We start from the raw sequence: 72089 nt of genomic DNA, 5'->3' as shown, positions 1-72089 counted from the left end.
CTTTTTAATTCAGTCAGATTGGAGTGCATATAATTATCATCTTCATATGCATTTTTCATTCATCCCTACTCTTTGTTCTTTGGTTCTCCTTCCCAGCTTCTTTTTGAATTTATAGAGATTTTTAATCTTTATTGATTTCTCAGCTATATCTTTTGTATTACATTTTGTACCTGCATTCTTATCACAGCCTACCATGAGTTAGTATAATGTTGCTACAGTAAATCCATAAGACACCTTTTAAAAAGTGTAATTTCATTTACTGTTTCCCCATATTTGTAGTCTTGTTGTAATACTTTACTTATAAATTTCATCACTGATTGCTATTTTTAAACAGTCAATAGTTTTTAAAGGAATTCAAAAAGTCTTTTACATTTTTATCTTAATTTTAAGAATATTTTCAATGGAAAGAGAATTTTAAGAAAGCTCCTTTTTTCTCCCTCTCACCTCTTTAAAAATGCCATGCCATTTGTCTTCTGGTTCTGATTGTCATCATTTTTCTGATGAGCCATCACTTGTATTCTTATGGAATTTTTCCCACATAAATATAAAATTTTTTCTCTTTGAATTTCAGCCATATAACTTTGATGAACCTAAAAGGTGGCAGGAGGTGGAGGAGAACCCATTGTCTTAAAATACAATAAAATGGAGACCAGGTGTGAAAATCCCCTGAACAGACAAACCCAGTTAGCCACATAAGCAAAACTTAATCTAGCTTATTTCATGAATGTAAGTGAAATTTAACTTATGCAATTTCTTGTCAATGCCTCTAATAGTTATAAATAAAATTTATCTTCCTAAGATGATAAGAATTCCTCATTTTTAACTAATCCTTTACCACCTGGAAACTTTCGTTGTTAATAACTAATCATTGGAAAAGTTAAACATCTTTCTCATTCCCACTTCATAAACCATCCCGAAATGAGAAGCCTCTGAGCTGCTAATCACTTTCAGTTTGAAGTCTCCCTGTTTGCAGTTTGTATCTCTCTCAATAAAATATTCATATTAAGTAAAGCTCTCTGAATTTTCTTCTGGCAATTGTATTTATAACACATTCCGAATAAAAATATATTCATTCTAACCCAACATTTCCAAAAGCCTCAACCCATCACAGCATCAACTCAAGTTCAAAATCTCATCTTGATATTATTACCTCAAAAGCCCCAAATCTCATCATAAACTACCTAAGTCAAGATCTAGAAGAGACTCTAGGTGTGAACTATGTTCAGACAAAACTCTTCTCCATCTGTGGACCTGCAAAACTGGAAAACAAGTTGTCTGCTCCCAAAGTACAATGGTGGGACTGGCATAGGGTAACAGTTACAGACATTCCCTTCCAAAAGAGAGGGAAATGGAAGCAAGAAAGGAATTATTGGTCTCAACAAATTTTGAAATCAAGCAGGGCACACTTCATTAGTTTTCAAGGCCTGAGAATAATTCTCTTTCCCTTGTTCTATTCTCTGGGCCCAGAGTTTCCCTTCTGTGGTCCAAGGCATCACTTGCTCAGCTCATGGTCCTACCCCCAGCATCACCCTTCCTCTTTCATGAAGGGTAGCACATGTTTGCAGTTCCTGAGAAGTTTTCTCAGCCTGTTTCCTGCTTCTAGAATGTTAAGAGTCTAGGAATCTTTTCTTTTTAGTGTGTCTAATATAATTTTACTTGGCTTTTTTGTTTGTTTGCATAATTGTTTATTATCATGCCTCTGTGATTTCCAAAATTGCTGGAATGGTTGAAACAGTAGGTGAAGCTTTCAGGAATAATTTCTAGCTGCAACATTTCACTGTTTTTGCCAAAATCAGGAAGCCACTTACTATAAAAACCTTAACCCCTGAGCTGTGATCCTTGCCAGCAAAATAGGTGCCTTGTATCTTTTCTTGCTCCCCTCTTTAATTTTTTTGATTGAGGTACAATTAATATACAACATTATTCAGTTTCAGGTATACACATAATGATTTTATACTTGTATATATTGCAAAATTATCATGACAATAAGTCTAGTTAACATCTGTCCCCATACACAGTTACTGATTTTTTTTTAAAGATTTACTCTCTTTGCAACCTTACATAGGCAATACAGTATTATTAACTATAGTTGCCATGGTGTACATTATATCCTCACATGACTTATTTATTTTATAACTGAAAATTTGTACCTTTTGACTTCCTTTTTTCTACTTTTCATTTTAACTGTGGTAAGAGTGCTTAACATGAGATCTATCCTCTTAAAGTGCAAACTACAGTATTGTTAACTGTAGGCACAGTGTTATACAACAGATCTCTAGAGCTTACACATTTTTCATAACAAACTTTATACCCATTGAAAAGCAACTTCCTATTTCTTCCTGCCCCCACCACTGACAATGAACATTTGAATGAACACTGAAAGAGAACATTTCATTCTCTCTTTCTGTGAGTCTATTTTAGAAACCTCACATAAGTGGAATCATCCAGTATTTGTCCTTCTGCAATTGGCTTATTTCACTTAGCATAATATTTTCCAGGTCCATTCATATTGTTACATATGAGATTTTCATCATTTTTAAGGCTGAATAATATTCTGTAATATGTATATAGCACATTTTCTTTTTTTATAATTTTTTAAATTTTACTTTAATTGTTGTTCAGGTACAGTTTTCTATCTTTTATTCCCATGCACATTTTCTTTACCTATTCATCTATCAATAGACATTTAGGTTGTTCCCATACTTTGGCTATTGTAAATATACTGCAATAAACATAGAAGTTTAGATATCACTCTGGGCTGCTATAACAGAACTCCATGGACTGGGTGGCTTAAACAATAAAAATTTATTTCTCACAGTTCTGGAGACTGGGAAGCCTAAGATCAAGTTTCCAGCAGCTCTATTGTCTGTTGAGGACACGCTTCCTGGTTTGTAGATAGCCATCTCCTCATTGTATCCTCATATGGTGGAGAAATGGAGAATTCAAGTCTTTTTGTCTTCCTATAGGGACACTACTCCCATTAATGAGAGCTCCACTTTCATGAGCAAAGACCTGCTTCTAAATACTGTCACATTAGGGATGAAGATTCAAAATTTGAATTTCGGTATGGGGCACAAGTATTCAGTCCATGGAAACATGCAATTTAAAAAACCTATCTACAATTTTTAAATATATTTTTAAACTATGTGAAAGTCTTGTAGACATAAAGCAGTGAAAAGTCACAGTTGTTAGTGGAGACTGAATCTATGAAAACTACTGGCAAACTGGGATTTCCATGCCAGTGACCTAAAGTGATCCATGTATCTGGTAACTGTTGCTGAAAACAAACTACTACAAAATGTAGTGGTTTGAAACAACTATTTATTCATTTTCATGATTATATGTTTTGGCTTAGCTCAACTGGATGGTTCTTCTCTTCTGTATTTTCTAGGGTCGTATAAAGTTGTATTCAGCTGGGGCTGAAATATCCGAGGTGGCTTCATTCACATCATCGATGCCTTGGGTGCTGACTGTACCTTTCTCTCTCCACATGGTATTTTATCAGTACAGCACAAGCCTCTTTATATAACACACAAACTGGAGATGAGAGTGGAAACTACAAAATTCTTATGGCACACACTAGCAAGTCCTAGACATTCACTTCTGCTTTATTTCATTGGTCAAAGCAAGTCACAATGCCCTCTCAGATTCAAAATGTGTGTTTTGGGGGAGGGGGGCTAAAAATGAATGGCAGTAATGAGGAGAAAGTATGTGATTTTAAGTATGTGAGATCTACAAGGAGTTGGAAAGATAGAAACAAATTTAAATACATGGTTAGTCTAAGAATTGGGATTATAACTATATATATATAATATATAGGGGTGGGCAAAAGTAGGCTTACAGTTGTGAGTACATGAAACACAGAGTTTATTCTTGTATTCTATAGTTTTCCATACAAACAATTGTAAACTTACTTTTGCATATATATGCAAATTATCAGCAGAGGGAAAACTTAATTAAGAGACAGAAATAAGTAGGATAAGAAAACATGAAACCAAAGATCAGAAGGAATGATTATGGAACATTCTTCATAAGTTTTCTGCTTCTCAACAAAATAACAGTTCAAAGAATTCTAGAGCTAGAAGGATCCATGGAGTCCAGGTAATCTCACACCTCATGTCACAGATGAGGAGGCCCACATAAGAGCTTTACTACTTGCTAAGTCAATAATTACCACATGGCAGAGACATAACTAGACTCCAGAACTCCAGATGCCTAGGCTGGTGTCATTTCATGAGCTCAAGCTAAAATGAGTGTTTTCCTTCAAAGTGCTCACTGAGAGATTGTCTGGAACACACTAGCAAGTTCTTTCTACATATAGGAAAGAAATGAGAATACCACTTGGAATTCACAGAAAATCATTGTTGATAGTGACCACACAGAAGAGTTGCCCATTAATCCTGATTAGTTGATCATCTAGGGAAATTTTTCTCAATTATCCCACTAGGGATAGTTATTTCTCCTGTGTGGAAACCATTAATTTTAAAGAGATTTCATAAAAGACACTAAATAATCTGACTATATCTGGCAAGACTAGACTCTGAGTGGAGGTATCAGAACCTATTTTCTCTTGTAAAGGAGGAGACAGGTCTCATTCAGGACTTGATTTAGGATTATTCCATAGTATCATCCTTCTGAATGATGTCCCTCTCACCCTGCTCCACCCTGATCACGAATTTCAAGAGCTGTCTCTTCTGAATATTTGCTTCCCATGGACACTTCTCTATTTTCATCTGGATATTAAAGGGGTATCATATACCATTTACTTCTCTTCTCCAAGGACTACTGCACTACTGTAGTAGTCCTCCAAGGACTACTGCACAAAGTTTATGGATCCTCATTCCATTTTATCAGGTAAGAAGAGGATGGAAGGGTCAGTGAGGTTTCTGGGAGAGTTCCTTCTAACATCATTGGCAGGAACTCTTAACATCTCAGCAAAATGTTAACCTGCTCTTTGATGAATTTTCTTAGGTAGATGATGGAATGAAGTATACTTTCAAAACGGTAAGGAAATATCTTGAGAGACTTAATTTCTTTGATTAATTGCATTTTAGGTTTATTTCTAATAATAATAATAAAACACATTTCCACAGTGCTTTACAATGCAGGCAATGTTAATATATAGCAATATTATATTGTAGAAAGCAAATGAGTTATCAGAGTAGGTGTTACTATTCACTTTTACAGATATAGAAAAGGGGACTTTGATAAATGGCTGAATTACCCAGGATCATATATGTAATAAGCGTAAAGCTAGGATGAAACTTGCATCTTGTGCTTTTTCATTGAGTAGTCCCTCTATAGACCTAACTTAAAGAGCATGGCATGGCTCTCACTTTTTCAAGTAGCATTATTAAATCATAAGTATTTAATGGTGCTGTGGTGTGGAGAGTATTCTATGGTGAAATAGACTTTGAAAATTTGAGGGGTAAAATTAATCTGTTTGTTTAACAACAGGACCTCACAGAACTTCATGATGCTAATATACATTATGTATCTTGAAAAAAGTTTGAATGTTTTGAAATTTGATCATGAAAACTTTCATTTCTGAGGGTTCATGAAGAATTCTGTTCTAAGGAACAAACTCAAAGGAGTTAGTTCCTCACAGGATGTTTAAATTATTTTCCTATGTATCATGTTCCCTCATAAGGCTAAAATCTTATAATTATCTTGTATCCCTTCACATAGCTGAGCCCAAAACTTGAGTTCATAACAGATACTCAATAAATGTTTATCTTCTTGATTTATTTATTGATAAGGCACAGTGGCCTATCGGTTGCGATGAGGAGGTTTTCTGGAAGTTCATAGAAGGAGCCCCTATCCCTAGAGTTGGAGAAAGATAAGGATCAGGGAAAGCTTTCCGGGGGAGATGACACCTCAATTGATCTCTGAAGGAGGAGTAAGATGCAGCTGAGGAATGGGAGGAAATGAGTTTCAGAGAAGATGGAATAGATGATGCAGAGTGCCCATAGCAAGAGAGTCCGTGGAAAGGAACTGTAAGTGGTTCGGTAGAGCTGGGGCAGCAAGTACAATTAGGAGGGTGATGAAATCTGGCATTTGATTTCATCAGAGAAGAGCATTACTGTGGGGCCAAACTCTTCTGGGTCCAAAAGAATGAAACAGACAAAGCTAAAACCTCTCTTAAGCTTTGTCTACACTTTGTAAAATAATTTTCTGCAAAAATTTAATACTATCCCATGAATACCAGTGACAAGAAAGATCAAATTCCTATTGATTTTGGTGCAGTTTATGAATTTGTCAGTGTTCCTGGGGCCCACAGTCTGCATGCCAATGCCATCACAAGCTGGAGAAACAAGGTTCACAGTCAGGAAATTGGAAAACGGTTTTTCAGTCCATCACATTTTCATGATAAAAATAACCACACTTTTTCATTGTAAAATGAAAAAAATTATCATAAGAAATAGTTTTCTAACAAATCATTCATTCATGCAAAAAAGAACAGGTAAATATCTACTAAAAGTCAGGCAGAGACTTAACGCATATTACTGTCAATTCTCACAATACTCTGTAGGGTAATTATAGTATATCCTTTGTAGCTAAGATTCTAAGATTCATAGAAAGTAGGCAACCGTCCATGGTTCTAGAACTAGTAAATGGCAGATTCAGATCCCAAACTCTTGTCGAGAGATCAAATGTCTCCTAAATATGTAACTAACTTGGGAATGGCACAGTGGTCATCATTAGGGGAAACAGTTTGGATTAGGAGGAGTTTTGAAGAGTTCCTAAATTATCCTACAAAAGACTTTGTTTCCCTTTCCTGAGTGCATAGCTCCAGGCTGAGTTTGCGCATGTCTTGCAGCAGCACTGCCAGAATCATGCAAAGTGTTCCTTCTGAATGCATGTTTGCACTCTCTTAACCATGCTACACAGCCTTGATGTAAAAAAAAAAAAAAGTGAGATATACTACAGGTGTGTATGTAGACTACACTCTGCAAACTAATCAAATAGAATGTGGATTCTGGCCTCAGGTATGCACATAACTAGTCATATGCTTTGGACAAGGCTTAATCCTGGTGGACTTTAGTAGTACTTGGAAATGAGAGGATAACACTAGATGCCTCCTGAGTTCTCTTACAGTTTCCAGATATCAAGAAGAAACTTTCCGTGTTTTATAAATGAGCACACATTTGACCTATGACTGAGCTTTGTTATTGGTTCCATGACTCTCTGACATTTTGAAGTGTTGGCTTCACATGCACTGTGTTTATGGATTAGTAGTATGCATACATTACACACTGTAATAGTGCTTCATCATTATTAAGGGCTAACTGCTACCTAGATGAGTATCCCAGCATTATCAAACTTATTGGTTCAACAAACACATCAATAGTTTAATTGCTTTGCTTGCCACAATCCATTCATCAACTGAATCTTTCCACCCACATCTTCCTTTTTGTGTGTAGCAGACAAATATAAACAAAATAACCATTGGGCTGAGAAGTTCCCAATCTAAGTGGGCCTAAAGAAATTACAGCATAAAGATTTAAGTACAAAGTAATTCAATTTTGTTCAGAACAAATCGATTGTGGTGGGCATATGCTGGTGAACAAAGCAGGCTTTCTTGCCCTTGTAGTGCTTAAATGGAGCCCTGATTGAAATGTTCATCAAACTGGCATTGCCAGAAATTGAGTGCTTTAAGCATTAGCTCCCTGAGGAAGAAACATGGGAACCCAAAAGTCAAGTGAGTTTTATGGGTAGTGATGAGAACATGGCTGGGAGTTTATCTGAGGACAGCTTTGGGGAGAGGACTGAGAATAATAAATGCAGCTTATGTGTTTGTATGGACTGTTTGGTGATACAGAAATGAAGCTTTGAATGTCTCACATCATACAATAGGATGATAAAGACTCAGAACAGAGAGATTTATTTTCACAGAACTCTTCTGAACATGAAATGAAGAGCTGGCACAGGGAAGGTGTCTATTAAGAACTTTTAAAAATGCAATCAACCCCTCATCCATTAGTTGGATGAAGATGTTGAAATGTTCAGATATTTTGTTTGTGCCAGTGGACAGGTTATTTCAAGGTCAGTGGCCAAAAAATTTGAATTTGAGTGACAGAATCAACTACTTAGAGTTGAAAACCTGAACATGAGGGAAGTTCTCACCAAGACTGTGCCACACATCTGGAATGCTAAATCTAATGGCAATGACAATGTTCACTCTTATATTTCCTAAAAGCTGAAAAAACATTTTTCATGCTTTTTACTGTACAACAATCTTAGCCTCACAAACTCCAATTTTGAACAAAATTTAGAGTGAAAAATGTGACCACATAGATCATTTACTGTAGTTTACTGTAGATCTCACTGTATCTTAAATGATTTGCATCTAAGAAAAAAATATATGTCCTCCAACTCTGAACATATGTAACAGCTGATGGTCAAGAAAATGAGCAATCTTTGAAAATAACCTCAGAAGGGCTCCGGAAATGGTTTGAAAGGAACACCACCATTCAGAGTGAGTGAAAATCCTTTAAAAATGACTATAGAAGGGAGACCCCTTATTTGGAAGAACAAATTCTCATGTGTTTGGTTCTTTAAATAGGTTATAGCCTCACCTGGATACATGTGCTAGCTTTTCCTTGGAACCACCCTGGCATGACCCGCCCTGGCAGACAGCAGGCTCCGTTACTGCATGCCTTGCTTTCTCCACAGATTAAGGCTGTTTTACACCAAATCTTGCCTGCTCCCATTTGGATATCATGCTGCTCATTTAATGTTCATGCCTTAGTAAGATAGAATCATTTTTCAGTGTTTTCCTGAGTCAAAGTGTGTCTTATTTGGTTTTAATGACAGATAATTAGAATTTTTTTTTACTGAAATCTCTCTTTAATTTTACTTTTCTTCTTTTTCTCTTTTACTCTTCTTATTACCCAAGGTTCAGCAGAGCAACTGCAAGGCCTGGGAAGATGCTGCTCTATAGGAGCCTCACAGTCTACTCTGGAAATGATCAGAACTGAAAGGTAACAACACTCCAAGGGAAACCTGCCGTTGGGAGGAGAAAGGGGGGAGGCAGGTATGTTCACTGGACACCTGTCATATCCCAGACACAGTGTACACTTGAAACATTTCATCTTCACAAAGTCCTTACAAGGCTCCCTATTCACATCTTCAGTCACACATGAGAGAACCAAAGCTCATCAGTCAACATAATTAATGAAAAAAATTAAATTAGCAACTAGGATGGGAACTAGGTTTCAAACCCAAATCTAATTGACTACAAAAATGCATGTGCTTGACCTTCTACTATCCTTCTTTCTCAACATTAGGTTTCAAGACCAAAAGATAAGAAAAATATTTCCACTTATTAAATGATTATAAAATTATGCCTATTCATTGTAAAATTTTTAAATATAGAAAAACATAAGCCATAAATAAAAAAGAACCACAATCCCACCAACCTAGTAATACTCACTGTTCACATTTTGAGGTAAGTTCTTTTATTTTTTATGAATAGATATAATTATTATTAAATGGAGCCATGACATAGTGCTTTCTTATAATCTGATTTTTCATGAACTTTCCTGATCTTATTAAATATTTTTCTTTAACATCATTTTCAATAATTGCAGTGTTTCATCTCATGGGTGAGACCGCAATTAACTTAAGCATTATCTTATTATTTATATTTAAGTTGATAGAATTTTCCACCATTATATTGAAAACTGCAACAAACATTTCTGTCAACAATTTCATGCACATACTCATGGTTAGTTTATAAGAATAAATTCCTTAAAACAATACTGCTGAATTAAAGTATATGCATTTCTTCAAGTCTCTTATTATATATTATCAGATTGCATTCCACACATTTTTAAAGCAGTTTATATTTCTGGTAGTGACATTTGGGGATATACCTTTCTTTGCACATTTAATGACCACAGATGTTATCTTTTTTTCATTACTGTCAGCATATAAACAGAAAATAGTATCCAATCTTAATTTTATACTAATTTGAACACCAGTAAAATTGAATTTTTATATACTTGTTTGCCTTTGTATATTATCTTTTTGAATTGCCCATTTTCCTAATGATAGGTTTCTTTTTGCTGATTAGAAAATTTCATTTTCTATTCAGTTTGCTCATTGTATTTTTGACCCACAGACATTCATATTTTTATTGTGTCAAAATATCAATATTTGTATGGACTCTACTCACTTGGTTGTAATTTGGTTATACTCTGCTACCTGAAAAAAAATCTTCTAGCTTTCTTCCATTTTTTTAAATACTTGAATCTAAGTCCGTCAGAAATAAATTTTGATATATAGTGTGTTAATTTTACTCAGTTTTGCATTTTCTATTATGTATGTTTTCAAGAATTATCTATGAAGTTTTTTGGTTTAACAATATCTGCATTAACCATTCAATGTTAAATATACATTTTAGTATTTGATTTTTCAAATCCAGTTTTTATACTACAATTTCCCCAATTTTGAATTACATATTCTGATTAATCACCCAATAAACAAGAGTTTTGCTAAAGAATTGCTGTAACTCTATTTAGAATAATATATTTTTAAGTGTTTGTAACTCTGAGAAAAATTGTGAACAAAAATTGCTAAAGCCTGGGTACAGAGTTTTTTCACAAGAATTTGTTTTGCTTAAATTTCTGTGGACATTGTCCAATTGTTTCTTGAGTTTCTGTATTTAAAATAAAGTGTGGTCCAAACCAAAAGAGCCTAATTTACCTGTACTTTTATGAAGTTCTTTTTTATTGTCATAGTTTTGATACCTGTTTCAATTCTGCTGTTGCATTTTTAGTTTCTTTATGGCCTTTCCTTTATGTTATTTGTATTGTTTACACTAGTATAGATGTCCCCATTTTTTCCTTTTTACTCCCCTCCTTCCAGCCCTCATCCCCACCCCACTCCTGCTTTCCTCAGGCCATTACCGCACTGTTGTCTATGTCTATCTTTATTATCTTATCTCACACAGCTCCACTTTTTTAAAATCATTTTTTATTGTTATTCTATTACAGTTAGAATAACATCCCACTTCCTGCTCCTATAGTCAATTCCCACACTGTTGTCCATGTCCGTGGGTCATTCATACATGTTCTTTGACTAGTTTCTTCCCCTTCTTCCCTCCCCACCCTGCCTCTGGTCACTGTCAGCCTGTTCCATGTTTCCATGCCTGTGGTTCTATTTTTGTGTTAGTTTATTTTGTTCATTAGATTCTTCCTATAGGTGAGATCATATGGCATTTGTCTTTCACCAGCTGTCTTATTTCACTTAGCATAATATTCTCCAGTTCCATCCATGCTGTTGTGAAAGGTAGGAGTTCCTTCTTTCTTTCTGCTGTTCCTTCTACTTTCCGTAGTATTCCATTGTGTAAATGTACCACAGTTTTTTTTTTTATTCACTCATTTACTGAGGCACTCAGGCTAAACCTGTCTCAGTTCTAAAGTTCAGGTTCATTATTAGAAATTTAGAAAAAATATTTAAATGAGAGAAAATAAAAAGTATATATCAGTGAGGATTAGAATAAAAGGTGTTTTCCTAGTTTTATATAGAGTCAAAACAACTAGATGAAAAGTGTACCACCCATGAATAAATGATCTAATAGCCATGACCTGGGATACTACAAAAACAAAGGAAAGAAAAAGGTCTTTTTAGAACAGCAAGGATGACCTTTGCAAACACAATGTTGGAGCCAATTACAGAACAGTACATACTACACATATAAATGAAAACACAAATAAGTGGGGAGTGCTACGTGGAGGGGGGCAAAGGGGGAAATTTGGGACACCTGTAATAGCATAATCAATAAAATATAATTAAAAAAGAAACATAAACACACTTCCAGTAATAAAATTCAAAAGAACAGTTGCCTCTGGGAGATATAAAGACTGAGTGGAGGCACAAAAGATGCTTGTAGGTTATTGGAATTGTTTTATATCTTTTTCGTTTTTGTTTTCATCTTTGGAGTATTTATTTTTTTCATTTTATTTTTATTGTTTATGCTGTTACAGTTGTTTCTGCTTTTTTTTCCTTTCCCCACCTATACCCAGCCCACCAGCTCCCCTCCCCAAGCCAATCCCCATATTGTTGTCAGTATCCATGGGCTGTGCATAAATGTTCTTTGGTTAATCTCTTCGCCATCTTTCATCTGCGCCCCCCCCCTCCCTCCTTTCTGGCAGCTGTCAGTCTGTTTTATGTGTCTAAGTTTCTGTTACTATTTGTTCATTAGTTTATTGTGTTCATAAGTTTATTGTGTTCATAAGATTCCTCATATAAGTGAGATCATGTAGTATTTTTCTTTTTCTTTCACTGACTGGCTTAATTCACTTAGCATAATTTTCTCCAGGTCCATCTATGCTGTTGCAAAATGTAAGTTTCTTCTTTTTTGCTGCTGCATAACATTCCATTGTATAAATGTACTAGAGCTTTTTGATCCATTCATCTACTGAGAGGCATTTAGGCTGTTTCCAAATCTTGGCTACTGTAAATAGCACTAGAATTGTTCTATTTCTTAATCTTGGTAGTGATTATTGATACTAGTGTCTTTATTGTGTGAAAAATGAATCAAGCTGTACACTTAAGATCTGTGAAATTCCCTATATGTAAGTTATATTTCAATAATAATTAACAATTATTAACAATTTTTAAAAAGTGAAAAACACATTCATTTATCTAATTTTAAAAATATCCACAACTATACAACCCTTTAGTTCCATTAAATACAAGCAAAAAATTAGTCCTTGCCAATTGGATTTAAAATATCAGAGTGATAAAGGTGAAGAGATTGAAAAGTACAGATTGGTAGTTACAAAATAGTTGTGGGGATGTAAACTACAGCGTAGGAAATACAGTCAATAATATTGTAATAACTATGTATAGTGCCAGGTGGGTACTGGAAATATCAGAAGAACACTTTGTGACAGATTTGATTGTCTAACCACTATCCTGTACACCTGAAACTAATACAAGATAATATTGAATGTAAACTGTAATTGAAAAAAAATTAAAAAGATATAATAATAATAATAATAATAAAATACGAGAGTAAAAAAAAGACATTTCACCAGGAATATCTACATGTCTTTGTCAACAAAAATGTCTACAGATGACTATATATTCCATTCATAAGATTTCCTTAGAAACACATACCACACCCTCTTTGTACATTCATTCTAAGCATTGAAATTGGAAACCGGATACTAAATAGGTAATTCTAAATCAAAAATCAAAGTTAAAGTCGCTGCTTTTCTTCAGGCAATAACAGGGCTCTGCAAAGGAAAAGACTCGGCACTTCTGTCATGTTTCGTGCAAGACATGCTTGCTCGGAGTGCTGTCCTCAACCAGTCCGGCCCCACTGAGTTTGTATTCCGCATGTTCACAGCCGTCCCCGAATTCCAGGCGCTCCTCTTCCTCCTCTTCCTCCTGCTCTACCTGATGATCCTTTGTGGCAACACAGCCATCATCTGGGCGGTGTGCACACACAGCTCCCTGCGCACCCCCATGTATTTCTTCCTGTCCTGCTTGTCCTTCGTGGAGATCAGCTACACCACCGTGGTGGTGCCCTTACTACTCTCCAACGTCTTTGGAGCCCCGAAGCCCATTTCTCTGGCTGGCTGCGGGGCCCAAATGTTCTTTTTTCTCACTCTTGGGGGTGCTGACTGTTTTCTCTTGGCAATCATGGCATACGATCGCTACGTGGCCATCTGCCACCCACTGCACTACACCCTCATCATGACCCAGAAGCTGTGCATCCAGATGGTGGCCTGCGCTGTGGCTCTGGCGCTCTACTTGTCCCTGCAGCTCACATCCTTAATCTTCACCTTGCCCTTCTGCGGGCGCCTCTGGGAAATCAACCACTTCCTCTGCGATGTGCCTCCAGTCCTGCGGCTGGCCTGCGCGGACATCCATGTGCACCAGACCGTCCTCTATATTGTGAGCATCCTCGTGCTGGTCGTCCCCTTCAGCCTTATTTCTGTTTCCTACGTGTTCATCACCTTGGCCATCCTGCGCATCCGTTCGGCTGAGGGTCGCAGCCGGGCCTTCTCCACCTGCTCCTCCCACCTCACGGTGGTCTTGCTGCAGTATGGCTTCTGTGCCTTGGTCTACCTGCGTCCCCAGTCTGGCGCCTCCGTGGATAAGGACCGCCAATTTGCCCTCATTTACACTTTTGTCACTCCCTTACTCAACCCCCTGATTTACACCCTTAGGAACAAGGATGTCAAAGATGCTCTGAGAAATGCCATTATCAGTAAATCGGCCTCGGACACCCATTGAAGGCTTAGGGGGACTGGGGTGGGTGTCTGTATGTCGCCATGATAATAAACTCCAAAAGGCAAATGTAGAATTAGAACACTGATTTTTCTGACACTTTAAAGTTGATATTTCTATTTTGTGATATTTGCACCATGTCCACCCACAATCCACACCCACTTTCCTGGAGTGCTTTAAATAAGACTTGAAATTTTGAACCAAACTTTCAGTGGAGGAGCCCTAGTCTGTCAGCGTTAATTGAAAGGTATACAGTTCAGGCATGGGGCTTGCTCTGGCAGGGAACCCTCACCCCATACACGATGTGAATAAAGGTTGATGCTTTCAAATAGCCTGTCCCCTAAGGATGCAATGATATTAACTGAGATTGTGAAAGATGCCTCAAATAAAGACTATTTATGAAGACATATATTTTACTCAAAGAAATACACTTTATTATTAAGATACAAATGTATGGCAAACAACTTATTTGATGCATTAATTTCCTTCACTCCATGCATCCCAGCTGGTCACCTTCCTTTTCTTTCATTCTTACACACCAAGGAGAGATCAGAATTAGTATTCATAGACAAGGCACTCACACTACGTGTTAGCTCTGTGAGAGTGTGGAAGATGGCATGTGGTTGATGCCCACACTCCTGCTTGAGCTGGCTGTGCTGGTGGCTTCAGGTAGTCAGTCTTGCTCTTCCTCCTTCCTCACCCCTCCCTGTGCCCTCATAGTGGCTGCTGCTCAGAGATACCCTCAGCAGGTGGTGCCACTGTTCCTCCCACCTCAGCAAGGTCCTGTTGCAGATGGTTGTAGCATCTTCCTGTCCCTGTGCCCCAACCACAGATAAACCCTCAAGGTACCAATGGAATGGGCTCCTTTCTCTAGTGTTCATGGCCAACAGCATGCTGCTCAGCCTTCTCATTTATAACCTGAGAAACAATGAGGTGAAGAGGACTCCTAGGACAGTTGTTAACAAAGGATGCCCTTGCCCAGAACAACTATCAGGCAGGGGTCTGGATCCAGCCCCTGAAGTTGATGTTGCCTAGCAGCAACTCCAGGAGGAAGAGTGACAATGCCTGCCAGTGGAGATTGCAAGTGATTGAAAAAATTGGTGTAATCCTTCCGAATGTAATAGAGCTAAGTGTACCGAATCCTGGAAAAGTTTCTATTCTCTGATTCAATCATTCTTATTCTAAAATCACAACCTCAAAAAATTAAGTTTAGTCAAAACTAAAAATATAGGGCAGTGGATTTCTTTTATAAACTGAAAAGTTATTAAAACCTAACTTCTAATTTTGGAGACCTATATAGCACACTTAACATTGTATGTAAATTTAATACTTAATAATAAGACATAATACTTACCATTATAACTAAAGTGATAAAAGCAAGGAACCAGCCTGAATTTATAACAGGAGCCCAATTCAGTAGAGATGCACATGCATAATGGTGCATACAAAAACACCAAAAAGCTAATGGCTGTTATCGGTGATTTGTAGAATTGCGAGTACTTTTCTTCTTTATTAATTTATGCATTTTTTTCATTTAAAAAAATAAGACTGTATTCCTCTTATAAGCGTCAAAATGATTTCTGAAAAGAATCTGAGACTCACGTAGATTTCTTTGGCACAAAAGCCTTCATCACAGCAGGACCCTTCTCCATTTTTCATATTTTTCCTAGATGAATACTTTGGTTTTGGTTACTTTCATTTTTTTCTTCAAAACTACTGTTGGTGCTTTAAATTTTTTTAAGCTGATTTCACATGGGAATAAGAAAATTAAACTATAAAGTGTCACTTATTCTGGGAACAGTTATTGATTTAACAACATGTTAGAAATGTCTACATTTCCAACTAAATGCTGGAGAAGAACAAAACTTTCTGTTTGGCAGTTTGCATATTAACATAACCAGGCCAAGTCACATCAGAACATAATGAATCAATTAAATGTACACAGTGTGCTAGGCATTGTTGGCAATGCCAACAAAAGGAAAATTTGCATGTGTTTCCATGCTTCCTTTCATTTCTATTTAATGCCACAAATTGTATAGAAGATTAACTTGGAACTCAAAAAGAAGAGGGTGCAATGTTACTCTATTGGGAAGAAGAGGACCTGAGGGGTTGATCAATCCTTCCAGCTGAATTACTGGTCTCCCCCAACTACTTTCCTGTACCTATTTTAGCTGAATAGAACGTGCTTCTCCTTCTTAGAGTTAGTATCAAAGTCTTTCTATAAAATTATTAGATTCTAGAATTAGAACATTGAGTGGAGTAGATCATGAATCAAATGATAGGACTGAAATATCAATCAGTGATGTTTCCCTTGAGAAAATGATGGCCCCTCTGACTCCCTGTAATAAGGTAGCTTTGTGGTAGCACTAAGTGGAAGTCAGAACTTGCAAAACTGTTTTAGGTTTCCTCCACTTTTCTCTTCTTTCATCTTCAAACACTTGCTTCAAAAGTCTACTTCTTTCAAAACTCTGCTCAGCCTCTTCATGAAGCCTTCTGAGTGTGTGAGTCTGTTCTTGGTATCAATAGACTTACAAAGAAGCACTTGCCCAGGAAGTAACCACTCTATCCATTGACATTCTCTATTTACACCTCTCTTGTTGGAATTTATTAAAGTGTATTTTATCAGGTAGTGTAATTAATTGAGTATATTATCAATGAGCACCTGGAGTCCAGACTACATGACAACATCATCATGGTATGTTGTCACAGTGGATTTCCTCAGCTCTTTTCTTATGGTTTAACCAGTGGATGAAAGGAAGTGTTAGTCACAGTGGTGGGAGTCATGTTTCTATGTGGGAATTTCTTCCCAGAATTTTTCAAAGAGAAATTATTTATTATTAAATCCAGATTCTGAGAAAAAGTAATTGAGAAATCCAGAAAATTGGGGAAAGTAATATATTCTTCTGCATACTTATAGCATAAGGATCAACACAGAGAATGTGACAGGGCTCAGAGGAATCAATGTTGAGGGTAAAGCGGAAAGCATGACACGCAGAGTCGAAGGTTAAGTCTACATTCCTGTAATCAGGATAAACAGCACTGGAAGAGAAGCAGTCATGACCTCATCAGTCAGTCTTGCTGGTAGCTGCTACCAAGAGTGTGTGCATGGTCTTATCTGCTTCAAACAGTGAGTCATTCTTGCAAATAAAATTAATATGCCTAAATTTGTGTGCCTAGGATATTATACAAATCCTATGAATGATGTTCCAGAAATGAATTTGGAAGCAAATTTAACCCCTTAAATTGGCAGTTTGACATATGGTTCTGTGTAGTGCTAATCTGTGTTAATCTTTTTGGGAGACCTGAATGCTTAGTTATTAAAATACCAGTAATAATATTCATGGGCGTGTTCCAGTATTTGGCTATTCACTATAGTCTACAGTACTTGGTATATACTAATATACCTAGTATTTATTTATTTAAAAAATTTTAGATACACATAATAATGAGTAAAGTGTACAAAGAACATTGAAAATATTTTAAGAATTACCTATAAGTTTATGCATTCCTAAAAATTCCCAAGATTTCCAATTTCTCATTCTCACATATTGAAGACCAAAGAAACCATATAGGAAGTGTGCATTTATTCATGTCTAATGTTGTCTAATTATAACTAATAAGTGTTGATAGAGAGATGTCTACATAAGGAAATTACTGCCTGAGACAGATTATATAACAACACATCCTGAGCAGACAGTTTGTTTTATGGATATGGGACAGGTCAAAATAACCTGCAGTACCACACTATCAAGAATCTCAGACTTCTGGCTAAGATGGAGGCATAGGTAGACACACTGCGCCTCCGCACACAACCAAAAGAAGGACGACAACAACAATTTAAAAACAAAAAACAACCAGAACTGGCAGAAAATCGAACTGTATGGAAGTCTGACAACCAAGGAGTTAAGAAGACACACTCATCCAGACCAGTAGGAGGGGTGGAGACAGGCACGCAGAGAGGACTCATTACAAGGTGGCGACTGGCAGACCCAGCACTGGGTAGTGGAGCGGGGCATACAAAGCTGCAGCTGGCCAGCAAAACAAAGGCAGCAGCTGGTGGAGTGGGCAGTCCCACATTCATGTGCAGATAAACCAGGAGGAACAATTGGGGAGCGAGACAGCCCACACAGTCCAGAGCTCCAGTATGGGGAAATAAAGGCTCAAACCACTGATTAAAAACACCAGTGGGGATTGAAGGGGCAGCAGGAGAAATTCCCAGCCCCACAGTAGAGCTCATTGAGAGCTCTGGGACCTCTGCAGTCCTAGAATGTACACAAACTAATCCACCAGGGAATCAGCACCAGAAGGGTCCAATTGCTTGTGGGAAGCAAGGGAAGTGACTGAAAACCAGCAGAGAATGGAGCAAGTGCCATTGTTCCCTCTCGGACCCCTGCCCCACATACAGTGTCACAACAAAGCAATGTGGATTATCCCTCCCAGGTCAAAGCTCCAGAAAAAATACAATTAAGCAATGAAGAGATAGCCAACCTATCAGATACACAGTTCAAAATGCCGGTAATCAGGATACTCACACAATTGCTTGAATTTGATCGCAAATTGGATGAAAAAATGAAGACTATGCTAAGTGAAATAAAGGAAAATGTACAAGGAACCAATAGTGTTGGGAAGGAAACTGAGACTCAAATCAATGGAATGGACCAGAAGGAAGAAAGAAACAACAGAAAAGAATGAAGAAACAAGAATTCAAAAAAAAAAAATGAGGAGAGGCTTAGGAACCTCCAGGACATCTTTAAAACATTTCAACATCCTAATTATACGGGTGCCAGAAGGAGAAGAGGAAGAGCAAACAAGTGGAAAAGTTATTTGAATAAATAATAAAGGAGAACTTCCCTAATCTGCCAAAGGAAATAGACTTCCAGGAAGTCCAGGAAGCTCAGAGAGTCCCAAAGAAGTTGGACCCAAGGAGGAACACACCAAAGCACATCATAATTACATTACACAAGGTTAAATTAAGGAGAGAATCCTAGAAGCAACAAGAGAAAATGACACAGTTACCTACAAGGAGTTTCCATCAGACTGTCAGCTGATTTCTCAGAGGTGACCTTGCAGACAAGAAGGGGCTGGAAAGAAATCATGAAAGGCAAGGACCCACATCCAAGATTGCTCCAGCCAGCAATCTTTCATTTAGAATGGAAGGGCAGATAAAGCACTTCTCAGATAAGGTCAAGTTAAAGGAGTTCACCAGCACCAAGCTATTATTATATGAAATGTTAAAGCAATTATCTAAGAAAAGATAAAAAATATGAACAGTAAAATGACAGCAAACTCACAATTATTAACAACCATACCTAAAACAAAAGCAAAAACAAACTAAGCAAACAACGTGAACAGGAACAGAATCACAGAAATGGAGATCACATGGAGGGTTATAAACAGGGGGGTGGGAGGAGGAGAAAGGGAAAAAGGTACAGGGAATAAGCAAGCATAGAAGGTAGGTAGAAAATAGACAGGGGAAGAGTAGAACAGTAATAGGAAATGTAGAAAGCAAAGAACGTATATGTACGACCCATGAACATGAAATAAAGGGGGGGAATGCGGGTGGGAGGGGATTGAAGGGAGTAGGGGAATGAAGGGGGGAAATGGGACAACAGTAATAGCATAATCAATAAAATATATTTTTAAGAAAAGAAATTTCACAGGTATTTTCATAATGATGACTCTCTCGACTTAAAAAAAAAAACACATTGTAAAATTACAGATTCTAGTGAAAATCAGTAAAGGCTTGAAATATGAGAGTGATTATTGCTGAGGCCTGTCCTTGACTCACTAGCTCCAATCTGAAGAATTCTCTTAGTTCTTCTTACTGGTTTCAATCCAGCTCTCATTAAGAGGAAAAAGTATGATGTTCCTAGCACTAGGAAAGAGGCTACTCACAGAGATGGGGCAGAACTTTGTGTAACCATCCCCGGAACCACAGACCACATACTTGGTGATCTTTATGAAGCTACTTTAGAAAGACCCTTTTATGCCATAATATAATTTCTCCAATAAATATGTATTACATGTTCATTTACTTATTTTAAACAACTTTTAAAGAGAAGCTACTGTTTCCAAGTCTCTGACTCCATGGATCTAATGTTTGTAAGGAGAAAAGAGACAATAAATAAATAGGCAAAAGATGAAGAGGGAAGCAGGGACTTAGGATAAGAAGGAGAATATTGTGAGATAGTGACTTGGAATGAAAAAGGGACTCTTTCCTGGCTGGCATAGCTCCAGTGGATTGAGCACAGGCTGCGAACCAAAGTGTCGCATGTTCGATTCCCAGTCAGGGCACATGCCTGGGTTGCAGGCTAAGGCCCCCAGCAACCACACATTAATGTTTCTCTCTCTCTCTCTTTCTCCCTCCCTACCCTCTCTAAAATAAATAAATAAAATCTTAAAAAAAAAACACTAATGAAAACTGATGATGAACAATAAAAAGATTTTTTAAAAAAGAAAAGAAAAGGGGACTCTTTTATGTGTCAGGCACTCAGTTATATGCTTGAATTCATAAACAAAAAAAACATTTGGTTTCAGGATTTTACAGAATATTGGGGAAAGGAACCACATTATAAGTCAATCTTTTTTTATCTAGAGTAGAGACTGACAAATGCAAGAAGACCATGGTGCCACACATGCCCGTGTCTCCTCAACATAACTTTTGGTAAGTTCTTCTGTGTGTTGTTCCAAGAAGGGTTTACTTATCTTTTTTTCCCATGACCAAATAGTTATTAGGAAACCTAACCTCCAAAATGTCTTCATTGATAGCTCCCTCCCACGGGTCCATATGCGGCCACAAGCCTTTAGCAAATCCATGTGATTATACATAAGTTGCCTCCCACTGCTTGTTCTAACTCTGGGTCTTCTTGTTTCTGAGGACGTGCCACACACCTGGTCTCTCTCTTCTCTTACATACATGGAATAACTTCCTATGCAACTGGGAAGATGATTCTTCACTCTGGATGTTATCATGTAGGAACATCCATGGCTCCACTGCTATCTCCCAACATCTTCTTCCAGAATCCCAGCAAAGATTTAACATCTCAACCTCTGGCTTACCTAGTTAGGAAAAATAAGGCAAGAAAAGATTTTCCATTGATTCTGAGTTGTAAGAGTTTCGAATTCCACTTGAAGCAAAAAAGGGGAGAGTGAGTGAGCTTGTTCTGTTTTCTGTTATATTGTAATCAGTGTGTAAATAACAGAATAAACACATAGATTCTAAATTGGTTTCAGTTTGATGTATTTGAACAATTATATCCAATAATGAAATGTTTTCATCACCCCAGATAGTTCTCTTGCTTGTGTCCCTTTCTAATCAAGTTCTCATTCCTACCCATATCAACCACTGTCCTGGCTTCTATCATTTATATTTTCTTTCTAACTGTGACTAGATGTATAAATAAATGGAAGATAGATAGATAGATAGATAGATAATAGGTATTTAAAACTTTATTGTCAAGTTATTTTAAATAATAGTCATGAGTGAATTATATAGTTAGTCCTAGGTTAATTGTTTGCTGTTAAGGAGTGGTGAGAAATACCTGCACTGTATTATGAGGCACATGTAAACATTAGAAGAAGTGGATATAACGATTTGGGCTGTGTCTCTGCCTATACAGCCTCCCTTGCTCCTGTCCATTTCAGGTCTGTTTTTTCCAGCCTTCCCAATGTCTCCATGAACCACTCAATATCATTTCCAATATGTTTGTTTTCAATATTAAAAGGCCCGAGTTTATTTCTTTGGTTTGCAACTAAGAGTACTGAGTGCTGAGTCAAGGGGTCCCTAGATCCCCTTCCACTGCTGACATTCATTCAAGCAGTACAGAGGCTACAGCCCATCCTTTCTACTAGAGGGCGGCATATCTTGGGAGTCATTACCCCCAGTGCAAGAATTAATTCAGTTCTTGGGGTATTTACTAAGTGCTCCCCTTCTACTAGGTACTACAGGGAAATGGAGAAGGAATTCTCAAAATGCTTCCCATCACGGGGAACGTAAGACACACAACAAGCTACTCGCTTGCCACAAACAGCAGTAACCAGTTAAGTAACAAATGAAAAATCCCAAGCAGGAAGAGGCACTAGAAGATGAGCAAACAAACAAAATAAGCAGAGTTGCCCATCTATTCCCCATTTGCCTCACTGAGACTGGCATGTGAAAACTGTTTGTCTTGGAAAACCACTTCAGGGATACAATCCCAAAGGGCTTAGAAGGGGTTCATGTCCCATGTGAGCCCAGCACCATGACTATTAACCCTGGTTATTGGGGAAAGAGTCCTGTTCTGAAAAGCACATAAGAGCTGCTCTCAGTCTCCCCACTGCTACTCTGTCAACAAGGTAAGCTACTGGGTCTTGATTCCAATAACTTCCTGAGATCCTACTATCTTTCAAAGGTGAGGGGATTTTTTCGTTTTGTTTTTGTTTTTGTTTTTGCTTCAGTGCTGCTCTTAACCAGTGAGACAAGTGTGTCAGGAACTCAGCACAATTTGCACAGCACTGATGGTGGGTGGGAGAGGCAGGATAGGAAAGTGAGATCAGAGATTGTCCCTCAAAAATGCATAGTTCCATGTACTTTTTAAAAAGATTTTATTTATTTCATTTTTAGACAGAGGGGAAGGGAGGGAGAAAGAGAGGGAGAGAAACATCAATGTGCGGTTGCCTCTTGCGTGCCCCTACTGGGGACCTGGCTTGCAACCCAGGCATGTGCCCTGACTGGGAACCCAACTTGGGATGCTTTGGTTTGCAGGCCAGTGCTCAGTCCACTGAGCCACACCAGCCAGGACCGGAGTTCCACATTGTGATCAAGCCCAAACCATCCGAGGCTCAGTGACTTTTTTCCCTCGTCATTTTATATTCTTCTTTTGTAAGAGAGCCACTCCATCACCTCTCCCTGCTACAGTCTCCTCTACACTAGCAGGCTGCTTTTTGGTTGGAGTCCAGTGAGATGACTTGAATCCAACATCCTCCTGCAGCACATACTTAGCCTAGAGGAAACTCACACACTGAAGCTATGCCACAAATGAGAAAGTATTGCCCTACCACACTTTGCCTTATCCCTGCCATACTGGGCTGATCCTGCGAGTCTTCTCGTTTAGAAGTGGAGGCAAATACAAGTCTAGAGGTCTTTATGTGTCCTCTAAACTGTCCTTGTTCAATTAACATCTAGCCATGAGTACAGTAGAATTCTAGTCTCCCCTTCCTGTACATACCCTCCAAGAGCAGTTCTTCTGGAGTCCGTCCCCCCCCCCCCAAGCTGGGTGGAACAAAGCACCCACACAACAGTATATTCCCATAAGCATTCTTAACCCTCGATTGTTTCCTCTTCTCCAAACTCTTCACTTTAACATCTCTTTAAAATTCTATCTTCTTAGATTTAAAAGATCAGGGTAGATGGTGGGAAAGGTTATAGGACCAGATTGCTCATTTTTTAAGTAATTCCTTTAGAGAAGGGTATCTAACATCTTTAGAATATGGAGCACACCTAGCATATTGTCCTTAATTTGGAGCATTTAACTACATTTGGAGCCAGCTGTAAAAATTACATTCAGAGTTATATTAGAGTTTAAAACATGTTCATTGAAAAGCATCTGTCTCTGTATTTCCTTCCTAAGGCATTTTCTGGAGCTCTGCACAGCGGACATAGTTCCTTATTAAATAATCTTTCTCCACCCTTCATTGCCCTTCAGCCTAGAGGGAGTACCCACCTTCCTGCAGAGGCTGCAGCCAAATGGCACCATACTGGGGTTCCTTGTAGGGATAAGAAGACCTTGTGTTCCTTTCTTCAGATCAGCAGAAATATGCATCAGGGAAACCAAACCACCATCTCTGAATTCCTCCTCCTGGGACTCTCCAACCATGCTGAGGAGCAGAATCTTCTCTTTGTGCTTTTCCTGGGTATGTACTTGGTCACTGTGGTTGGGAATGGCCTCATCACCCTGGTCATCGGCTTGGATGTTTACCTTCATACTCCAATGTATCTCTTCCTTGCTAATCTATCCGTTGCTGATATTTCCTCCATTTCTACCTCTGTCCCCAAAATGCTGATGAATATTCAGACCAAGAGTCAATCCATCTCTTATGAGAGCTGCATCACACAGATGTACTTTTCTATTGTGTTTGTTGTCATTGACAATTTCCTCTTGGGGGTCATGGCTTATGATCGGTTCGTGGCTATCTGCCACCCTCTGAACTATACAACCATCATGCAACCTAGGCTCTGCATTTTGCTGACAGTCATTCCGTGGGTCCTCAGTAATCTTGTTGCCCTGACACACACTATTCTGCTCCTTCGGTTGTACTTCTGTGACAACAACACTGTTTCACACTTCTTCTGTGACTTGGCTTCTCTGCTGAAACTAGCCTGCTCAGACACAACGATCAATGAGCTTGTGTTGTTTATCGTGGGCTTATCAGTCATCACCTTCCCTTTTGCCCTCATCCTCTTCTCCTACATCTGCATTGTCAAGGCTGTCCTGAGAATCTCATCCACAGAAGGAATGTGGAAAGCCTTCTCCACCTGTGCCTCTCACCTGACAGTTGTATTGCTCTTCTATGGGACCATTGTAGGGGTTTATTTCTTCCCCTCATCCATGCACCCTGACGACAGAGATAAAACTGGTGCAATACTATTCATTGTGGTGACACCCATGATGAACCCCTTCATCTATAGCTTGAGGAACAAGGACATAAAAGGCGCCCTGAGAAAGCTCATCAATAAGAAAAGCTTCTGCCTTTGATGTATTGGACATCTGACTTACTTTTATCTTCATAACCAGGTGGATGATTTTGTCCAAAGTTTGTGGCATAGTTATGATGGTTCAGCTTTTAATAGCATTTCAGATATCTGCCTCCTATTTCAACCCCTGAAGAGTTGGGGCTTTTCCATGTAGCTCTGCTCTTGGAAACAAACCCTTTAATTTCCGTAAGTTACAACCATAAAATACATCTTGAATATATGTGTGTTATTAAAAACTCTTGTGCAAAAATAAAAACTTTTGTGCAAATTGTTTATTAACTTAGGTGATACCAAGTATGTATAGTACTTATAGTCTAGCTTTTGCAGCTTTGAAAACAGTTATTATTAATTCCTTTATTGAATCGAGATTTCTCTAGATTGGCCTTTCTCAAAGTTCATTTTGCTAAGGTACCATTCAGTGAAATGTTTAATAGCTATAGAAATGAAAGATCACACATTAAACAGTTTGGGGCAACTCTGAGTTAAATTTTAAAAATATTTAAATTAGACAACTTCTGAGAACCTTTAGTATAGTATAAATCACCAGGAGGGTAATACAGTATGTAGCATTTCTCAAAACTAAACTTATTCAATCATACAGGACCTGATTCATCCCAGATTAGTTCATAGGTCTAGTGTTGTGCAAAACATAGTTTGGCAAATGTATTTTATGGAAAACCAGAGGTTGTATATATAGAAGCTGTTGATTCTTATCCTGACTCTGTGCCCAAGCAGACTTGAAGCATGTCAGCTCACTTTATTGAACCTAATTTTCTCATCTATAAAACGAGGCCACTGGTCCCAATTGTTTCCATTAGAATTACCTGGGGTACCTTTTTCAAAATTCACAACTTCAGAACGGCAGTGCCTTTCTCCACTCAACCAGCTGCAGCAGTCTTGGGTTCAGCTTGGCAATTAAATTCACAAGATACACCAAGAATCAAGCATTAAGAAAGCTTTAGCAGAGGATACAGGACAGCCATACCACACACACACACAGCACGGCAGAGGTCTCACAACTCCCAGGCATGTGTTCTAGATATCTTACTCATTCCGCACCTGGGATGTGCATGGTCATAAGAGAGAGTGCTGAGTGGGGGTGGACCACCTCGGTTCAAGTAAACTTCAAACCTGGGGTTACTTCAGCATTTTGCCTTGCTTATCGCATAGCTCCCCCAGGGGTATGTGACCAGCACTCGTTTTCTGGTTCAGCTACATCTCAACAAAAAGTTACTCATCAATTACAGATTCCTCCAAAACTGATCCAAGTCACACCAGGCCATTTCAGCAGGACTGCCTCTTTTAAGGATTGAGTCTACGCCTACACAATTCTTGAATTAGATGCAAGGGGGATTTGATTCAGAGTCAAACCTCAGACTGCCTGAGGCTGAGAGATGGCTACAAACTAGTTTTGACTGCTTTCCTTCCAGACTCCACCCTGGATCTACCAATCCAGACGCTAATGAAGGAATTTAGGCATTTGTATTCTGGAAACACCCCTCAGGTGATTCTGATGGTAGGAAGCACTGAATCTTGAGCTCTGAGTTCCACTCCAGCTTTGGAATTTTTTGAATCTAGATGCCAACTGGTTAATGAAAATTATCTTTCAGAATTCACTTAAAAATATTCTGTAGCTACTCAGAAAACGGTGTTCTTTCTCCCTGTCCTAAACTTCTTTTTAAATATTTCCACCTCTAGAGCAAATTTTTACTATTTCTTAAATCGAATTCTTCTAACCATTGCTCTGTAGTATAAAGAGAAGGTCTGGTTCTAAATCCTGACTTTTCAGCAAGCTGTGACCCACTTACATGATCTAAGGAAAAGTATTTCATTTAAGCATTGAAACTTATCTTCTTGATCTGTAAATTGGGAATAATGATTTCAACATCTCAAAGCTATTTGTTGCTAAATGGATATTACACAACTACCATACTGCCTAGTATATCTTAGACACTCAAAAAAAAATGTTCCCTTTTTTGTAACTGTCCCATGGCTTCCAATTCTAATCTACCTGCCCTCCCAAATAGGTTTACCCGTCTCCAGTCTAAGTTGATTCCTATTTTTCTCTAAACTTACAAAAATTCAACCTCTTTAAGAAAAAATATATAAACTATACAGTCAGCCCCCTGCCTTTCTCTATGGCATCTTTTAAACGTTTATGTTTCATGTGTGTTTTCCTTACAAATGTAAAACCACCTGCTTTCCTGTGGGCTACCTGCCACCTGGCCTCTTAACTGTCCTTCCTGCCTTCCACAAAATCTGCCTCAAAATCTACCCTATTCTATGCAAAACTCTAACATGAAACATTGTAGTACTCTGTTTTCATACCCCACATGGAATAGTAGGGAGTCCTAGATTTGTAATCAAGAGATTTGGCACCAGATCCGACTCTGCTGCTAGCTCACTGCGTGATAAGCCATGTTACTAACCTCAGTTTCTTTTTCTGTAATGTGACAATTTGTCTAATATAAACAAAGAATGTTCTATAACAGCAGGTACCATGAAAACCCGTTTATGTAAAACAGAATATGCAGAAATTGAGGCCAAGGAGAAGAGCCAACAAAATATTAACGGTGGTTGTGGCAGATTATATTGTCCCAAAATGGTCACAACGACATTTTCCATCCCACATGCTCTTAAAGAACTTGATCATTTCCCCATCATAAGGTGGAGTCTCTGTTCCTCCTCTTGAACCTGGAAGGTCTGGGTGGCTCCTTTGACAAAGTACCCCAGAAGTGGTGCCGCATGATACTGGTTTCATCTAGCCCATATCTGATATAATAAAAACCATCAGGGTTAGACACAGGTCATTGGTTTAATTGGTTGCCATCCCTGTGGGCCCGTCCTGACCCTCTATTACCTCCAGCTGGTAGGTTCCCAGAAGGCTGCATCCATTCTAAGGCATAGTTCCATCTGCAGTGAGTAATTAGGAGGTTGATTTGGCTATGAATAGAGAGGTATGCAAGAGGGGAGTTTGCCTGACAAAGTGAATGAGGATTTGGTGTGGGACACAAAAGACAACTGATTAAAAAAAGACAGAATCACAAAATTATGAAAACCTTGGTAAATTTTCAGAGAGAAGCATAAATTTGTGCCTAGATGCTTGTATTTCCCTGAAACCTTCTCCTATTTGTCATTTTCGACAAACATCAATTGTAAACCTTCACTTTACCAGGCCCTCAGTTTGGCCCTGGCACTAAAGTGGTGCATAGTTCACGGTCCATGCCCTCAATACACTTACAAACTAAAGAAACTGACATAAACATAATTTAAGTGATTTTTGAGACTGGATAAGCAGAGACAATATTCAACACCATTAGATTTAGAAACCGTAGAGACTTTGTGCAAAGCACAGTCAACTTTTATGCTACCCTTGTTCTCTTGTGTTAACCATACCTGAACTGAGAAAAGCCAACTTGTGGTTTTGTGAGTAAATGAATAAAAAACACTGTTATCTTAGTGTAAATAATAAAAATGCAAAAGAAATGCCTAGAAAAAAAGACCAAAAAAATCCATGCATTGGGTAGAATTTAGTTGTTAAACCTAATGTATAAAGTGTCGGCAAAATATTCACTTATTTATTCACTAAACATATTTTTTGAGTACGTAGTGAGAGTCGCAATGAAATAAGGCACCCCCGTGGCTTTCTTGGTTCTTATATCATAATGCATAGCCCAGGCAATGAATATGTCAATAAATAAATAAACAATGGCCATAAATAGGAAGCAGCAAGAAGGCTAAGATACAAAAAAAGTCAAGTAGGGTCAGAAGATAGATGTTAACAGGGTGGAACAGCTATTTTCGATAGCGAGGTTGAGGAGTTAGGGAAGGCCTCTTGGTTATTGACTGAGAACCAACTAGAATAAGGCAGTGAGCTATGAGAGATCTGAGGAAACACATTCCAAGAAGAGGGAAGAGCAGGACTAAAAACCCTGATGTGGGAACAGGTTGGACTGGACTGGAAGGGAAGAGTGGAGAAGATAATCAATCATGAAGGCAGTTAGGGACCCAGACTGGCTCAATTAGTCATAGGCCATAGCAAGTTAATTTTAGTTAAGTGTTTTAAGTAAATGTTTAAATCCACGGGACTGGATAAAATTAACTTGGGGGATGATTGCATAGGGAAACACCTATGACTAAGCCCCGGGTAACTCTAACATTTAAAAATGAGAACCCAGCAAAGAATACTGAGAAGCAGGGATGGGGGAGGTAGGGAAGCAGATACATTAGTGTCAAGAAGATGGAGGAAGAAAGTGCAGTGTTCCAAGAAAAAAGGAGGGGTCAACTCTTTCAAATACCACAGAAGCCAAACCCTCACTCCTGGTATCAGACTTTAAAATGTGCCCTCTTCAACCCTGGCAGCTACCGCCCCTGGTGATCTCTCTGCCAGTCCTGCATCCTCACAGCTGAATTCTAAGTGAAACATATTTCTTAGAAGATTAAAATAGCTCCAATTTCTTCTTGGTCTGTATCTTCCTTTTACTACCTCTCTCTCTATTCTCCTTGTAATAGAGAAATTTAGAGGAATCTAAACTATAAACCCCTTTTAAACTGGCATATGGAATTAGACAATACCCTCTGTGACCTTCTTAACCAACCAAGAATTCTCAGGAACATCTTCTATTTCCTCTGATAATAAAAAGAATGCTACACTGCGACCAAGGTAGTTTATTTTGGAAATACAAAAACTGTTTAACATTCCCAAAGCAATCAATGTAATTCACCATATTCGCAGAGAAAGAAGAAAGCTGTATGATCCTCCTAGTGGATGCAGGTAAATCTTTTGACAAAAAGTAAAATCCATTTCTGATTTAAAAAAAAAAACAACTCTTCAACAAACTAGATGTCAAAAAGAACTCCCTTAACATTACTAGAATAAGTGAATTTATCAAGATCAATATTTTAAAAAGTAATTGCATTTCTATACACAAACAAGGAACAATTGAAAATGAAAATTTCAAAATCAATACCATTACAATGGCATCAAAAATAATGGAATACAATCCAGTGATCCCACTGCTGGAACTATACCCTAAGAACCCTGAATCACCAATTCAAATGAACCTATGCACCCCAATGTTCAAAGCAATAGCCAAGTGCTGGAAACAGCCTAAGTGCCCATCAGTAAATGAGTGGATCAAAAAACTGTGGTACATTTACACAATGAAATACTATACAGCAGAAAGAAAGAATGAGCTCCTACCCTTCACAACAGCATGGATGGGACTGGAGAGCATTATGCTAAGTGAAGGCAGGTGGTAAAAGATAAATATCATATGATCTCACCTATAAGTGGAACCTAATCAACAAAACAAACAAGTGAGCAAAATATAACCAGAGACTTGGAAATAAAGGACAAACTGACAGTGACCAGAGGGGAGGGGGAGGGAGATAATGGGCGAAAGAAGAGGGAGTGGCAAGCAAAGGAACACGAATAGAAGACTCATGGGCATGGACAATGGGCGGGGGAGGGGATTGACTGTGGGAGTTTGGGGGAAGGGGTGGGGTGAGCAATGGGGAAAGAAGCAGGACAACTGTAACTGAACAAACTTTTTAAAATAATGGAATACTTAGGAATAAATCTGACAAAAGATTTGAAAAGGCTATACACTGAAAACTACAAAATGATGAGTGAAATTAAAGAAGACATAAATAAGAAGAAAGAAAAAAATTTTTTAAAAGACACATCAAGTTCATGGATCAGAAAAGTCAATATGTCAGTTCTCCCCAAACCGATCAATAAGATTCAAGGCAATCCCAATCAAAATTGGATACAATAAATATTTTTGTAGAAATTGACAAATTGATTTTCAAAGTCATATAAAATTCAGAAGGCCTGCAACCATTAAAATAACTATGGAAATGGATAAAGTTGAAGTACTAGCACTACCTGATCTTGACTTTTTAGTATCTCGACAGTGTGGTACTGGCTTAAAAACAAATAGATCAGTGGGAAAAACTGGGTCCAGAAATAGGCTCACACATATATGGACAATTGATTTTCAACAAAGGCAACTCAGTGCAAAGGCAACTCAGTGGAAAACAAATAATGCTGGAACAATTGGATATCCGCAAAAATATTTACTTTGACCCATCCTTTGTTCCATGTGTAAAACTCAACTCAAAATGGATTCTACCAGGTTAGATTCCCAGCCAGGGTACATTCCTGGGTTGTAGGCCATAACCCCCAGCAACCGCACATTGATGTTTCTTTCTATCTCTCTGCCTCTATCTCTATCTCCCTCCCTTCCCTCTCTAAAAATAAATAAATAAAATCTTTAAAAAAAAAATGGATTCTAACCATAAATGTAAAACTTAAAACTATAAACTTCTAGATGAAAACAGAAAATCTTTATGAACATGGGGTTGAGCAAAGATTTCTTAAATATGATACCAAAAGCACAGGTTATAAGTGGCAAAATTGATACATGAGACTTCATCAAAATTAAAATATTTGTTCTTTGAAAGCACTGCTAAGAATGGCAGAAGACAATATAAAAACTGGGGGAAAATATTTTCAAATCACATATCTGATGAAGGACTTATATTCAGAAATATAAGAGCTCTCAAATATCAAGCATAAGAAAACAAAAATTCAACTTAGAAATGGGCAAAATATTTGAAAACAGATTAGCAAAGATTTACTAGTGGCAATTGAGCGGTTGAGCACATTAAAAATTTAAACATCAGCATTATCATTCATTAGAGAAATACAAACTAAAACCACAATGAGGTACCACTACATACCTATTAAAATGCTAACGTTACAAAGGCTGGCCATACAAGTGTTGACGAGAATGTGAAAGATCTGGAATGTTCATGCATTGTTGGTGGAAATGTTAAGTAATATAATCACTTTGCAAAACAGTTTGTTTGGTTTTTTTCAAGTTAATCATATATCTACCATATGGTTCAACTATTCTACCCCTAGAAAGTTATCTGAGAGAAATGAAAGTATACATTCGTACAAAGACTTTTCATGAATAGCCATGGCAGCTTTATTTAAAATGGCCCCAAACGAGAAACAACCCAAATTGCCACTGATGGGTGAATAAATAAACACACAATGGTATATCCATGCAGTGAAAGAGTGCCCAGGAATAAGAAATGAACTATTGATAACTGCAAATGTATTAATGAACCTCAAAATAATTGTGACTAAGTGAATAAAGTCAGACATTCTATTTATATAAAATTGATATGAAATTCTAAGAAATTCTAACTAATGTATAGCAAAAAAAGCAGATTAGTGGTTGCCTGGGGGTATGAAGGGGAGGGTGAAGGAAAGGGCATGTGGGAGAAAGAACAGTGGGATAAAAGGAAACTTTTGGAAACTTTTGGAAGTGGAATGTTCATTATCTTGATTGTGGTGATGGTTTCATGGGTGTGTGCTTGTGTTGAAACTTACCAAATTGCGCAACTTAAACGTGTGCAGTTTATTGCATGTCAATTACACCTCAGTAAATCTGTTTTTAGAAGGTCATAGCATATCAGAGGAGATTTCAGACACATCCTTTGAATAATTTCATGATAGATATATTGTAGATGATAGATGATAGAATAAAATAATGTTGCATACATTTTTTAATGGTAAGAAATAACAATGTTTAGAAAGGAATCTTGAATTCCTAGGTAATCACTGAAAATTAAAAAGAACACATGAAGGCAAGGTTGGTGACTGCTTAGAGGCACCACGCAGATGAACTGGTTATTGGAGGGAGCTATGACTTGAGAGGTGGATGCTCTTGAAGGGCTTCAGAAGGTCCAATCCTGCTCTTTCTGAGGGAGCCGCAAATTCCCTCACATCCTCCTCATTGATCTAGAGCGAGGGCAAAGGTAAGTTCCTCCAACTTCACATTTATCTCAGGCCATAAAATGCACCGCCCCACCCCAGACCTACCAAATATTGAGACCAAAATTCAACTAAAATCCAGATACTTCCAAAGCACATTGCAACTAAGAGCTGGGACCTAAGAGAGGGGGAAATGCAGAAAGCAGATATCATGTAAAAGTACATACTTTTACTAGATTTATGGGGCGATTACTTCCTAAGGTATACAAATGTATAATATAAATACAAGAGATTTAAATATGAGGTGTATATATATCATTCTGTTGTAAACCTGAAACTAATACAATATTGTATGTTAACTACAATTGAAATTCTTTTAAATTTTTTAATTACAAAAAGAGAATACATACTTAGGAGTTAGAGGCATTTGCGATCAGACCCTCCCTGGACTGCCATTTTCTTGATGAATAACCTTGGTGAGTTACATAACCTCTTTGGGTCTTATTTCTTCCTTTTGCAAAATTAGGTTAATAATAATTAGTTTCCATTAAAGTAGTTAGGAGAACGAAAATAAATGATGCACGTAAATCTTGTAGCATAGCGCTTAGCATTTGTGTAAGTGTTCATTTACGTGTGCATTAGTTTAAGAGTTAAGTTAAAAAATTCTTAGTGAACTCTCCACTTCTGGAATTTTCTAGACCCAAAGCTAATCTCAGCCCTGGAGAGATAGTTCCAGACAGTTCAGAAGTGAATAGGTCATTGATCAGCTATGGGCTCCTCTGTTCATCAGTGCTCATTTTGTTGTGGATCCTGAGACAATCGCCATAATAACACTAGTTAATGTTTGTAGAATTTCTCCCAGCACCTTCCTATTCTCCATGAACACCAAGTTGTTGTGAGAATAAATGAGATCCATATAAAACCTGGCCCAGAATAAATGCTCTATACATTTTACTTCACAGTAGAGAAAGTGGGCTGAAAGTCTCTAACCAATCTGAAGCCATACTGGTGAGAAAGAGATTATACAATTTGATGCCAAATTCTGACCTCTTTCCACAACACAAATGCCCTTATCACCTGCTGCAGAAGTTGATGTTATACTAAGGGAACATTTGCATGGCAGTTAATCTTTGTAAAATGGCCCCAAGATGCACTCTTTAAAGTTAGCTGTCCCACCCCCCACACCCCGCAGTCTGCACTTTTTAAAAGATTTGTGTAAAAACAAGAACAAAAGCTGGTGTGTGAACCCAAATCTCTTTGGCCACCAGTGCAGCTTTCTCCCTGTATCTTTTCCTAGACAAGCCTACCCAACACTTGTCTAAAATTTTTGTCATATGTCCTTAAAAAGAAAGTTCCTAGAGCCCAGAAACTGCCATTTATTTAATCTTACACACATCATCTTCTCATACAACCACACACACACACACACACTGACACATGCTGTCATGTTACACAATACAAGCACACAAAGGCTATAAAGTCACCGTCAATGACTGCCTCATACCTGCAAAGATTGAACTTGTACCAGGATAGCATAGGGAATAAGGTCAATAATATTGTAATGAGTCTGTGTGATATCAGATAGGTATTATTAGACTTATTGGGGTGATCACATCATAAGATGTATAAATGTCTCATCACTATGTTGTATAGCTGAAACTAATATAACAGTGCATGTTAACTGTAATTGAAAAATAAATGAATTTTTTAAAGGTTTGAACTATTATCTTTTCTTCATCAGGTAAAAGAATAAGAGAAGCGCAATAACAATGAACTCCAGATTGAGTGACTATATAGAGTGGGCAGCGGATCATAGCCCGAGACTGTGTGTATGGCTATTAAGCGCTCAGGCTCTGGCTGGGTGGAAGCCTCTCTCTACCACTTCCTTGCTCGCTGCCTTGGGAAAACTGCTCAACCTTTCTAAATTCAAGTGCCTCATCTGCCTATGAAACAGGGATAATTGAACAGATCTCATAAGGTTGTGGTGAGAATTAAATCAGACAATTACTGTAGCAAACATCAGAATTCCTGCAAGGTGATAACTGCCTAGAAAATGTTCGTTTATATAGTGTAATCATCATCATCATCATCATCATTGAAAAACCACAGAAACAATAAGAAAACAAAGAAAGAATAAATGATGAGACTTGAAAAATCCCTGGGATCAAAAGAATAGTTGCTTTTGTAGATAGCTTTGTGATCTTTCAATGTTTTTGCTCCACTCACCAAGTATTTGTTGTGCCAGGCAATGTACTTTATTCAACAGATACTAATGAATAAGACAGATATGCCCCTACCCACTCATGAATTATATTCCCCAAAATATAGTACTACAAAGTAGGTAAACCCACTTGGCAGATAAGAAAACTGAGAGCTGAAGAAATTGGAACTTAGAGGCAAACACTGGAACCTGAGATTAATTCATTCATTCAACAAATATTGAAAGTCTTTAGGTGCCAGCTTTGCTAGACACTAACATACAACAGTGACTCTCCACAGATAAAAATGCTTCCCCACATGTGGTTTGCCTTCTAGTTGTGGGAATTAGACAATATCAAATATATAAAACATAGTACATCTGATGGTGACAAGTTTTACATGGAACAATAACCCAGAAATTGGAGGTGGGGAGTCCAAGTGCAATTTCAAGTAGGGCTGTCTGAGGAAGTCTTCCCAAGTAGGTGATACGTGAGAAAAACAAAGGATGGAGAAACTAAGGAATGACATATTTGACAAGGGTCCCTCTAGGGCTTTGATGTGCTCAGGGCTTTCCTAACAGCTGCCTTTACCTCCTTATTCCTCAGGCTGTAGATGAGGGGATTCAGCATTGGGGTCACCACTGTGTAGACCACTGACACCACCCGGTCCTCTCCAGAGGACTGGCCTGAGTTATCCCGCAGGTACATGAAGATGAGGGTGCCAAAGAACAGCGACACGGCGGTGAAGTGGGAGGCACAGGTGGAGAAGGTCTTGGCCCGACCCCCAGCAGAGGGGATCTGCATGATAGCCACGATGATGAACAGGTAGGACACCGAGATCACCAATATACAAGCAGGCATGACAAAAATGGCAAACACAATAATGACCACCTCCTGAGTGAAGCTTTCCCCACAAGTGAGTTTTAACAGAGGAGGGAGGTCACAGAAGATAAAGTCAATCTCATTGTTTCCACAAAAGGAGAGTGTGAAAGCTGTGACCGTTCGCACAAAGGCACTGGCAAAACCAGCACCATAAGCCCCAGCTAGTAAGCCCCAGCGGGCCTTCTGCGTCATGATGGTGACATAAAGCAGGGGTCGGCACACAGCCACATAGCGGTCATAGGCCATGATTGCCAGGAGGTAGCAGTCAATGGACGCAAAGAAGGTGAAGAGGAAGAACTGAGCTGCACAGCGAGCCTGCGAGATGGCCGTGCCGTGGTCCAGCAGCACAGCCAGCAGCTGAGGCACGATGGCAGAGATGTAGCACATGTCCACAAAGGAGAGGTGACCAAGGAAGAAGTACATCGGGGTGTGGAGCCGACGATCTTTGTGGATCAGGATGACCATTCCCGCATTCCCCAGCAGAGTGACAAGATAGAAGCTTAAAAATATCAGGAAGAGAGGCAGCCCCCACTCAGGATGCTCAGTGAATGCAGTAAGGAGGAACTCTGTCACGAGGGTGCGATTCCACCCAGCCATCCATTCAGCAGTGTGCTTGAGAGGGCTAAGACAAGAGCCAGGTGGGGGTAAAGTTCAACTCATTTTGAAGTAATAAAGCTTTAAATTGTGTGTCCGGCATGCAGGCACTTGATTTCAACAAACTGTAGTCTAATGTGGAAGTAGATAAATACAGAGCTCACTCTAATGTAAGATAAAAAGAGATGAATGCTTCTATTATACTAAGAATGGAGAGCCAGTGATTATCTGCTTTACAAGTCAGCCCTTGTATTTTCGACTTTGTCCCCAATTAGCTGTTTGATCTTGTACAAGGCACTTAACCTCTCTGAACCTCAATTTCCTCTTCTGCCAAAAGGGAATCATAACATCTGCCCTGCTTTATGAGATAAGGTTCATGCATAGATTAAAACAGATGAGAAAATGCTTCGGAAAGCTAAAGACACTCCACATGGATACGGTGGCCATTTAAAATTATAAATGAACATTTAAGGAAGGAAAATTGATATTCTAGGAACAAAAGAGCATGAGCAAATAATCCATTAGCAATCAGTAATGGGCTCTGTTTTGGGAATATTTCTATTTTCAGTCTAGCAACATAAATGTTTAACAACAGCTATTATCTTAATTAGAGCTGGCTGGCTAATCAAGGGATTTTTATTTTGTTTTGTTTTCTCAAAGTACTAGCATTAACCTTGGAATCAAAAGAACAAGGATTAGCTCATTTTAGCACCTAGCAAAGCTCCATAACCATTGTCTGGTTGTTCTCATAGTCTTAATAAAGGCAGTAGTTTGATGACACATGACATCTGATTTTTAACACAGAGAAAGCTCTGGTGCTGTCTAAGTGTTTTGGGAGGAATCTGAGTTCATGGATCTCGGGGTCCTAAATGGGCTGTAAAGGACAGCTTTGATCATGTTTGATTATCTGATACAACAGCAATCAGGTCAATACTGAGTTAACTCATTAGGGATAACAAAGAAAAAAAAGTCTGAAGGCCATGAGCTGGGCATCAACCATCCTCACCTGAATTCTCCTTGCTAGTGCCTTCCTCCTTTGTTTAGTGTTTCCTCTGCTGATAACCTGCTGATCCAGAAGATACCTGGGTTCCAGTTCACCCACAGTAGACACGTGTGCCTGGGCAAGCCACTTGTCCTCAGTGGACTTCAATTGCTTTATCTAGTTGAGATGGAGTCACTCCCAGAACATCTATGTCCTATTCTCTCTTCATGGAGTTTCTCTCTTTCCTTTCACCCTTACCAGAATAATACATCCCTGGCACTAAGGTTCCCTGGGATTTTTTTTCAGAGCCAGCCCGGGATAGTAGGGCTAGAGAACTAGCTTCTTTCACTGAGCCTCTGATCCAGCACTAGACCTTGCTAGTGGTGCTTTTGTAATAACTGCACCAACATCATGCACTAATTGGTTCCTGAGGTGAGTCCCCAAGGACAGGCAATTTATCTTCATGTGACTTCCTAACAAGGCATCCAATATTGTTGAAGATCTCTCTTTCGTTTCCAACTCCCCAAGTTCCATCCCATGTCCTGCCCTTACTCAGCAGGATCTGATGGGGCTGATTTCTGTTCTTTCCTCATCCCTGCCTTAATACCAAAAGAAAAAAACAAAAGAATTTCTTTGAAGTTTTCCTATATCTCATTTGGGAATTTTGTCAAGGATTTTGCACAATGGCACCAGTCCTTCTGTGGTCTGATTTGAAAAGGAAGCTGTGTTTGGTTTGGTTTGGTTTGGCTTGGTTTTTTAGCAAACATTTGCTCCTCATCACTGAGACACACCGTGACTCTACAAGTTCACCTTAATAGTGCAAACACAGGAGTTGTGAGATGAAATGATAGAAAAGCAGGTGTGAGCAGGTCATGAACAGACTTCTACTAGGCAAATGGAGCAAATTGTTAGTGGAGACCAACCTCTCCTCCAGAGCAATGCCTCTCAAACTTCAGTGTGCATAAGGATCACCTAAAGAAAGTATTGAAAATGTGAATACTATCATCCCACCCCCACAAATTCTGATGCAGTGTGTCTGTCATGGAACAAGGCCTTACATTAACAATCATCCAAGGTGGTTCTGACACAGCTAGTCTCCAAAAAATTATATCTAAAGACAAGGCGTTGGGAGCATTCTCCAACCCTGCTTGACCTTCTGTGCATTGCTGTAAACTAAAATATTAAAGGTGTGTTCTCAAAGACCATGATTTCTTCCAAGTCCCATCAGCACCTTCCTTCCTCACAGGAGACCTAAGGTAGCCAGGGTGGGTTCTCTATTACAAAAATAAAAAACTAAATATGGAGAAGGCTATGCACCTACTTGCTACTAAAACAATGACTCAAACTGGGTCAGTACTCTGTTGACTAATCCTGTTCAGAGGATGACACAAGACAAGAGGACTCAAGGGCAGTGGTTCTCAACTTTGGTGCAGATCAGAATGACCTGAGCTGGGGAGCTTTGAAAACCCTAAGGTTCAGTGTGTACCCCTTCAAATAAATCAGAACATTTGAGTGTAGAAACCAGATATAAGTATTTTTTTAAATGCCAGGAAATTGCAATGTGCAGCAAAGTTTGAGAACCATGGCCAAAAGGCTTCTACCCTGCAAAGTCTTGTTTCCCCCAAGTGTCCTAGGTAGAGAATAGGATTTTTGTTCTCATAATTTCAGAAATCACTACATACTATATCCCCACATGGAAAATCATGTTGCATGTCATCATTTTAAAGGACCTATAAAGCCCTATATTTAAGAAACTCTGTCAACTTTCTTTAACCCACCACTTACCAAAAATATTTGACCACAATAGCTCTCTTTCATTGAAAGCAGGTTAGCATGCTGCAGAACTAGAGCTCCTAAATAAGGATGCTGCTTAGGCAGTGCAGCTCCAAAAAAGCTCAGCAATTGACCAAACGCCAAACAGCAAAGAAGCAATCATTCCAAGCAAAGGCATCTCCTGATGACTCATCTCAGGATCTGGCTCTTTTTAGTCTCTGTCAGACTGGCTGCTGCAAGAGCAATCACTCCTACTGGGAAGGGAGCTGGGAGGGGGCCAGGCGAAGAGCATCATCCTTCCAGATTGATCCCCCTGGGGAGCTATGGAAGAGGAGACCATCTTTCCTTTTAAGAGACTTTTCCTTCAGTTGTTAAGTGGGTCCATGTCTGAGCCTCTGCAGTTCTGCTTCATAAACAATCTTGACCCTGCCTCATCCCACCCCCCCCATGTGAAATAAGCTGCTGAGGCCATCAGAACCCTACTTTCAGGAAGCTACAGTAGAGTTTAAAACCATTTTCAAATAATCATTAAGATTATCATCATGAGGCCAGACCCAGGAAAGCAAAATGAACTTCATAAAGTATAGATCAAGATTTCACATATTGTGAGTGTTGAGACTTATAAAACTAAAGGAAAAGAAATTTAAAGATTTGGTCCTAAAAACTGTAGATCTGACCAACTTTGGTTTGCTGATTTAGAGATTTGGGGCATGGTGGGAGCTGAGCCAAAATGTGAAATGGAAATCCAATAGGGTAAAATAGCAAAAACTACCTAAGCTGCTTACTATATGCCATATCCCTTTCTAAGATGATAGATAGATAGATAGATAGATAGATAGATAGATAGATCATTTAATCCATGCAACAATCCTATGAGTTAGGTACTATTATAATTGCAATTTTAAGCAGACAAGAAAATTTAGTGTTGAAGTAAACACTAAACACTCTGTGTAGTGTATCAGAGAGAGCTGAAGTGGATCACCAATAGTCCCACAGTAAAGGGCAGAGCTAGAGTTTAAACTCAAGCAATCTGAATTCAGAATGCACACTCTTAACTCCTATACTATATTGCAAACCCTCAGGAGGATGTCTCTGAACTTCATGTTTGGGAATAGTTGAGAAGTTTTTCCTCTACATTTGTATTTTCTTTCTACCCTTTTAGAAAGAAGAGGATAGGGCTTAGAGATGGGACCTAAGTTGAAGAGAGAGGAGATTGTGGTAGAAAATTCTTGGGGTACTTGGCCAGGCCCTTGCTCCTTCTAAGAAGTATTATAGCCATGCTGAGAGGTTGGACTCAGCACCCCCTGTGGCCCCACATGGTCTCACCTATCTCAGCATGTGTGATTGGATGAGGAGAAAGGTCAATGGGTTGATTGCCAGTATTAACACTCTCCTCTTTCAAATAACTTAGGACTTTGGCCAAGATGGAGGCGTAGGTAGATACACTTTGTCTCCTCACACAACCAAAAAGACAAAAACAAATTTAAAAACAAAAAAATAACCAAAACTACCAGAAAATCAAACTGTATGGAAGTCTGACAACCAAGGAGTTAAAGAAGAAATATTCATTCAGACTGGTAGGAGTGGCAGTAATGGGCAGCCAGGGTGAAGTGGACTCATGGCAAGGCTGTGGCTGGTAGACTGGGTGGTCCTACATTTGCATGTGGGTAAACATGGAGGAACAACTGGGGAGCAAGACAGACCGTGCAACCCAGGATTCCAGTGTTGGAAACTAAAGCCTCAAAACATTTGGCTGTAAAAATCTGTGGGGGTTGCAGCAGCAGGAGAAACTCCCAGCCTCACAAGAGAGTCAGTTGGAGAGACCCACAGGGTCCTAGAATGTTCTCAAACCCACCCACTGAGGAATCAGCAGCAGAAGAAACCAATTTGCTTGTGGGTAGTGGGGGAAGTGACTGAAAGCCAGCTGAGAACTGAACAAGCGGCATTGTTCCCTCTCTGACTCCTCCTGCCCACACAGCACCACAATACAGCAAAGTGTGTTGCCCCACCCTAGTAAATACCTAAGGCTCTGTCCCTTACAATGTAACAGGTGCACTGAGACAAAAAATATGGCCCAAATGAAAGAACAGATCAAAACTCCAAAAATAGAACTAAGTGATGAAGAGATAGCCAACCTATCAGAGTTCAAAGTTTGGTTGCAGAGTTGAAAATACTGGTGATCAGGATGCTCACAGAAATGGCTGAGTATGGTCACAAAATAGAGGAAAAAATGAAGGCTATCCAAAGTGAAATAAAGAAAAAGATACAGGGAACCAACCATGAAGGGAAGGAAAACAGGACTCAAATCAATGATTTGGAGCAGAAGGAAGAAATAAACATTTAACCAGAAAAGAATGAGAAACAAGAATTCAAAAAACTGAGGAGAGGCTTAGGTACCTCCAGGACAACTTTAAATATTCCAACATCTGAATCATATGGGTACCAGAAGTTTTCAATTTCTGAGACAAGAAATCAAAAACTTATTTGAACAAATAATGAAGGAGAACTTCCTCAATCTGACAAAGGATATAGACTTCCAGGAAGTTCAGGAAGCTCAGAGAGTCCCAAAGAAGTTGGACCCAAGGAAGCACATGCCAAGGCACATCATAATTACATTAGCCAAGGTTAAAGAAAAGGGGAGAATCTTAAAAGCAGCAAGAGAAAAGGAGACAGTTACCTACAAAGGAATGCCCATAAGACTACCAGCTGATTTCTCAAAAGAAACCTTGCAGGCAAGAAGGGACTAGGAAGAAATATTCAAAGGCATGAAAGGCTAGTACCTACATCCAACATTACTCTATCCAGCAAAGCTATCATTTAGAAAGGAAGGGCAGATAAAATGCTTCCCAGATAAGGTCAAGTTAAAGGAGCTCATCATCACCAAGCTCTTATTATATGAAATGTTAAAGGGACTTATCTAAGAAAAAGAAGAAGATCAAAAATATGAACAGTAAAATGACAACAAACTCACAACTATCAACAAATGAACCTGAAAAAAAAAGCAAACAACTAGAACAGGAACAGAATCACATAAATGGAGATCAAATAGAGGGTTATCAGCAGGGAGGAGGAGGGGAGATGGAGGGAAAAGTACAGGGAACAAGAAACATAAATGGTAGTACAAAATGGACAGAGGGAGGTTAAGAATATAGGAAATGGAGAAGCCAAAGAACTTATATGTATGACCCATGGACATGAACTAAGGAGGGGAATGCTGGTGGAGGGTGGGGTACAGGGTATTAGGGAATAAAGGGAGAAAAACTGGGACAACTATTATAGCACAATCAGTAAAATATACTTAAAAAAACACTCTCCTCTTCCCAAATGCTATTTTCTTGAACTACTTTAAGTGGATATCTATTCCTTGTAACCAAAGAGTCATGACTTACAGTCTAGAGGAGGCACTAGGAAGGACTACAGATTTTTGTGTAAGAAAGATATATCCTCAGCTGTCACCCTGGGATCCATTTCTGCTATATTTCCCAGTTCATACTTGGGTGGATCTCATGCCAATTCAAGGCTAAACCTCATAAATTTGCTTTGGGAGGACTTTTCCCAGTATAGCTGTTGATCATCAGTGAACTGCCCTTGTTTTACCTATTCTGGAAATCCAGAATTTTTCTAGGCTCCTATAAGAAGCTAGAACTAAAAGGGATATCAGAAGTCAAGTGACTCAGGCTTTCCAATGCACAGGTGAACAGGCTGAGGTTCCCAAATACTGACAGAAAGACAGTTACTGGTTGGATTATTTCATTTGATTCCATGACTTTTTAAAGTCAAAAGTGATTAACTGGCTTTACTCAGAAGTCCCTTATTCCTCCAAAATACAGGAGAGTCCCCAAATAAAAGATGAACAGGTAATCAAGTGAATTCATCTTGATTCAATTATAATTCTTTAAAATGCATATCTCTCCTTCCTATTTCCCATATTTTCTCGAGGATATGCAGACCTGAGACAAGTTTATTCCATTGCTTTTCTTATAAGTTTTCTGAGTTTCTGGATTTGAACTTCCCAGAATGATGGAACCAGAAGGAACTTAAGAATCCAGTCCAACTTTTTACAGGTGTGGACAATGAGATCCTAAAAGGGGAATGATTTACAGTTCCTCGGTTTCTTAATGAGGACTTCTTAGCTGCATGTGACCAAAGCTTAGCACACAGCATGGCTAAGCACACAGCATGGCTAAGCACACAGAAGAATTCAGATTCTCAGAACCATGGGGAGGACAGGAGAGGGTGCAGCTAGACCTCGGGGACACCTGGGACCATGACACCAGGAATTTTTCCATTGTCCTTAACTGGCTCTAATTATCAGCTTTATTTTCTTTCTAAATCTACATTTTTCACAATGTTGAAAATATGGCCACAGGCCATGTCTGCACTTCGCATGTTCCAGCTTTTTCACCACAAAAGAGATAAAAAAAATAACTATTTCTGGTGCCAAGGCAAAAAAAAAAATCCCAAAAAAGGCCAAAGATATCATATGGCCAAAGGATGGGGCTCCAAGATTGGCCTAATATTAGTCAGGTGTCTACCTGCCTCAGGGCCAATCAGTAAACACCAGAAGGATGGAACCAACAAGGGGATGGAAGTACCCATGTGAACCACTTGGTTACAGTAAAGAAAAGGGCATTTCCCAGATAAGAGGGGATGTTGTTCTGGAAACACAAAAGCACAGATTTCCACCACACTAAGGTAAGGAGAATCAGACAAATTCCCATTGCACCTCATTGTTCATCAGGAAACCCCCCAGAGGTGGTGGCCAACCAGTAACCTGGGGAAACAACAGGTGACAGAGCTGGAAGCAGACCTGTCACTGGAGTTTAAACAGTTTGTGTTTACATCCTTCCTGCAAATCCAGTGGCCATCAACAAGACATTGGAAAGACAATTGCTGTTTGTAACTTCTTTAAGCTTTATGCCTGACCTGTTAGAGCCAATGTCAAGTGTGGAGAGTTTGTGTCTAGTCATTGCATCTTCCCCATCCCCATACTTCTCAGTTACTCAGTTCTCAGGTGCTCACTCCCCATCCTGACCCACACTTGGAGAGGACTCTGACACAGCCCCCTTCTGAAGGAAGTGGCTGGCAATACATAATGTGGGATCTCTTCTCAAAAAATTTACACTTTAATGGAGGTAAAGCCCGAGTACATAGAATATCAGACCAAAAGAGACTCTTAGAATTCTCTTATTCCATCTTCTCCCCAATTTTATAAATGGGGAAATTGAGGGACAGGTGGGGAATTCCCTTATGAAGGACCCATAGCTGGTAAGTGGCGGTCACCACCCAGCATGCATTCTGTCATATCCTACAATCTCCAGAACAAAGTCAAGCAGGAAAATTTCAAGTAAGAGCATTAAAAACAAAGAAAGGAAATTTAAAATGGAGTCAGGCCCCTTCTTGGCCCCCTGGGATTCACACCATATTGCTCATGTTTGCTGCAACCAAAGTAAGGTAGTATCTGTTAGCTTGCCCTGCTCTGGAAGGGCTGTGGCTTTTCTTCTCCTCTGCACCAAGCAGCCTGGTCCCCACACCCCTATTTCAAGTCAGGGGCAAAAGAGGGTGAGAGGATCTCACAAAACCACCAGAGAGGTCATGATACCAACACGTTCTTTCTGTGACAGCTCCTAAAGGACCTGATTTATGGTAGGAAGTTCTTCTCAGAGAAAACCATGTGTTGGCAGGCACTTGAGAAGGGTGTTTGGAAGGGTCCAGCCAAGTGCCAGGCATGAGACCAGGCAACTGTGGGTAGAGTATCATACTTACCATCCTCTCACTGAGCTGGATATCCAAGGTTCTATCCAGAACTTTTCTTCTTCTTTCAGTTACTATAGCCATACCCAGTGATTTACAAGTAGCTATGTGTTTTCTCTCTAAACAGGACTTCCAGAATTAAAATAACTCAACAAAAAATAATCACAGTTTGCTTTATTTGAATAACTTCAACACAAGGTATAGCAAGATGTAAGGAAATACTAACACCTATTTACAACCAGGTGACCTCTCTATTTAAGTTATCTCATTTAACCCTGTCTCCTCTTCATACGTAAGTGGAAAGCACATTTTGAAGTCTTCCTGAGCTCCCTCTACACAGTACAAAGTAAATAGAGTCCCACATACAATATTGGTGCTTTGGGGCCACTAGTTCCTACAGCCTTTTGGTTAGCCCTTTCTTCTTAAGTGGAAGTCTTTAACCATCTGCTTAAAATTGAATTAGAAGAAGGCCTTACATTGTCTCCTTAGACCTGGAAACCCATTCTCCTAGCAGTCCCCTTCAATTCATTGTGTTTTCCCTGACCTTTGGAAGATTCCAAAGAGAGCAAATAACCCTTCTGTATACTATCTTATTCACACAGACCCAATATTGTTACTCCCCTTTCTCCCTCCCTGGGGAGTTTATATCATTCGCATACCCGGTATCTTGTTTTTTGGTAACACAGGGGACAGGAAGAAAAGGAGTTTAATTTCCAGGAATAAGGATTGAAGAAAGAACAGAAAGTGATGAGGAAGTGGGACCTGTTCCCTTCCAATACCTTGGGTGTGATTGAGTCACCTACAGTTAGAGAAATAAAGATCAAGAACTATCAGTCTCTGAGATACTTTAGACACAGACTGAGAGCCCTAGCCCTTGCAGAGCACAGGAACTATGTCCAGGCCAGGATTCCCTCCTGCCCACCTCTGCATGGAATACAGCAATGCTCTGCTTCCCCAGGGTCAAAGGCTTTAAGAATACAGGGCGTTGACATCTATGATACAGACACTGCAGGTACTACTATGGGCAATGGGAGTGATATAAATTACCAAGTGGATTCTCAGGCAAACAAGGTGACAAGTGGGAGATGGAACAGGTGGGGAAAAAGCAAACACAGACATATTTCCATGCCGATAGCAACTGACAGACATGTCATTGTGGGCATTTTATAGCGAATCGTGTGAGGCATCCCCGCGAACTAATACAAGAGTCTGAAGAATATTTTGAGTAGTATCAGCTTTATTAACTGGACCATCAAACTTTACTTCAATTTAATCATTAAAAATAAATGACATCTAAATATTGAATTCTAATTGATGATACCATTCTGAAGTATATAGTGAGGAAGAGTACTAATACCGATGGCTGCAACTCACTCTGAAATGCATAAAAAATTAAAGTGTATTGATGGATGAATTATTGGATGGGTAAATGAATACACTGATTATACATGTGATAAGGCAGATATACAAAATTTTAGCAGTTACAGGATCTCAGTATGGGGCATAGGGAGTTCACTGTACATTATTTTCAATATTTCTATATGGTGGAAATCTTTCACAAAAAGTTTTGCAAAAAAATGTAATCATGTTTTATAGTCACAGGCCTGTGAAATATGTTGTGTCCAGATTACACAGCTTTTAATTTCAGATCCTTTCTTCATTTTCCCTGGGAGTTAGAGCATTCACCCCAATCTCTCTTCTCTGGCTGCCTCTTCCTTTTCTTCCTTTACCCCCCAAAACTAAAGTTTGTGGTTCTTTTTTATACCTTGTACCATGACATACTCATTGCAACATTGAGTGTGCTGAAAATAATGTGTCCAGAGTGCTGGCACCTGTAGAGGAGGTGATTCTCAGGATAGTCCAAGGTTGGCGAGAATTAGGACAACTTGGCCCTCTTCAGAATTTTCCTCAGGGCCTCCTTCACTTCCTTGTTCCTCAGGCTGTAAATGAGAGGGTTCAACATGGGGATGACTGCTGTGTAGAACACAGAAACCACCCGATCCTCCTCTGACGACTGACCAGAGTTATCCCGCAGGTACATGAAGATGAGAGTGCCAAAGAACAGCGACACGGTGGTGAGGTGGGAGGTACAGGTAGAGAAGGTCTTGGCCCTGCCTCCAGCTGAGGGGATCTTCATAATGGCCACAATGATAAACAGGTAGGACACCAAGATCACCACCATGCAGGCAGGGATAACAAAAATGGCAAACACAATAATGACCAGTTCCTGAGTATAGCTGTCCCTACAGGTCAGCTTTAAAAGGGGAGGGAGGTCACAGAAAATAAAGTCGATCTCATTGGTTCCACAGAAGGTGAGAGTGAAAGCTGAGACTGTTCGCACCAAGGCACTGAAGAAACCAGCAATGTAAGCCCCCGCCACAAAACCCAAACGGGCCTTCTGCGTCATGATGGTGACATAAAGCAGGGGTTGGCACACAGCCACGTAGCGGTCATAGGCCATGAGGGCCAGGAGGTAGCAGTCAATGGAACCAAAGAAGGTGAAGAGGAAGAACTGAGCAGCACAGCGTGTGTAGGATAAAACCGCCCCAAGCTCCAGCAGCATGGCCAACATCTGAGGCATGGTGACAGACGAGTAGCAGATGTCCATGAAGGAGAGGTGACTCAAAAGGAAGTACATTGGGGTGTGGAGCCGGCGATCTACATGGATCAGGATAATCATGCCCAAGTTCCCCAACAAGGTGATGAGATAGATAAATAGAAACAGGAGGAAGAGAGGGAATGCCTGTTGAGGATAGTCAGTGAATGCTATAAGGAGGAATTCAGTCACTAAGGTGAGGTTCTTCTCTGCCATGAAGTCAGAGGTGCCTGAGAGGGCTAGGATGAGATGAAAATTAGGAAGCTACAAATAGGACTTAAGTGCATTTCTAGTTTACAGTTTATTGAACGTACACTATGGAAAAAATATGCCAGATACTGTGTGGGGCTTCAGAGATGACTGGTCTTAGCTCCTGCCCTCAAGGGAATTTTATGACATGCAGTTGTCTTAGTATGTCAGGAAAACTAATATGGGTAGACAATTTCAGAATAAGAGTATATATTCTCCCACGTTTATTACTAACTAAATGTGTAAGACCTGTGATTTAGATAATCGCCTTTTAAACTAAATTTATTGGGGTGATATTGGTTAATATGATAATACATATTTCAAGTGTACATTTCTATGACACATGATCTGTATATTGCATTGTGTGCCTACCACCAAAGCCAAATTATCTTCCATCACTATGTATCAATATTGCACCACCTTTACTCTTCACTACCCTCAACTTCCCTTCCCTCTAGTAACCACCATGCTGTTGTCTGTGTCTGTGAGGTTTTGTTTGTCATGTTTGTTCATTTGTTGTTTTCAGTTTTATATTCCACATATGAGTGAAATCATATGGTTTTTAACTTTTTCTGTCTGACTTATTTCTCTTAGCATGAGATTCTGAAGGTCCATCCATGTTGTCACAAATAGCAGTATTTCATCTTAACCAAAATTTTCCTATTGCTCCATTAGAGGGTGATGCATGGATCCTGCTTACCACGAGAATATCCATCTCAGGATTCTGTCACCTTTTCTCCATGACCACAGCTTTTCCCTTTTAACCCTCTTCATCCCTTGCCTAGACCAAAGTGACAGCCATTTAACTAACAGTTCTCTCTGCCTTCAGACTTGGTTCTTGCCAATTCTTGTTCCTCATTGCAACTAAAGTGATATTTCTAGGACTTTAATTTGTCATGTCTCACTCTCCTGTTAAAAATTGCTCCATGGCACCCCATCAAGGATAGGATATTATTGAGACTCCTGGGGTGTCAGGGAATGTCCTCCTTGAGCTCCTCCCTACTTACTTTCTCATGTCTCCTTATTCTCACTCCTCACATCCATAGCCAAACTCCACCCTCTCCAGCCATACTAAATGATTTGTGGTGTTTCTAATTCCCCCATGTTCTCTCACATCTCTGCTTTCTAAAGGCCACCCCTTCCACTGAAACACTTCTCTTGACCATCCCGAGGGTCCCACCTAGCTCCTACATGACCTTCAAACCTCAGCCCACAAGAAGTCTCTCTTGAGTTTGCCTCCCCTAGCCAGAGTACATGGCCCTGGAGCTCAGCACATAGTAAAGGCTCAGTGTGTTTCTGTGGAATAAAGTCTTGAAATGAGATATTAAGCACCTTGCAAAGAGAAAGGCACTGTACAAATGTTCAAGTGATTATTTTTACTTTTATTCATATTTTAAATGAAGGTCACAGCCATCTTTGGTTTGACCATTCCATTCTCAAGCTACCAATGTCCTTATTTACCAAAGACAGAAAGCTGTTTACCAAAAATAAATTTTATAAGAACTGATATTGTCTTAACACAAACACATAGAAAGAAACTATTTTAAGTGGATTGCATACTAACTCATTCAATCCCCACAACCACGTTACAAGGTAGGAACTTTTATTATCCTCATTTTATGGATGAGGAAACTGACAGTTTAAGTAACAAGCCCGACATTGTACTAGTAAGTGGTGGAACTGTCATTAGGAACAAAAGTACCCACAGAAGCACTATTTATCTTATAACAGAGTTTCACATACATCACATATCTACTGCAACAGCCCAGCAGGACTCAGGAAATGTCTACCTCTAAGTAAACACGCTTGAATACCACCACTGCAGCCTATTCATATCTGGAGGCTGATGTACACTTTCGTGCTAAAGGACAGCAGTCCTTTGGCAGAGCTGCAGTGGATGAGGATAAAGAAGATATTCGATCATCTGTAAAGCATTGGACTTTGGCAGCTACTCCAGTGTTGGACTGACATATAGAGGAAAATGATAAATAAAAGAAATTGGATCTGGTTATTTGAATTGAGCATAAGTCAAGAGAATTGGATCCGTTTTCTCACCTGAATTCCACTTCACCTTCACCTGGAAAGTCCTCTTCACTCTTTGTCCACTAATTTCCCCTTGTCTCCAACAGCTCTCTGTTGTTGCTGGGAGAGCCATCCTAAGTGTGTGGGGAAGAGAACACAGCCCTGGGCAGCAGGAATACTGGGTGCTTCTTGTCCTCCCATACTTGCTCAGTTAGGATGATAAGCAAGTTATTTAATCTCTTGGGGCCTCAGTGTCCTTACCCCTCCTCCTACACTCCCCTCAGTGAATCGACATGGGGACAACAGTGTCATAGCTGCCTGAATGTCAGTCCCTGCACTGCATCTTTCTCAATACAAATCTGTCAGGCACTATTTTCTCTTTCTTCCCTTAATCTTTCTGTTTCCAGGACCTGGTAGATCTAGCTAAGATGCATCCCTCACTCTGAGTTTTGCTCAGGTGCAGGCTGGAATAAAGGAGGTTGGAGAACAGCCTCTTCCTATGAGCACCTGGCCCCAACACAATTCCCTTGTGGAGAAGACTCTAATAGTTGTTACAAAAGCTCTGAAGTCCCCAGCCAATGGCTAAAGTGGTTTCTGAGGGAAGACCATTATTACTCGTGTGGATTCTCCTGATCTGAGTCCTAACTCCCAAAGCCCTGAGACACGCCCACTGAGTGGGGTCTAAAAGCCCTGAACCCCAATTCTGCACAGTCTCTTGAGGTCAACATCAGAAATTGTGCCCATTACCACCCTCATCAGTGTGGCCATACCCTAGTCGAGAAGTGCTTTGCAAACACAAGGCTTTGATCCACATTACCCAGTAGAACACACTGGGGACTCTACCGAGACCTCAACAAGACACATAGTGTCTTCTAAGTTTGCCCTCCCTGGGGGTCATGTGTTTTATTAAGTCTCTTCCTTTTTTCTCTTTAAAAGCAAATGAAACTATAGGGGAAACAACAGGCTGGGATATCTCCCAGAAGAGATATTGGCAATTTCTTGTTGGCCTACCCTTTGCCAGCTCTCTGCATTTTTGACACTGTAGTACTTTTTTAACCCCAAACTCATTGGTATTTTGTTAAGTCATTAAATTTCAACATGTCCCAATTTAGAAAAGGAAATAAGAAAGATGGAGAAGAATGGAACAGTTGTTCTCTTTGACAATTATGAGAAATGAAAGTAAGACCACATAGTTCATTGATTCATCACTGTACTAAGAGTTCTAAACAAAGAGCAAAAGATACAAAATAAAACAAACTCTCCCCCCCCCGTAAAAACCCCCCACAATGCTTGTCTACAAAGATTGTGCAACCTAATAAATAGGATAATTATACATCCTAGCATATAAAAAGCACTAAACCCTGAAGTGAGATGTAGGTACAGTACCATGGGGATTCAATGTAAGGCAAAATTACTTATAGTTGGGATAGATCAGGGATGGCTTCCCAGAGGAGGTGACAGTTAGGATGATGGACAAAACTCTCCAGGAAAAGAGACCAGTGTAAACAAATTCACAGGGGCAGGAGAGCCCAGGGACTATTCCTGGGACAATGAGTGAGACTTTTGCTACAGCACAGGTTGTTTCTAGGCAAGTCAGGACTAGGGTGCAGTGGGTGAGGCACTCTCCTCAGGTACAGAAGTTAAGGTGGTGCCAAAAACATTAATAAACACAATAAGTAATAGTAAAATATTATTTAAAAATGAAAATCACACCCTGGCTGGAGTAGCTCAGTGAATTGAGCGCGGGCTGCGAACCAAAGCATCACAGGTTCGATTCCCAGTCAGGGCACACACCTGGGTTGCAGGCCATGACCCCCAGCAACTGCATATTGATGTTTCTCTCTCTTTCTCCCTCCCTTCCCTCTCTAAAAATAAATAAAATCTTTAAAAAATGAAAATAATGCAAAAAATTTATGATGAACAAGACATCAACATTTTAAGCAAATACAGTATGAATATTATTGATTTTTCTTTTGCCACTAATATGCCTCATCATAGCACTGGCACTAGGATACTTGTACATGCTTGAAAAGGGAGGCAAGACAAAAGGGCTTCTAGGAGACAAACTTAAAAAATGCCTTTTAGTCAGCTAGGGATAGTCAATTTCTTTCCTCTCTTCCCTCCATTTAAGAAAAGAGAATGTAGGAAGGTCAACTTAGTGAGACCTAATACTTGAGAGTATCTTTCATCATTTGAAAGCACTCTCTTCGTTTATCTTCACAAGAACCCTGAGGATTGGGACTCCTCATTTGTCCTGATGAGGAAACAGAGTAATGGGGCACAAGGTCATACAGGTAGGTACTTGGTAAATGGACTAGAAATTCTGTCTGTCCTACACACTTTGGTTGTTAATGGACTCTGCCTAGGCCACAGACCTCACTGCCCAAAAGGATATTCTTTTATGACCATGAACACACGCACACACAAGCTCATTGGGTGAGGAGGTGAGTCCTCTGGGCTAAGAAATTACCTGAAATCACAGTGACCACACAATTTTTAGCCATGAAAAATCTACTGTGTCAAACACACTATGCAATATACAGACAATGTATTATAGAATTGTACACTTGAAACATATATAATCTTATTAACCAATGTCACCCCAAGAAACATAATAAACTAAAATTAATATAATTATTTATCACAGAAAGAAAATCTAGTGTGGGTTAGGTAATTCTCTTTCATCTTGCAGCTATGCCATTTGGAACAAGTGGCCTTCAAGTTGTGAGTGCAAGAAAAGAGCAGGTGAAGATTATGTAAAATATCACTAAGGACCAGGCCTGGAAGGGGTCTGCCTCACTTTTACCTACATCCCAGTGACCAGAATCCAGTCACATGGCCTCCACATCACGGCAGGGGATCTAGAAAATGCACAGAAGCAAGTGGATATTTGAGCAAACAAATGTTTGGGCCAAGTCTCTGCCACAACCCTCACCCCTGGTTCAGTATAATATCTAGAATCTGTCCCAAAATTTCTGAAAACCCTCAATGGCTCACTATTGCATTCACATGGCTCTCCACATCCTGCTTCCACTAGAGCATTATGCACACTGCACCCATTTCCCATGACTACTAAGCCCACCCAGTACCATGTTGTGCCAATCAGAAAGCATGGCCTTTTTTCTTTTGCTTCATTCTTTAAAGCAAAATGAACACAGGGTTTGTTTGGTTAACAGATTTACAATAAATATATTAATAGAAAACTTAAGAGGTGCACAGAGAAGAAAAATTAGAACTAATAATGGATATCATTGTGCTTCAAATTGCCCATCACAAGGAATTTGTCACTGGTTGCCTCTCACCACCTCAAGTCTGCCTGCTACCATACATGCCCATCTCTTTGCCTATTGAGATCATCTTCTGTTTACATCTTGCTTCTCTAAGTTCCTCAGTCTTCCAATTCAATGCACTGAAGATGATTCAAAATCCTTTATGTACTGTTATCCATGATGTTCCATACCTTTATCACCCAAATTTCTTCTGTTTCGACCACAGATTAGAGGCTCTTAAATTTCATAATCCAGATACCAATTTGTCATTTTCCTCAACCAGGAGGAATTTTTCTTTTTAATAGAAGAAAATTAGGTCAAAAAGTAGGTTACCTAACATTTAATTATTACTACTCTTTTACTTTTAACAAACCACAGAAGGGTTCAGCGCTCAAAGACATATGGGAAACTGGGTTAAATGACATTAAACAATTGTCTTGACTAAAGAATTTCTGAGACTTGAGTATGATAATATACATTGTAAATCTGATATGAAGTGTGTATTATGCAGCAATTTCTGAAAGTATTTCACCATGGAACATTTACTTAGCTGCTGTGTTAACAAAAACCCACAAATTCAGTGACACACAGCAATAAGAATGTAATCTCACCTTCACAGGTGCATGGGTCAGCCAGGATTTGGCTCATCAGGGCTGGGTTTTTCTAGTTTGGCCAAGCTGGAGATTGGTTCCTGATTTGTTTCATGTGTCTCTCATCATCTTTGGGTCACCAAGATACTCAGGATATCTTCTAACAGTGGCAGCAGCACAAGTGAGCAAAGTCCCATGACCAAAGCACTTTTAAGTCTTTGTTTATATAGGTCTGCTGATGTTCATCAGCCAAAGGAAGTTCCATGGTCAAATTTAATACCCTGAAGCAGATAAGTCTTCTATTCACAGTGGGAGAAGAGAGAATCGACAGTTTTCTGAACAATAATCCAATATTTCCTATAGTCCATAAACACTCATACCCTACCACCTCAATCACATGCAAAATATACTCATCACCATCCTGAGACCCATACACACCAACTTCAACAAATTATATCACTGGGATCAAAGTCTAGGATATTGTGGTCTCTGTCAGTCCAGGCACAGCTCCTCTTAGTCCAAAGAACTATGAACTAAAAAGACAAGTTATCTGCATGCCCTACAATACCCAACATACATTGGTGAGCCAGGCAGGACAACCAGAGTAAAAACACCCATTAGAAAAGGTAAGAATGACAGGCACATAGCAGTTACTGATCCACAGCAACCTCAAGCTCCTACTGGGCAAATATTGCCAAGTCGCCCTATCCTCAGGTAGAAAATGTGCTTGTTAGGTCATTAACCTACTCCTTGGTGGAGACAGAGCACCCCAGCTGGTATACCTCATGGCTCTTAGAACATATCATGATCATTAGATATTTTTCATACCCCAAAGTAATTTAATCTTAAATGCAGATAGCTTCTATTTTAGCCTTCTCTCTTTCCACCAGTCAGAGTTTCCCAGGGAGAAGACATTAAAAGTTTTGGTTAAGAGTATGGATTCTGATATCAGGCTGCTTGGGTTCGAATCCTGGCTCCATCATTTTCTAGTTGTGTGATCTTGGAAAATATGCATAATCTCACTGCGCTTCAACTTCTTCATCTGTAAATTCAAATAACAGTACCAGTACCAACCTCATAAAGTTGTGCAGGAAAACAAAGGAAAGAAAAACAAAAGAGAAAGTGAAGCCACTCTTCAGTAAGGTACCCTGATCTTCCCCTATCAGAAGGGTATTCCCAGGACCTCTTCCCAAATTCAACCTTTCTTCCTAGTTCTTATCTGAATCTTTACACATTCAATAACATTGTAGAATACAAACCATCTGGTTACTTTAAGATAGCAGTAGAACTTCCCATTTGGCTTGTAGTGAGTGTAGAACCCACTGGTAATAACTGTGGTGGCCATAGAATGAGCCAGCATCCCTGAGTGGCCACCAGGTACCAGGCACCATGCCAAGTATGTCACATGTAACTTCTCACTTAAAAATAAACTTACAAATCATTTCTAATTATATATGGAAACATCCTCTGAGATGATAAAGCATTCTTTCTTATGGTAGCAGTTCTCATAGCTTCATTATGCAACTGTCATCTCCTCATCTCCTTATTTTTCTCTCTTCTAGCTCAATAGTAACGATGCTGCTGAGGTCAGCCTTCCCTGTCACATAACTTAATTTCAAAGCTTGATCAGTATTTTCTCCCTATTAAGATGTGGAATTTCCTGACTGCCAGCCAAGATGGAGGTGTAGGTAAACACACTGTGCCTCCTTGCACAACCAAAAGAAGGACAACGACAAATTTAAAAACAAAAAACAACCAGAACTGCCAGAAAATTGAACTGTATGGAAGTCCGACAACCAAGGAGTTAAAGAAGAAACACTCACCCAGACTGGTAGGAGGGGCGGAGATGGACAGCTGGGGCAGAGAGAACTCTTGGCAAGGCGACGGTTGGCAGAGCGGGTGGTCCCACATTCGTGCACAAATAAACAGGGAGGAACAATTGGGGAGCAAAACAGACCACACAGCTCAGGGTTCTGGCACCTGAAATAAAACCTCTGATTGAAAACACCTGTGGGGGTTGAGGCTGTGGGAGAAACTCCCAGCCTCACAGGAGAGCTCGTTGGAGAGACCCACAGGGTCCTAGAACATACACAAGCCCACCCACTCAGGAATCAGAACCAGAAGGGCCCAGTTTGCTTGTGGGAAGCAGGGGGAAATGACTGAACACTGGCATAGAGTGGAGCAAGCAGCATTGCTCCCTCTCAGACCCTTCACACATACAGCATCACAACACAGCGACCTGGGTTGCCCTGCCCTGGTGAACACCTAAGGCTCCACCCCTCACTACATACAGGTGTGCTGAAACAAACAAACAAAAAAGACCCAAATGAAAGAACAGATCAAAGCTCCAGAAAAAAATACAACTAAGCGATAACAAAAAATACAACAAAGAGATAGCCAACCTATCAGATGCACAGTTCAAAACACTGGTAATGAGGATGCTCACAGAATTGGTTAAGTATGGTCACAAATTAGAGGAAAAAATGAAAGCTATGCTAAATGAAATAAAGGAAAATGTACAGGGAACCAACAGTGACAGGAAAGAAATCAGGACTCAAATCAACAATTTGGAGCAGAAGGAAGAAAGAAACATTCAACAAGAACAGAATGAAGAAATAAAAATTCAAAAAAAAATGAGGAGAGGCTTAGGAACCTCTGGGACAACTTTAAATATTCCAACATTCAAATCATAGGGGTGCCAGAAGGAGAAGAGGAAGAGCAAGAAATTGAAAGCTTATTTGAACAAATGAAGAACTTCCCCAATCTGACAAAGGAAATAGACTTCCAAGAAGTCTAGGAAGCTCAGAAAATCCCAAAGAAGTTGTACCCAAGGAGGAACACACCAAGGTACATCATAATTACATAATTACCCAAGGTTAAAGAAAAGGAGAGAATCTTAAAAGCAGCAAGAGAAAGAGAGACAGTTACCTACAAAGGAATGCCCATAAGACTGTCAGCTGATTTCTCAAAAGAAACCATGCAAGCAAGAAGGGCCTGGAAAGAAGTATTCCAAGTCATGAAAGGCAAGGACCTACATCCAAAATTACTCTATCCAGCAAAGCTATCATTTAGAATGGAAGGGCAGATAAAGTGCTTCCAGATAAAGTCAAGTTAAAGGAGTTCATCAACACCAAGCCCTTATTATATGTAATGTTAAAGGGACTTATCTGAGAAAAAGAAGATGATCAAAAATATGAACAGTAAAACGACAACAAACTCACAGTAATTAACAACCAAACCTAAAACAAAACCAAAAACAAACTAAGCAAACAACTAGAACAGTAACAGAACCACAGAAATGGAGATCACATGGAGAGTTATCAGTGGGGGAGTGGGTGGGGAGAGAGGGGGAAAAGGTGCAGAGATTAAGTAGCATAAATGGTAGGTAGAACATAGACAGGGGGAGATTAAGAATAGTGTAGGAAATGTAGAAGCCAAAGAACTTATGACACATTGACATGAACTAAAGGTGGGGAATGCAGGTGGGAGGGGTGTGCAGGGAGGAGGGGAACAAAGGGGGGGAATGGACAACTGTAATAGCATGATCAATTATATATTTTTTTTTCCAAAAGAAAAAGATGTGGAATTTCCTTCGTTGACATTCTTTTTTTTATGACTTTCCCTGGAGGCAGGCTTCACGGAAAGTTCCTTACCTGAGGATTCTCTGCTTCACCAGCCTGGTTCCCTGCTTATGTGCTGCACACACTTGCAAATGATAATGACAGCCCAGATGTTAGTACAAAAGAAGAGGCTTTTGATGAGCATTTTGCAGAGCTGTGAAGATAATGAGTACGACTTGGTTTATTAAGAGCTTTCCTCAGGGCCTCCTTTACTCCTTTGCTCTTCAGCTATAAAATCAGAAAGTTCAGCCTGGGACTCAGTGGTAGGTAGAATATGGTCACAGATTTTTCCTTTCCAGGGCCTTGCCTAAATCATTGCATACCTAAATTAAAGCATGGGTCCCGAAGATCAACCCAAGTGCAGTTTTAAATGAGGCAAAGGTAGAGCAGGTCTTAACCTGCAGACCTAATCTGCCAATGTTTGGATGGTCTTGCTAGTGAACAGGTAAGTGAACAGGATCACAGATAGTCTGGTCAGAATTGTAGAGAGAGCAACTCAGATATACTAGCAGAAATCATATATAGCAGCAGCTGCTACAGGAAGCAATCCACCCAGTCAGGGCCAGCAGTGATGGGAGGTCACAGAAAATGAAACCAATCGATGAGGGCCACGGAAGGAGCACAAGACAGTGAAATGTGTACATAGGATTACATTTGTCAAACCTCCTAAAATATGCAGTCAGCAGCCTCCGCCAGACACCTTGGGAATCATGATGATGTCATAAAGCAGGGGTTGACAATGGGTACAAAATAATCATAGGCATCTGAAAACCTAGCTCGTATTTCCAAAGATGAGACCTTAATTTCAGTCAAGTAAGATTTTAGGATGTTGAGCACTGGCTTCCCACCACCACCACCACTTCCCCCAACCCAACAGCCTGTGTTCCTTACAGCCCCTGTTTTCTGCCATGAGTCACGAAGCAGGGATTACTTGTCATGCGCCTTCCCTTCAGGAGCAAGCCTGGTGCACCCTGGACTAAAAAACCAATTGAGCTTCTACGCAGAATTTTTAATGCATTAAAAGAATAAAAGTGTTGACAGTATAGCGTTTAGTTGTGACAGACTATGTTGAAAAACAAAAGATTTTCCTTGAAAAGTCCTCAAATGGATCTTTTAATATAAAGAGCAATCCTAGAAGACAGGAAGTAGGGAGTTTAAGTTTATACCATGAACCTGAAATTCATGCTACGATAAAGAGTTGTTTTCTTGTTGGAAAAGAAAAAAAATATTATCAGCAGGCAGGAGAGAAAAAAAGTCAGAGGGTATCCTGATTAGATTATGATTGTTGTTACCAAGGTGTCAGTGCCTCCAACACCTCCCAAGCCCCATTGAGCCCCAGAGAGGTCAGTAGGTCATATAAGCTCCCATCTCATTTTTTACATCTGAAGGAGAGGATATGAGTGCCTCACTTTCTAGGGCAGTGGCAAACCTTCTAGGGGTTCTCTGCATCCACCGAGGCAGCATAGCAACTTACCAGCATGAGCTGATAGATGCAGAGGGACCGAGAGTAACTTCACACAGTCCTGACACTGCAATATTAAAAAATTGATGAGAGTGTTGGAAAACCAAAGGTGACTTAGGCCCATGCAAAGAGAATGCAGATTATACAACTGGTCTGTCCTGAAAGTACCTAGCCATGTAATATGAAAAATAGAGACATTTATTGAAGAACATACAAGATACAAGAAACATTGTACATAAGACAATGACGTCTCAGTCCCCTGCAAAGTAGGTGACTTGGGACCTCACACAGTTCTCCCAGCATCTCTTCCACTGTTGAAAGCACTGCGAAATCCTTTGTTGGAATCGCCATCAGCTGCTCTGTTGTTTTTTCCTATATCTCACTGACAGTCTGAAATCTCTTCCCTTTCAAAGGTGATTTAGTTTTGGGAAAAAGCAGAAAGCACAGTCACAAATCTGGGCTATAGCAGGGCTGAGTCACCCGGGTGACTTGATGTTTTTCCAAAAAACTCTTTATTAGATGTGATGCATGAGCAGGCGCATAGTCATGATGAAGCTGCCAGTCACTCATTGCATTGTCCCCGAAAGCCTTCTGAATCATCCAAATAGTTTCCACGGAGGAATGTTCAAGCTTAATGCAAAATTTGAGGCAGATTGGTTGCTCTACTGGCTCAGTCATTTTGAATGCGACGGTCACACATGCTCACTCAATGGCACCTACTGCCCACCCCCCCCTCCCCGACTGACTAGTACAGTGAAATTGTCACCATTCACACATGCGCACTCCAGCCCACTCTCTTTGGCTGCCAGCTTACGTGATGTTGCATAAACCATTCTCATTATGTTAACAATGGCGAGACTTTTTCTGGACAGACCTTGTGTGTCTCTTAAGAGAGGAGCCATGGATGGCCATGGAGAGTGGCAGATAGAAGCATATGCCAGTCAGAACCAGAAAGGACCAGCTACCATTGCACAGAGGAAAGTGGGAACAGAGGAAATTAGTTATACTAACTGTCCTACTCCCAAAGCCATTATGATACATAAAACCCTTTGGTATTCATATCACTCCCAGAGCAAAGAAGGAGATAAAGAGGAGAGAGAATTTTGACTGAATTTAAGTGCTGAATGGGCCATGTTTAAAACTGAAAGTGACTGAGTTGCCTAGGATGGGAAAGGATTCTTTTTTCCTTCTGCCTTCAGTGGAATAAATATTGAGTTCACTTAAAATAAAGTAGTTATTTTTGTTGCATACCTATATTGAAACTGTAAATTATAAAACTGTTATATATATACCATAATATACAGCACAAATACCAGCTGGGGAGACAAGAATCAAGAAAAAAGGTAACAGACACAAAATATAATTATCCATTTAATAAAAAGCTCAGGGAGCATATATAAAGAGGATAATAAAATTAAAGAAATAATAAGAAAAAATTTCCTTGAGCTTAAAAAAAAAATGTAAGCCCTCAGATCCAAAGAGCTCATGAAGGTCTTGATAACAACATTGCAAATAAGACACATTTCTAGACTCAAAGGTAGGACGAGTATCCTACACATTAATGGAAGAGAAAAAACAAACAACAAAAACGAGTGATCCAAAAGGGGACAAGAAACAAACTGCCACCAGATTTTCATCTACTGTATTGAATACCAGGAGTCAAAGGGAAAAAAAAATGTCTATAAAGATCAGACAAAATGATTTTGAATTTAAATTTGAATTCCCAACCAAACTATCATTCAAATTAATTAACCATTCAAGAGACATTCTCTGATGGCAGAGTGAGGCACACAGCAATGAACAAAAAGGCCTAGCCAAAAAGAACATCACCCATTTTGACATATGGAAATAGCCTGTTCAGTTACGTTTAGGATAAAGGAACTCATCCTGAAAGTTCAAGCTATTTAGACATAACTGACCAAAGAGACTGGGAAGTCATGAAGCTGCAGGAGGAAGTAGGAAATGATCAAGACACTTTTAAATAGAACCCTTGGAAGAAACAACGTTGGTCTCCTTTCGTGCCATAGACTCCGAGCCTGTGTTAGGTAGGGGCCAGTGTGTCCCACATAAAGGAGTGCATGCACTTGTCACGTAGTCCACAAGTATTGAATATTCGCTGGGTACTTCCTACACGCCCGGCTGTTTTAGGCACTGAGGACACAGGAGAGAGCTCTGCACTCATGAAGTTACATAATTGTGGGACAATGGAAGATAAAACACAGAAAGGAAACATTTAGTCAGATGGTAATCAGAGCAATACATGAAAAATATAGCAGTAAGGGTTATTAAGGAGGTTGTCTGCCATTTTAAATAGGGTGATCATGAAAACCTTATCAGAAGGTGGTATTGCCCTGGCCGATGTGGCTCCGTTGGTTGGAGCATCCTTGTGTACCAAAAGGTAGCGAGTTCAATTTCTGATCAGGGCCCAGACCTAGGTTACAAATACAATTTCCAATCCGGGTGCATACAATCCCTGGCCAGGAGTGTACAGGATACAACCAATTGATGCTTCCCTCTCACATCAGTTTTTCTCTCTCTCTTCCTCTCTCCCTTTCTTTCTCTCTAAAAGAAAAAAAAAGTCCTTGGGTGAAGATTTTAAAAAGTGACATTTGAACAATGCTCTGAAAGAATCAAGGGATAAATTAGACAATTTCTAGAGGAATAGCATTTTAGTAGGGGGCCCAGCAAGTGCAAAGGTCCTGAGGCAAGAACACCCCTAGTGTGTTCAAAGATCAGCAAGGAGTTCAGAGTCTGGGAGAAGAAACAATCATACAAAAAGGAACTATTTAATAATTCAATGTGACCATGATGACGCTGAGAATTTCTGTTAATCAATTACGGGAAGCTGTGCCAGAATTCTGATGTGAGGCTGCAGAGGGAGAATTTTTGGTATGTCTGGAAACGCCCAGGCATCAAGGTCAATGTTAAACTAAGCCATTGTCCACATGACAAGTGTAAAAGAAAATGTGATCTGGCAGCACTGGGATGGGTGTGGACCAAGTAAACCTGATCAGTTTCCTCACCTGAAACCCACTTCGTCTTTCTCTGGACACTCTCTTTCCCTCCTTGTTCATTGTTCTTTCATTGCTCATGACCCTCTTCTCTTCCACCGATTGTAATCTCAGGCTGAAGGTGTAGAAAGACAGCACTGTATGAGCAGCCAGTCCCCTGGGTCCTCATCCCCATTCCCTTCTCCATCCTCACCACCACCCTACACTAGCTATTAGTTTTCCGAGTAAGTTCTTAATCTCGCTAAGCTTCCACTTCCACAGCTGTTTATTATACCCACCCTCCCTCAAAAAATATCTGAGGATAGTCCTGACTTAGCCATCTGGAGACGTGAAACCAGAGGGATTTTAATTTGTTGATTAGCCTTTCTTCCTACTTCTCTTTCCCAGAATTCCTACCTGTGGTTACTATATGCCACCCCCCCCCCACCCCATGCAAGCGCAGGGAAGGTGGGGGGAATAGGAATACTCTCTATCTTGGACTTGTGTCCAGCCGAAGACTCTAGTAGTAGGTTCTGCCCCCAACACTGTTATGTCCTGTCAATGGCTGACCTGGGTCCCCTAGAAGAAGTTATTGTGGATATTGTGAGTCCTTAAACGTAAATGGCACCCTTCACGTGGGAATAGAAAAGGTTTCTCTTCTCTCCCCCATGCTAAAAGCATTTGCCCTGTTGTGCCCTCCCTTACAATGTTTGAGGGAGTCTGAATTCTGGTTCTGATTTGTCCCACAAGGAGACGTCTGCATTCCAGGGTCCGATTTCCTCATTTGGAATGATGACAAGAATCATAGGCTCTGCCGCTCTCACCAGCTGTGACCTAGGAGAAAGACGTTTTGTAGATACATAGCTGCCCCCTCCACACTTTACCCAGGGGTGGTATAATGGGAACCTATTTACCTAGGGAAAGACAAGGCCCATTGTAGCCAGTTTGCCCTCCTGGAGTCAGGCGCTTCATCAAGTTTCTCCCTTTCATCTTTAACACAGGAGAAACCCTAGGGAAAAATAAGTAGGACAAGTGCACTGCCCAGAGAAGCAACTGGCACAGTCTGCAGGTTGGCATGACCTTTGCCAGCTCTCTATGGCTGAGAAATTGTGGCAATTATTCTTAGCATCTGATGCACAAGCATTTGTTTATGAATCTCAAAATGTCCAGGCAAGAAAAAGGAAAGGAACAAGGTCAGGAAGAAACTCCTTAGATAAAGATGAAACCAGGGAGGTGACAGGTGGAGGCCACCTGCACGTTGTCAGGTTGTCATTTTTTACTGTGGAAGGTGCTTGCTCTATAGACCATGGGCTGAAACTTACACACACACATGCACATACATCCTGCCTTCAAGAATTTTATAGGCTACCATGTAATCAATCATTTGATTGTAATTGTAACTGTCATGTATGTAAGCAATCATTTCCAGAGCAGGATAGAAATGTAGGGAGGTGATTCCCAAGGAAGTGGCATTTGGACTGAAGTTTGTTATGTAAAATTTCAAACTCCCTCTTATTCTTGGCCCTGTCTTATTTTTCTCCAGAGGAATTATCACCTCCTGAAATAAGCTGTAATTTACTTAATACATTCATTGTCTATCTCCCTCACCCCTATGTTGACTCTGACCAAGGCTGCTGCTTTACTATCTTTTCACTGTGCCGCTCAAATGCAAAGAAAGAAAAACGGATGGGCTCTTACATTTGCAGAGTGCCTTTGACTTTTCAGAGCACTGTCCCATCCATTTTATGCTCAGAGGGGCTCTGTGAAGAACATATTATGCTGGAGCAGCAACATAGAAGAGGGTAGGGGAGGAGGATGGAAGGTTACCCAAGGTCATTCACCTAACACCCTCCAACCTTACAGAGATGTCATTAGAATCCCTCTTGGCATACAGGAAGCACACAAACTACAAAAATTATTATTTCATTTGTCTTATATCATCTTTTTCAGAAAAAAATGGTATTAAATTACATTCTTAGCACTACCAGCTGGTACTGTGAATATTTTTCTGACTTCTTTGCTTCTCCTGCCTCCTTACAGTGTCAGAAAATAAAATCACCCTTCACTTCAGTGTCTTAGCTTTCAAAAAACCCAGGATGATCTTTTTCTAACAGAGGGTGGCATAGGCAGCTTCACTAACACAAGGCTCCTGCCTATTCCTTGCTTCTGAAACCATTTTCATAACAATTATAATGTATTCACTGACCACATCCTTAGTAGAGTCGTAAATCAGAGACCCCGGGTTTTACCAGTCTGACAACCCATTGTTAGAATGATTCTCTATGCATTATTACAAAAAACACATTCAAATAAAATATAACATTTATAAAAGATGAAAGGTGATTTTTCTCAGGAAAGTTAGGACATTTTTACTTATTATGACTTTTTATACTGGTAACTGATGTCAATAATGTCTTGTTACTATGATACACAGTTACGAAGAGGCTTAGAATGACCATTAGGAGCTTATCTCAAGGACTGCTTCTTTTTTTTGTTTCTCCAGGTTATAAATCAAAAGTTTCCACATAGGAATTGAAAGTTCCGTGTGGGAATTCAAAGTCCACAAGGCTCTTCATGAGTTGGCTCCTGGCTGTGTGTCGGCTCCTGGCTGTGTGCTTATGATAAGAGGATTTGTTACGGTTTGGGTGGGGAGAATAGAATCTGTTAGAGATGTCTCAGTTCCTCCAAGTTCTCACCAATCTAATGATTAATTTTTTGAGCCGGCGATATCAACTCTGTGGATTCTCTGCTTTCTCATGTGGGACATCTGGACAAGAATTTGCTTCTGTTCTGTTGCTCTCTACCAGAGACTGCAAGGAGCAACCTGTGCTCTAATTCCTGATGTTTAAGACTCCTCCATCTCTGTGGGCACATGGTCTGAGTCCCAGGTGGTAACAGGTAGTGCACCACCAATTGCTTTGTCAGCACTTACCAAGGAGTGAACGTCAGCTTCTCGTCCCAGGATGGGGAAGGCTCCACTGTCCCCCACAATGTTTCAGATGATACCACATTTTTTTTCTAAAAGTCTGGTTTTGCACATGCTATTCCTGATCATCCTGACTTTTATACTAGTTAAGATACTTGGATGCAAGTATGAGAAACCAATTCAAATGAATGGAAGATTTTGATGAAAGGACTTTCTGTATGGACTGAGGAGATGCTCACAGAACCCACTAGCAGCTGTGCAGCCAAACCCAGGGAGCACAACTCCCGGGGAGCTATCAGAAACCCAGGCAGTGTTTCTTCATCTCTCACCTCTGCTTCTCCCTACACAGCATTGTCCTACTTCTCTACCCCTGAAGGATTGTTTCCTTCACAACCCAGCCCACGTGGTGGATACAGCCAAGGACAGCTCCCAGTCATATACACTGTAAGTCCAGCCCCTTAGAGCAGACAGTCTTTCCTAGCTGCAATTTCAAATTCCTGCAGAAGGGTCTCAAAAGCCCAACTTGAGCCAGGTGACCTTCCCTGTTCATTAACTGTGGCTATACAGGTGGGATCACCTTGGCTATTGAGCACCAATTTCTGTTCTTTTGGCCATACTGTACTCACTGCTGGAAATTAGAGAAGGAAGCATTTGAGAGCTGTCAGCCTTGGTGGTCTCTTCAAAGGGGTGTGATGCAGCAAAGACATGGACCCAATGCAACTGTATAATAGACACAATTTTGAACTGCTACCTCCGACGTGTCTTAAAACTGTCATTATGGAAAACATCTAAAGCGCAGCAGACCTGGGAAGCCATGTTTCTATCTTATGGGCTAGACTTCATCTGAACATGCAGTGGACAACACACCCAATAGTGTGTCTGGCCTCTGGTGGTGTGGACTGTGAGTCAGGTCTGTAGTACACTATGGCCCAGTCCTTCCCAGACTCTAATGTGCATGCAAATTACTGAGGGCCCCTTTAAATGCGGGCTCCAACTCGGCAGCCATAGCATACGACCTGAGAGTCTACATTTCTACCAAGCTAGATGCTGCTATTACAGCTGCTGGGGACCCAGACCAAACTCTTAATAGCAAGAGCAAGAAGAAAATGTTGGGAAATAGGTAGGTTCTGCCCTCCTTTAATTATGGAAGAGTGGTATTTTCCCTGGAATTGCGGATGAGAGTTAAAGGCAATGGTGGAAGATGGGGAACTGAGGAAAAACCATGATGTTAGGGAATTTCAGACACCAAAATTTATTATTCAGAAGGATCTATGGTATTCTTTTTAATGTACATATAAAAAGATTAAAAGATTGTCACTAAAATTAAAAATCTAATTTTTTTTAAAAAATAGTGTGTCTGGCCAGTTGACTCATATGTTTTCTCTAAAGAATTTTAATCAAGAACCAGGATAGACCTGGGGAATATTATGCTGAGCGAAAGAAGTCAGTCAAAAAAAGCTATGACCCATATGATTTCGCTCATATGTGGGCTATGAAACTGAACTCATAGACACAGACAGCAGTGGGTGGTTACCAGAGCAAAGGGGATGGGGAACTTGTCGGGGGGGGGTCTAATATATGGTGACAGAAAGTGGTTTGACTTTGGTGTTGGGTACACAATGCAATATACAGACCTAGTATTATAGAAATGTATACTTGAAATCTATATGATCCTACCAACCAATGTCACCCCAATAAATTTAATAAAAAATTTCCAAATGCAGATCTGTAATCAGTTTCACAGAAAGAATTTGTACTGATTTATAATATATATTTGAAGGTTTGTAATTGTGTTGAGCCCTTGCAAACAGAGGAAATTTGCCAAAAGAAGGGTCCAGGAAGAGTCAGAGTGAAGGGAAGATGAATCCGATCATGGTGCCCCTGAGACTTGAGAGTGAAACTTTGGTTCCCCAGTCACCTCTGGAACCCAGTTCCCATGAGCTCGAGCTGCAATTGAGCTCCTGTATCCATGAAATTGGCTATTTTATCATTACAGTAAAATTTCCCGCTTTTATTGAGCTAGCTTAAGCAGATTTCCTTTTGCCACAACCAACAATCCCTGACTAAGGGAGCCTGAGAGGGGAGTGAGGCCCAAAGGATGGGAGGATATCTCATTAGCTATTTAGCTGAAGAACTTAGAAGGGCAACAGCTCATGCACCTCTCTAGTCACATCTGCTCCTTCTGTCTTCTGAAAATGAAGTCCTCAGAACTTTCAAGCCCCACATGAAGCATATGCTACTCCAACCATTCCATAATTTCTCTTTCTCTCCTCCTTACTTCTTCTCAACCATTATTTCTGTTCCTGGAGGATAGGGATTCAATAATGAGCAAAAGAGAGGCAACTCATGCACTGTTGCCTTTATAATCCAACTGGAGAATAGATGGTAATTAAACATTACATAACTGCTCAAAATGTAAAATGATACTGTGTCCAAGTGCTAAAAAGAAGAAACATGCAGAGCTATGAGAGAGGAAGAGAAGTCCTAGAAGGCTTCCTGCGGAAGTGTGCTGAGAGCTGACTGTCCTTGGGAGCAACATGTGTAGAGGGAGCGGAAGGGATGACCTGGGCAGGCCCTGGACTGGAATTAGCCAAGGCCACATATCTAAGAGACTGGAAAAAAACAGCATGACCAGGGCTTGGCTAAGGGGAGCATAGTACAGTTGGTTAGGGCCAGGTTATGTAGGGTTTTACAAGCCTTGTTCAGGGTTTGGTCTATACCTTAAGAGTAACTAAAACTTACGTTCCAAAGCATTAGGTTGACTCTTAAGTTACTGGAGGAAAATCCATTATCATATAGGGAAGTCCAATCTTTTCTGTTCTCCAACATCCGCAGTCTTCTCCTATTTCTCATGTGCTGATAGTTTAACAAGCTATTCTGGAACTGAAAAGGCAAGGTGTTGAGTTTATGTCTATAGAGGACTCTGCTATACAGGAAATGAGCCAAAAATTATCATATATATTACATATGCATATATTACATATACAGATATATATTATATATGACAGATAAATATTGCAAATACACATCAGTATGTGTGGGGTGTGTGTGTGTGTGTGTGTGTGTGTGTGTGTGTACAGAGTGAGAGAGACACAGACAGACAGAAGAGATGGTTAAAGGAGATAGACAAGAGAGTACTGGTTGCTACAGTGGAAATCTCAGAGAAGTTTCCTTGCCTCCAAAACATCGGCTGTTACAATGTTGTTCCATTTTTAAGTAAGATATTTACTATTTAAAATAAAATATATGCTTAGGCCATATAGACATGAGTAAAATACCTTTAATATAGCAGAGGTACTACATAAATTTTTTTCTTAATATCATAAGATCTCTCTACCCAAGAAGACCAATCTGAATCGAGAAAATCTAAATTACAGAACTTCTATTTTATTACCTACCTATCATCTTACAATTTGGACTAACTGCTAACAAAATGGTCTTGAAGCATGTTTTCGTAAATGAACTGGAGACTGCCCCCCACGCTGTGGCAGCTGATGCACGTGCTCTCCTGGTGCTGCTTCCTGTATGTCAGTCTTGCCTCCTGCACAGAACTTGAGGACATGACTGTGTCTTTTATTTTCTTGCATTTTTCAAAACTAGATTTACCTCAGTGGTGGATACAGAATAGGATCGCTTTTTAAGAAAAAAAAATGGAATTCATTTCAACAATCACATCAATTTCTCATAAAAAAAAAAAACAGTCTAAAGAAAGCCCTAAAAAATAACAAAAGACTGCTCTTACATAGTACTTGTTTGATTAGGCTATTAATTTGCCCATGCTATTTTTTTTCTCTACCAGTAGAGACTACATCATTTGGAGACAGTGAGCTAAATGAAGGATTCTTTCATAATACTCACTGAAACTGACTTTGCTAAAGGTAAATATGTCTTCAAGGGATTTCACTTAAAACAGCAGTGCCACTGGCATCAAAATGAAATTTAAGATTATTCATTCTTGTTTTTCCAGTACAGAATTCAGGTTCCATTTACACAGGCCAAGTGCTCACCATTCTTATTAATACTTGAAAGTTCTCTTCACCTCAGGTTTTGTATCTGTATTAGTCTGCTGGGACTGCCATAATAACATGCCATAGACTGGGTGATTTAAACAACAAAAATGTATTTATCAGTTCTGGAGGCTGAAACCCAAGATCAGAATGCCAGGTTGCATTCTGGTGGGAGCTCTCTTCCTGGCTTGCAGACGGCCTCCTTCTTGCTGTGCCCTCACACAGCGGAGAAAAAGAAAGTGATATACCTGGTGTCTCCTCTTATAAGGACACCAATGTTACCAGATTAGGGCCCAACCTTAAGACATTATTTAGCCTTAATTACTTCCTTATTCCAAATACAATCACATTGAGGATTAGGGTTCTAGCATAGGAGTTGGGAGAAATAAGATTCAGTTCATAGTAGTATCCAATAACCACAGTCAGACCTTACCCAGCAGGAAAATTTGAAATAGTGATATGATAAAATTTGAATAGTCCAGACGATTTATAGGCACTCACCCTTAGGAGGTCTGAAGTTAATTAAGTAGTTTATATAACATGAACTCTAATTATGGAGAAGTTTCCCTTTTTCTCCCATAAATAAACATAAGCCTCACCTTTATGTTCTTAATTGCAAAATGTGATGGTATAAGGATATGTTTGTTTTCCTCAGATACAGGTACCTAGCTATCATCAAATTATCAAAGTCTTGGTGCAAGAAACCCCTTTAAAGTTAAAAACCCACCCTAGCTGGTGTGGCTCAGTTGGTTGGAACATTCTCCCAGTCAGGGCACATACCTAGGTTGTGGGTTAGATCCCCTGTCGGGGCACATGTGGGAGGCAACCAATCAATGTTTCTCTCTCACATTGATCTCAATCTCTCTCTCCCTCTCTCTCTCTCTCTCCCTCTCTCTCTCTCTCTCTCTCTCTCTGTCTCTCTCTCCCCTTCTCCCCCTCCCTCCATCTCTCTCTGAAACCAATAATCATACATTTTTAAATAATATCAAAATTAAGTTAAAAACCCCTAAAGATTAAAGCTAAATATCATATGGAGAATAAAATGTTCTCCCTCAAGAAGCCATCAGTAAATATCTAAAGACAGAATCTGGCCTTCATTCCTAATTGCCACAACAACTGATACCCAGTAGAGTGTCAGTAAATGAATTAATTCAATTGAATTACAAGAGTCTTGAACTACTGCTCAAATAGTACCTTCAAGAAATAGACCAGGTTGGTATACACAGCTGTGAGCCACATCAAGATGGAATCATCAAGTATCACAGGTTCAATTCCCAGCCAGGGCACATGCCTGGGTTGCAGGCCACAGCCCCCAGCAACCGCACATTGATGCTTCTCTCTCTCTCTTTCTCCCTCCCTTCCCTCTCTAAAAATAAATAAATAAAATATAAAAAAAAAGATGGAATCATCAAGACCTCATACTAGATAGAGTCTTCAGTGGAGACTGAAGAATCTGGCCTCTCTTGAAAAATTCTGTCTTGATGCTCTTCACAAAGGATGGTCAGATCAGTGAAGGAATTCTGTCTTTTGAGTCACAGGGGCCCGGTGAAGAAAAGCCATCATTTCTCCTTAGCTTTGCACTTAGTCCTACCCAATAATGGATAAAAAGATACAGTAACATCATGTTGGATTGGGAAGTATAACAACTCCTGCTCCTTTTAGGCTTTCTCAGCTTCATCACAGAACCAAAATCCATAGCATTGATTTGTATTGCTAAGCCAAAACACTCTGCCTTTTTAGTGAATGGTGCAGCCTGCAGAAGAGCCTATGTCTCCAAGACACTGGGCTGAGGGTAGAGACTTTAAACTCTTAGTTTCTCATTTTGTACATGAAGTTTGAGTCCAAAACTGCTTTCTCTCCCCTCTCTCTCTCTCTCTCTCTCCTCCCTCTATATAGCTGTCGCTCCATTGCCACTTTAAATATTTCCTGACTTTTTCTCTCCTCTTAAGACTTGCTGTGTAATTTTCTCACTCTGTATTATTACCAGCAATTAATATTTATTGTCATAATCAGCTGTATATAGCAGACTAATTCCAGAGACCCTTTTTCCTTCATCAAACCCTAATTCTTCCTTTGTTCTATCCTCTGTTCTTATATGCTGAGTCACATTCTAGCGATATACTGCCACTATTAATACTCCCTCACATATATATAGCTCAGGAAATCAGAGAGCCAAGGGTAGAAGAGTTCTGAAAGGGCATCTAGTCCAGACACTGTGACATTCTATACGCAATTTTTCTTCTGTCTGAAACAGGGGTCGTAAAGTGATGGACCAGAGGAGAAATCCAGCCAGCAGATAAATTTTGTCTGGTCCATTAAAAAAAATGTTTTAAAAACCAAGAAACATCACATTTAAATTTTTAATTTTATTAAAATCTTCTGTTAACTTAGGGTAACACTTGGCTGGAGCTGAGAGGTATTTGCTCCTTTAGGCAGGACATGTTCCCCCACCCACAGGTCCCCGCCCTTCCCTATTGAATAATCTTCAACCCATGGCTCACAGTTGCTTGACTCTTGAAGTCTGACTCTTTTACAACAATCCCCAAGATTCCCAAAGTTGAATGTTTGAGCACCCCTAGGGCAAAACAGCTCATCACCTCCAAACACAACCCATTCCCTCTTGGAGCGGTTCATTCCAGAGCTCTTCCTTAAACTCTGAAAGCCAAAGCGCCCACCACTAGCCCTAGCCCACCTGCTGAATACTAGACAAAGGAGGAGCTCCCCAGGGCATGAGTTTTCTCTATGACAGCAGCCCTAGCTCCTTGTGCATCTGGGTTTCCAGTTCCTTCCCCATCTTGTATTTTACCTCCTGGACCTGGTCCACTCAGTTTTCATTCCTTATAAAGTTTAAAATCCAGAGATAAAGGTTTTCCTTCTGATAGATTTAGCTCACTGATTATCCATTAGAATTTCATTCAAGTGCTAATTAAAGGAGTGTTTACTAAACACTTACCAGGTGCCCCGCACTGCCTCACACTGGCAAGTAGGAAAGGCTCAGTGCCTGACTTCCTGAGGCCCACATTCTAGTGGGGAGACAGCGGTACTGAGCAATCTCCCAAAAACATGGAAAATAAATTCCAACGGCATCCAAGCATTTGGACATGGAAATAGAATGAAATTTAACAAATCTAAGGGTAAATATGGGTGAATAATTTGGTTATCTTAGGACTTTCTAATCACAACAGGAAACTTCGAAGCTACAAAGGAAAAGACAGAATAAATCTAATAACATTAAATTTAAAACTTTTTGGCAGTTAAAAACACCACAAACAACCCCAAAAGACAAACTTGGGCAGAAATTTGCAACGCAAATGACAGACAAAGGATTGATTTCCCCAACGTACAAATTTCTCTTACAAATCAGTTGACAAAGCACATAAAAAGTTTACAAAAGAAACATA

The 72089-nt window shown here is 39.8% G+C and overlaps 4 protein-coding genes across 5 annotated transcripts; 2 read left to right on the top strand and 2 right to left on the bottom strand.

Moving 5' to 3' along the window:
• Window positions 1-13247: 13247 nt before the first annotated feature.
• On the top strand, window positions 13248-15504 carry LOC114499098 (olfactory receptor 10Q1). The gene has a single exon (XM_028515050.2). It carries the CDS (start codon window positions 13297-13299, stop codon window positions 14254-14256), a length of 960 nt encoding a protein of 319 aa, XP_028370851.1. The 5' UTR covers window positions 13248-13296; the 3' UTR covers window positions 14257-15504.
• Window positions 15505-22547: 7043 nt separating this feature from the next.
• Window positions 22548-25235, top strand: LOC114501005 (olfactory receptor 1S1-like). The gene is made up of 2 exons (XM_028517743.2): window positions 22548-22640; window positions 23859-25235. The coding sequence occupies exon 2, from the start codon at window positions 24045-24047 to the stop codon at window positions 24981-24983; it is 939 nt and encodes a 312-aa protein (XP_028373544.1). The 5' UTR covers window positions 22548-22640; window positions 23859-24044; the 3' UTR covers window positions 24984-25235.
• A 7267-nt stretch (window positions 25236-32502) lies between these two features.
• On the bottom strand, window positions 32503-37773 carry LOC114500704 (olfactory receptor 9Q2-like). 2 transcript variants are annotated; one of them, XM_028517469.2, is made up of 3 exons: window positions 37455-37773; window positions 35564-36476; window positions 32503-32801 (listed from the first exon to the last, which is right to left on the bottom strand). In XM_028517469.2, the coding sequence occupies exons 2-3, from the start codon at window positions 36449-36451 to the stop codon at window positions 32691-32693; spliced, it is 999 nt and encodes a 332-aa protein (XP_028373270.2). In that variant the 5' UTR covers window positions 36452-36476; window positions 37455-37773; the 3' UTR covers window positions 32503-32690. The 2 variants fall into 2 exon arrangements, with proteins under 2 accessions (XP_028373270.2, XP_035885372.1); XM_036029479.1 differs by having other exon boundaries at window positions 32503-36476.
• A 7371-nt stretch (window positions 37774-45144) lies between these two features.
• LOC114500633 (olfactory receptor 9Q1-like) lies at window positions 45145-50337 on the bottom strand. Its single transcript, XM_036029478.1, has 2 exons — window positions 49858-50337; window positions 45145-47792 (listed from the first exon to the last, which is right to left on the bottom strand). Exons 1-2 carry the CDS (start codon window positions 49955-49957, stop codon window positions 46834-46836), a joined length of 1059 nt encoding a protein of 352 aa, XP_035885371.1. The 5' UTR covers window positions 49958-50337; the 3' UTR covers window positions 45145-46833.
• Between the last annotated feature and the right edge of the window lie 21752 nt (window positions 50338-72089).

The sequence above is a fragment of the Phyllostomus discolor genome, chromosome 6 (genome assembly GCF_004126475.2).
Source record: "Phyllostomus discolor isolate MPI-MPIP mPhyDis1 chromosome 6, mPhyDis1.pri.v3, whole genome shotgun sequence".
Taxonomy (NCBI): domain Eukaryota; kingdom Metazoa; phylum Chordata; class Mammalia; order Chiroptera; family Phyllostomidae; genus Phyllostomus; species Phyllostomus discolor.
The sequence above is the reverse complement of the archived record's forward strand: the minus strand, read 5'-3'. Positions and strand labels throughout refer to the sequence as shown.

Bases quoted from the DNA above. Each gene is read 5' to 3' on its own strand.
- LOC114499098 (XM_028515050.2), top strand. From the start codon at position 13,297: ATGCTTGCTCGGAGTGCTGTCCTCAACCAGTCCGGCCCCACTGAGTTT.
- LOC114501005 (XM_028517743.2), top strand. From the start codon at position 24,045: ATGCATCAGGGAAACCAAACCACCATCTCTGAATTCCTCCTCCTGGGA.
- LOC114500704 (XM_028517469.2), bottom strand. From the start codon at position 36,451: ATGGCTGGGTGGAATCGCACCCTCGTGACAGAGTTCCTCCTTACTGCA. The intron at 32,802-35,563 runs GTAAAGGCAGCT...CCCTCGCTCTAG, and splicing joins ACAGCCTGAGGAATAAGGAG to ATCAATGAGGAGGATGTGAG.
- LOC114500633 (XM_036029478.1), bottom strand. From the start codon at position 49,957: ATGGCTCTCCCAGCAACAACAGAGAGCTGTTGGAGACAAGGGGAAATT. The intron at 47,793-49,857 runs GTGAGAAAACGG...ATCTCATCCTAG, and splicing joins GAAGGTGAAGTGGAATTCAG to CCCTCTCAGGCACCTCTGAC.